General features: G+C 39.8%; 1 protein-coding gene across 7 annotated transcripts; it reads left to right on the top strand.

The window, feature by feature from the left end:
- The first annotated feature begins 33881 nt into the window (after positions 1-33881).
- Positions 33882-69527, top strand: MYB (MYB proto-oncogene, transcription factor). Of its 7 annotated transcripts, XR_003111899.3 has the most exons (17): positions 33882-34049; positions 38413-38530; positions 40235-40306; positions 41824-41916; positions 42158-42378; positions 44069-44303; positions 45540-45620; positions 46061-46165; positions 47476-47730; positions 48644-49006; positions 50485-50627; positions 51656-51770; positions 51862-51987; positions 52861-52971; positions 56312-56419; positions 67475-67601; positions 68182-68309. XR_003111899.3 is itself a non-coding variant. In XM_025294495.3 (16 exons), exons 1-16 carry the CDS (start codon positions 34027-34029, stop codon positions 68296-68298), a joined length of 2286 nt encoding a protein of 761 aa, XP_025150280.3. In that variant the 5' UTR covers positions 33882-34026; the 3' UTR covers positions 68299-69527. The 7 variants fall into 7 exon arrangements, 6 of the variants coding, with proteins under 6 accessions (XP_025150280.3, XP_044780137.2, XP_025150283.1 ...); XM_025294495.3 differs by lacking the exon at positions 67475-67601 and having other exon boundaries at positions 68182-69527; XM_025294496.3 differs by lacking the exons at positions 33882-34049; positions 67475-67601 and adding an exon at positions 35673-35811 and having other exon boundaries at positions 68182-69527.
- Positions 69528-72089: the final 2562 nt, after the last annotated feature.

Genomic DNA, 72089 nt, shown 5'->3' with positions numbered 1-72089 from the left:
GCTACCACCTTTACGTCACTGAACATGAAGAAGTGGCTGCAATGGGCTCTCATTTTCTGGGGTAAACCAGCTCCAGCACACCCAGCGCTCCATCCATGTGACAGCAATTCATTCCCCTCTGTCACAGGACCAGCCACCTGCCCTTCTTTCAATTCCCTTTACTTGCTCTGCTTCCCCCTGCCTCGGGACTTCTGTGCTTTCTGTTCCTTCTGCCTAGGATGCACTTTCCTTCCTTTTCACCTAATCAATATTGGCTCATCCATCTGTTCTCTGCACAACTGTGACTTCCTAGGGCATACTTTCCCTGACCTCCCCACCAGGTCAAGTACCTTAAGTCTAGACTCTCATCACACCAGGCACTTTCCTGGCCTAGAATATGTGACAGATATAATTTTACACTTATTCAATTCATGATTTGATTAGTATTTGTCTCCCCTTCTTGACAGTAAGCTCCAGGAGGTCAGGCCTCATCTGCTTTGGTTGACACTGCATGGCCTGGCAAGTAACAGGTGTGTGACAACCATATGTTGAATGACTGAGCATCACAGATCATCCCCTAGTCTTTGGAATTCCTCAGCTGGTCACTTTTCATTTGAAGGTGGAAAGCTTAGAGCACAAAGAGTTCATCTCTCTTCTTATCAGCACCCCACCTGAAGTTGCTTCCAACCAAGAAGCCCTCCCTCAATCAGACTCACTTGAGTGTGAGAATTTACAATAAATTCTTCATCTCTGAGGAGACACACACCAAACCAGCAGAGGTTTAGAAATCATTTTGTGTAATCTAGGAGAAGGCAATGGCACCCCACTCCAGTACTCTTGCCTGGAAAATGCCATGGACAGAGGAGCCTGGTAGGCTGCAGTCCATGGGGTTGCTAAGAGTCAGACAGGACTGAGCGTCTTCACTTTCACTTTTCACTTTCATGCATTGGAGAAGGAAATGGCAACCCACCCCAGTGTGCTTGCCTGGAGAATCCCAGGGACAAGGGAGCCTGGTGGGCTGCCGTCCATGGGGTCGCATAGAGTTGGACACGACTGAAGCGACTTAGCAGCAGCAGCAGAGCTAAATAACAATGTCTTATGAGGTTGTCTGATAGAATCTTTATCAAATAACCATACATTTTTTTGTTGTTCTCTTCTATCTACACATACCTGCTCAATATACTTGGCTATATCCAATTAATCTGGAAAAAATAATATGAGAAACTGGAATGTTTTAAGGATAGATGTAATTTCCAGTTCTCAAAATATTAATGTTTCACTGGTAAAAAATGACATTCCGTGTATGCGTGCACACTTAGTCGCTCAGTCATGTCCGACTCTTCGTGACCCCATGGACTGTAGCCCACCAGGCTCCTCTGTCTATGGAATTTTCCAGGCAAGAATACTGGAGCAAGTTGCTATTTCCTCCTCCAAGGGCTATTACCCACCCAGGGATCAAACACGCATCTCTTGTTTCCTGCATTGGCACTGGCACTGAATTAATGGAAATACTTAAATCATGTAGCAAGTTGAAAGGGTTTACCAAAACACTATTAAGTTAACAGTTGAAATGTATACAGTAGCTGACCTCACAGCAATTCTCTGAGGCACAGAGACCTTCAAGTGCTCAAGGTCATACAGCCAGAGGAGGAAACTGGGAAGGTAAGGACACTAACACTGGAGCCCACACTGTTAATGACTGAACTCTGCGGCCTATGGGGAAAAGATCAAGTGCAAAAGTGATATAGTGACCCTTTAGTCAACGAAGACATAATACGAGCGCAGACATTCAAATAGAATTGGAAGAAGGCAAGAAGAAATTTAAATAACCATGTTAGGGTAAGAGAATGGAGTAAGAGGTAGACTTTTTTACTTTTAAAATTTCATTTAAGACTGTTATAAAGCATTTTCTTAAAGGGCTAAAAATCCTGCTTGCATCTTTTGACCTGTGGGGCATACCTACACAGTGTCATTGGCATCTTGCTAAGGATTCTAAGAGGAAAAGTAGACTCCAGTCTATTCTTCTATAATCATATGAGCTATGCCCTAGCCTAGTCATAATAGTAGGAACATATTTTGGCAGTACAATCATAGTTAAATTTAGTTAAACTGCTTAGCTATGCATCAAAAGTCTAGAGTTATCTATACGCAGTTAAATATTACTTTCTGTAAAGAATCCTTTAAGGTCTAAAGCTAGACTTAAGCAAAAATTAAAAGACACTTTTAGAGAAAATGATACATTGCTCCCTACAAGTTGCTATTTAGTACAATTCCCTGTACCAATAATCCTAACTTTCACTGACAACTTCCTATGTGCCAAGCACTAGGCTCAATGCTAGGGTAGGCCATGCATTATTTCATTTAATCCTTACAAACCCCTGTGATCTACCTGCTATTACTATTCTCATCTTAGAGTTAGTAAAGTGAAGTAACTAGCTCAAGTCGACACATTCAGCAAAAGATGGAGCAGAGTTTTCAACAAAATTCTATTTCGTTCACTGTACATGCACACACACACACAAATACAAAATGTTAAAAAGGAAAATTTCAGTTGAAAGTTCTCACAGGCCATTCATGGGGTTTGATCATTTGGCCTTGTCAATATGTGAGTTTCTTTCTGGAAACTTTTTAGAAATATATTCCATGAGGAAGCTTCTGCTTTGTAAGAAGCCTGAAGTTTTGTCACACAGCCACTTTGCTCACTGGGAAAAAAACCCAGCTCCAAGAAATAAGAAGCAGCAAAATCATAGCAGTATTTTTCAACTCTGATATATTCAAATTATCTGGGCAGCTGTGAAAAAATTACTAATACTCGGGGCCCTCCCAGACCAATTAAATCAGAATTTCTTAGGGATGGAGGCTAGGCCTTGCTGATTTTGAAATACTACCTAAGCCCCTCCTCTGCCTTCTCTACCTTTTCCACCCGACATGAAGGTGAAAAAAACTGTTCATTGTATAACTAGGTTAACAGTAAAAAATATTGATGCTTAAAAAATTTTTTTGATAATAGGCCTAATTTGTAAATTTCTATGACTACTTATAATTGTTGTTCATTTTATAAACTTATCTAAGTACTCTTGCCTGGAAAATTCCATGGACAGAGGAGCCTGGTGGGCTGCAGTCCATGGGGTCGCGAAGAGTCAGACACGACTGAGTGACTTCATTTTCACTTTTCACTTTCATGCATTGAAGAAGGAAATGGCAACCCACTCCAGTGTTCTTGCCTGGAGAATCCCAGGGACAGGGGAGCCTGGTGGGCTACCGTCTATGGGGTCTCACAGAGTCGGACACGACTGAAGCGACTTAGCGGCAGCAGCAGCAGCAAGCCCTGCCCCTGGAATTTTCCGGTTTCAAAAGTCATACCAAAAGGCAACGGTAGATGGCTCACTTCTCTCAGAAAGATCAAAGAACCGGCACTGGGTACTGAATGGTAGAACCAAAGAGGTCCTTGTAAATTAGCTTGAGGTAGCGGGTGCAGCAGCAGCAGCGGGTGGGTAAGAAGATAAAAAGGTGATGGGGAAAATGAGAACTCAGAGCTTTCCCTAAAATAATTGAAGATTAGGTTAGAAGTCACCAAATAACGACTAGGAATGAAAATGAGCAAAAAGTGATTCCAAACTATATGTCTTTGAAACCGATAATGAAAGTAGTGAAAGTTTGAACAAGGAAGTTGACAAACCATTAATGTGAGTCCAAAAGTTCCCCTTAATCTTGGATATCTTTTTTCCCCTTTTTCAGTGAAAGTAAAAATGGAAGAATTGGGTTTTATATGTATAACATCTGTGAGGAAACTTGGTCTGCCTTTCCCCCGAATGTCGATATGTACCATATGGAAGGGCCCAAAAGGCCAAGAATTTTCTCTTGCTTCATCTATTCTTAAAAAGTTGTTTTCACTTTCACTTTTGCTGTTTATATTATTCTTCAGAGACATGAAGTAATGATTCCACTTGTCAGAAATTAATGAAAGTAAAAGTCTAAAGACTAACTTTTATCAATGTATGGTAAGTCTTACAATATGAAGTATCTGTCATAACTGAGTAGAATATAAGGGAATTGTCTTTTTTTATACAAGTGTAATTTTTAACTGAAAAATAATATATTCTTTCAAGAATTTTTGCAGATCTCAATACATACTAAGGGATACTCATTTCCGTCAAGTAGGAAAGAACAGATTGTTATTTCTAATTTTACAGTTGGACTAGCTGAGAAATGGAGGAAAGGTGATTTGATGAAGATCTCCAAATGAGGCTAATCTCATTACTCCCAATCCAGAATTCTACTGTCAAATGACTTTTCTCACTTCATTACCTCTGGGTTTGATAGAAGTTGGAGGTTGCATTTTCACTGTTAAGGATACTTGTGTCCTAGTTCTACGGTCCATCATGACTAAGAGCTCAGAGCCCAACTTTAGTCATTGGTTTCATCTTTTGACCCAACACTCACTCTAGACCCATGTAAACCCAGAGACCCTACTTGAAACTGTGGTGGCGAGGGAGCGGGGTGGTGGGTGATGAGAACACTTCTTTCCCACAGTGCTTATAACCCAACCCAGGACTAGATGCCAAAAACACTAAACCACAGTAACAGTCAGATTTCTCCCTGTGTGTGACTGTATACCATCAGAGACCCATTTCAGTATGCCTTATAAAGTATTGAGCTTTACTTTAGACCTACAATCTGGCAGTGTGTTCAGGGGTAGCAATGCATTGATCTTGTCCTAAAACTCTGCTAGAAAATATGAATGTCTTTCTTTCAAGCCCATTCATTACCAGGCCTCGGTGAGCAAAGAGAGGGGAGTCATCGGGATGGCCTAGGGTAGATAGCTGTGGCTAAAGGAATACCAGTAGCCATGGCCAAGGGAGCAGGTAAACAGTGGTACAGCTTAACCACATCCTTCTGGCATGAGGTCACTTGAACCTTGGCCCAGCTTTGCATACAAATAGGTAAATGTCTACCTGTTTATTTTACCTGTGCATGTCATGTTTTTTTAGTAAAGCAGAGTCCTACTTAATGTTCAGAATGGGAGGGTGTTGACAATCCTTTTTAAGAGTGCGAGAAATTCTAGTCGAGTAACCATTATCCGCAATTGCATATGCAAACCTATGTGGCGATGGTGCTAACAGAGTTGTCCTATGGTTCATTTAATTCCTGAGTACTTGATTAATCCCAGTTGGAACTACAGACTAGTACTGAATCTACTACTATGCACACTACCTCTGTGAACAGACCATGTAAATCTACATTCAGAATTTGTTTTAAATTTTTAAACGTAAATTATTTTGAACATTTTGGGAAAGTTACAATAAATCCAATTACCATGGCCTTTTTCTACATAAAATTATTTATTGTTCTCTATTACCTCTAGAATGAAGTCCAAACTGCCAGGGTAAGAAATAGAAGGTCTTTGATAGACCTTTTCCAACCCATCTCTCCATCTTTATCCTTTTCCACTCTCTACCCTCTGTCCCACCCCCCAGAGTGCATTCCCTGTTCTTGACACAGAACTAACCATTTTTGGAGTGTGTTGTTGGCCAAGATTGCCAGCTTGAGGCCTGCAGACCCAATCATCCTATAGACATGTTTTATTTGGGTCTTACAGTGTTTAAAAAGATTTTTGTCAAGCCATTTCACAGGACTTCTACCTTCTTGTGAAAAAATAGATTTGTCAACATGAGGCCTACATTCCTATATGGCAGCGACCAGCTGAAGCTAAGTAATGGCTTTCTACTTCAGATGTGGCACGCAGTCTCTAACTCTCCACAATCACCAGCCCTTTCCGTTGTACCATTCCTAGCTTAGACATTCATTTTCTTTATCTGCCTGTCCCCTAGAGGGCCATACACTTTTCACTTCCATATTATTCCTTCATACTTGTTCCTCTTTTGGAAATGCTCTTCTGAGTCTTTCTGGTAGACGTCTACCAGTTCCAAGTCAACATCTTCACTGTGAAATCCTTCATTTGCCTCTTTCATTTATAATCCTTTACATATATTTTTATCATAGGATTGACCATAATATGTTAGATTTCATTATAAGCATTAGCTCCCTGAGTACCTGTTCTCTCGAATTCAAGAATCTGGATCTATTTACTTCATCTCTGCCAGTATTTAGCACAGATGCTAATGAATGGATAAGTTTCCAAGCGAGTCATGATGTAATATAGAAAAGAGTAAATCAATTCCCACAACACTGAAGGAAGAGCAGGTTATTTCTGAGTCAGGCACTGGATGTGTTAACAGTGGTTGAAAGTGGGGCAGAAAAGTAGGGTAGTAAGAAAGTTAAGAACATAGGCAGAATTCTCACTTAAGAAATTCAGAAAACAGGACATATAATTGTATGTATCCTGGAAATACAGGTAGGTAAATAATAAGTACACTCAAGGAAAACTGTGAAGAAAACATATGGATACAAAAGTATTTGTATTTATAATCTCTAGCTAAGAACATTTTCAATGTAACTGTATTATTCTTTCAATTAAGGAAGATCAAATTCTGAAGTTGTTTATAAACCTATTCTTTTACATTATAGAGGTAAGAGGTTCCAACATCCAAAATGTGTGTTGTGGAAGAAAAAAACAGAAAGAAAAAAATAGCTCTCATTTTCCTGAAACTTTCACTAAAAAAATGAAGGCGAAGTGGAGGAAATTACTAAATTCATTAACATCTTTTTGTATATTTTTAAATTTTTACTTTTTTGGCATGCCATGTGTCACGTGAGACCTTTGTTCCCTGACCAGAGGTTGAACCCACATCCTCTGCATTGGAAGTACAGTGCCTTAACCACTGGACCGTCAGGGAAGTCCCAAAATTCATTAACATCTTAAGGTTTGACTCGTAGGTAGAACAGAGTTCAGCTGTATATTTCCAACAATTACCATTGCATGGTCTTTAGATCTTTTATGCTTACATCTTAAATTAATTCCAGTAAGCAGTAAAAGTATGGGGAAACAGTTGAACAGTTGTTTATGAATGAGATATATGAAAACCAAAAATGGTTACACACATCATAACAACAAAACTAATACTATGTGCTAATACATAACAATAGTCTGGTTTATATAATGGATTCTTCTGTATCAGTCTAAGGGACACACATGTTTTCTTGTATAATTTTAGAGCACTTCCTTTAAAGATTCTAACTGAAGTACTCTGACAAATGGGTGCTTTATCCTTCTTATTACCTACTATTAATCTACTCCTACTTCTTTTCCATTAGCTGCTTAAAAAGAAGACACATGTAGTAAGTGACCTAGAAAGACTAGTTGCCAAGTTTTTAAATCAAAGAAAGGAAGCGTAGTGTTTTTAAGGTGACAAGTTTATGTGGGAGTGTTATTTTCAGTGACTTCAAGGAACCTTGATATTTTTCTGGTATAACATCAAGTTAGTGATATGCTCTTAATTTTTCTTAAAAAAGTGTCCTCTCTCTTACAAAATCCTGTTGAAGAAATAAAGCATACACATCGAAGTATAAGATACTAATTTCCTCAAGTATCTTCTATGAAGTTACAAAACTCATGATGAAATAACAGCCTTTCTAAGCACTGTGTTAAATACCTCTGACTTCAGTTTATGCCGTTAGAAGGCCCCTGGCATCAGAACATTCATTCTCAGTCCATGTCCCTTAAACCTTTGCTCTATAAGTAAATAAGAGATTAAAAGGTTAAGAAGAAGAACTGAAATGTCTTATTCTGAGAGGAAGAAAGTATATCTCCACATTATCATTCTGAAACATCTGTTATCATGGTCACCAGTTTTTAGAATTAAATGTTTTATTTTACTTGAATGAACAGCAAAATGTGTAGGTTTCACAGCCTATACATATATTTTATAAACTGGCTCCTTAAATCTGTTTTATTGATCTTAGGAAGCTAAAATTGCCTCCTTTGGGAAACTGACTAAAATTTCACCAAGATATTTAAGACAAAATAATACTAGTTATAGTATTATTTTCTTCTATTTCTATTCTTTACCATAGAAGAAATTAACTTTTGACTTTTAAGAATAAAAAATTCATTATCTCTTTTTAAATCACTCAGCATGAGCTCTTATCTATCATTTTACATTGACATAAATGACCTCCCCAACACAGCAGAGCTTACCATAATTCAACTTACTTAACTGAGCATATGCTTTAAAAAAAAAAGTATTTATTTATTGTCTGCTTTGGGTCTTCGTTGCTGCACACAGGTTTTCTCTAGTTGCGGCAAGCAAGAGCTTTTCTTCATTGCAGGGTTTCTCTTATTGTGCAGCACAGACTCGAGGGCATGTGGGCTTCAGTAGTTGCAGCGTGTGGGCTTGGTAGCTATGGTTTCTGGGCTCTAGAGCACAGGCTCAATAGTTGTGGCTCATGCGCTCACTGCTCTGTGGCATATGGGATCTTCCTTGATGAGGCTGGAATCCATGTCTCCTGCATTGGCAGGCGAATTTTCAACCACTGGACAACCACAGAAGTCCAGTACATGCTTTTTAAAAAAGTGCTTAGTTTTGTTGTAGTAGCTTTATTTTATGTTTGGGTCATTACATTGCCTGTTACCACGTAGTCCAAGCCATTTGCAAAAGCCCCATTTTTAAATGTATATTAAAAATATACATTTTCCATCCCATGGACGGAGGAGCATGGAGGAGCATGGTAGGCTACAGTCCATGGGGGGTTACAAAAAGTCAGACACGACTGAGCAACTTCACTTCACTTCATATAATATACAAATATAGATTTAGAGAAATTAGGGTTGGTGGCAGTCTGACACCTTTTGACTTTGCCACTTACTAGTTGTGTGATCTTGGGAAATTTTAATTCAGTCTCCTCATCTGAAAAAGGAGGACAATACCTAAATGATAGTGTAGTTGTAAAGATGAAATGGAATAAGTTGATCTAGTCCCTGGAACATAAAAGTGAAAGTGAAGTTGCTCAATTGTGTCCAACTCTTTGCGACCCTATGGACTGTAACCTGCCAGGCTCCTCCCTCCATGGAATTCTGCAGGCAAGAATACTGGAATGGTTGTCATTTCCTTCTCCAGGGGATCTTCCTCACCCAGGGATTTGAACCCAGGTCTCCCACATTGCAGGAGGATTCTTTACCAGCTGAGCCACAGGGAAGCTCGGAACATAAAAGCATGAGTAATAAATGATGATGACAATAAAACTGATGACATGATGGAGACGATAGGAAAAAGAGGAGTATGGTCTTTGGTTATTCCCTATCCAGGCCTTTATCCTGGATAGAATTCAGGAATTCTTCACTCAGTCCAGGAAATGTAGGGAAGAGAGTGGGGTTCATTGACAGGCTGTGCCAAAGTAATGATGCCTTCTCTTTAAAAATCCCCTCATTCATTCATTAAATATTTACTGAGTGCCAAAGTGTGTCAGGCACTTTTCTAGGCAAAGGAGATACAGCTTTGAAGAAACAAGGTCTCTTTCCTTCTTGAGCCTATATTCCAGTGGCGGAAGAGACGATTATAGAAGTGAGTCCAAATACACTGTTCATCAGAAAGTGGTTAAGTGCTAGAGAGAAAAATTCAGCAAGGAAGGGGGCACTGGAAATTTAGAGGTGGGAAGCAGAAAGAGTAGACAGAGTACCTAAGAAGATCTCTCTGAAAAGGGAAAGTTGAATGAAGACCTAAAGGAAGAGAGGAAGCAAATCACGCGGACAGATTTGCCATCTGGACAAGAAGACCGTCATATTCTGTATATTTTTTAAAGGTAGAGCCAATGAAATTTCTTGATGGATAATCTCCAAGTTTTATAAATGGAAAAGTGGAAAGACTTGGAAGGGTCCAAAGATGAGAACCCATAGATGAGCAGAGAAAAAGGACACATAAACGGAAGGGGATGGATTACAATGGTTTGTTGCAAGGGGCTTCAAGGTCATGGGTGTGGAGCACAGCTCATTGTAACAGGAAATTGGCCATGGGTGCAGGGCTGTGAACAAAGATGAGCAATTCTGCCTCCTCCTTGCCCATTAATGGGCCTTGATGATCTCATCTTACCATCAGCTCTTACACCTTAACCTACTCTCCATATTCATTCGAGGGACACCTGCTTCATTGTTTAATTATAACTTAAAATTTCCATTAAATAGAAAATAGCTTACTAAAGAACTTACTGTACAAATAAATACTGTAAAAAATGTTTAGAAAGGAAATGCCTATCCATTTGCTTCATGTACAAAGAAAATATTATGTAAAATATTGACTTTGAGATGTGCTGGTTAGAAATCATTCCTGCAGATTTATTAAAGCAGGATCCTCAGTTAATCCTAACTGGCCTATGACACCTTGAGTTCCTAAGCTTTTCTGCCTGATTCTGCTCCTCGTTAACTTTTCCTCCCCACCAGGAACTCCTGGGAGGTCTGTTCTTGGCCCATTCCCTTTCTCATCCTAACTCTCTCTGGGAGCTCAAATACCCTACATAACCACCATCTATATGCTGATGAAGTTGATGCTCCTCATTTTTTCATTTCTTGGTGCTTCTCCAATAAAAACAATACCTCACTGGGCATCTCCCATCTCTCATAGGCATCTCAAAAACCACAGATCCCAAACCATTATTTTCTCTTTCAACTCCTCTCCTCCTTAAATGTATCATTTATGAAGTCTCCAGAGCCAGAAACCTAAGAGTGACCCTGAACTTTTGTATTGACCTCTTTCTCAACTCAACATCTGTTAGTCTTGTTAATTCTACAATTAAATATTACTTCCTCCCCTATACCACTTCTATAATTCCTGCATATTTTTGTCATTACATATATCAAAAGACTTAGCAATTATGTATTTCTATGTCTGTGTTCTCTGTTAGCCTGTGAATTTCTTAAGGGAGGACACTGGATCTTCTTATAGAGGTGAACTGACTAATTTCAGATTTCAGCAGAATGAGACTAATTGGTAAGGGCTTGGAGCTAAAGACAGAAGTGACTGTAGCAAGTAGCACTGAGAAGAAAGGGGCTGACATCTTGTAACAGTGAACAGCATTGCAAAGTTGATCTTAGATAGCACCCCCTAGAGGTGTACATATACAGCATGTATAGCTACCTGCAGAAATCTTGATTAAATACACTTGAATCCACAGTGAGAATTTGCTGAATGCCTGCTGTGGAACCAACATGATGATAGGTGCTGGAGGAGAATAAGGAAGTATCAGACACAGTTCCCTTTCCTCCAAGAGCACAGTCCATGACAGCACAGAATTCATTGATTTACTTGATGGAGTTCATGGACAGAGGAGCCTGGCGGGCTATGGTCTTTGGGTTGCAAAAGAGTCAGACACGACTGAAGCAACTTAGCACGCAGGCACGCACTTGATGGAGACTGTCCTGGAAGAGAAAAAAAAAAATTGTAATAATAGCCTTGGGGCAGGAGGTAAACTGGAGAAGGGAATCAAAATGGGTAAAATCCAGTAGAAAAGGAGACTATAAAGGAAACGAACACAAAGGTTCAGGAATGTGTTCACAGGATAGTCAAGAGACGAGCTTCCTACCATGGGACCATGGGAAGTAAGGCAGGGCGGGGCAAAGACTCAAAAGCTCAGCAGAGGAGGAAGATGGAAAGCCCACAAGAGTCATTCATTTGAGCAAAATATAGTTTAAATCTGACCATCTAGTCTACTAAAGATTGATATTTCTCTGGGCTTTGTTGAGTTTCCTGAGGTCTTCTTACATAAGATACATGATGACATGGATCCAGCAGTCTTTGAAAGTAAAGGAAGAGAGTGGGCGTGCCTGACATCAATCACTGAAAACATACCAGCTGATTAAGGAGGGGCATTATTTCACTTTTTTTTTCTGTGTGGCAGGTGGGATCTTTGCTCCTCAACCAGGGATGGAACCCATGTCCCCTGCATTGGAAGTGCAGAGTCTTAATCACTGGACCAACAGGGAAGTCCCTGGCATTATTTCACTTTAAAAGGAGGCTCTTGCTTCCTCCTAGGGACTCAGAGGCTGATCACTGCAATAGGACAGGCAACATCAAAAGAAACTGAGCGGTGGGCAAACCAGAGTCAGAATTTCACAGTAGAACTTCAATTATAGACTCTACAAATATGTATTTAAACTCCAGAAAGAGGACTTGGAGCCTGATCCAAAGAAACATCTTTCTACTTGTGATGGAAACATACTACACATCAATTAAAGAAAGGATAAGAAAGGAAATGAAAGAGAGGTGTGAGGTTTGTTTCCCGAAGCACCCTCTCCAATTCTCAGTGAGTGCAATAGACTACCAAACATGACAGAAAACTCATCGTGAAACTCGAGCCAGTGGCAAAGCAGAATGAGCAATTTCATAGAACAACAACGGACATGAGGTCTGCAGCAGATCTACAAAAGGAAGAAAGTTAACTGTTAAACCTCCAACAGTTATGTTCTGCCTGGTTTAGGAACAACAAAACTTAGAGGCCATAGAGTCTTAACTTTAATCCTCAGATGTAAATGTTTTCCTTTCATAAACTTGCTTAGAAACTGAGCATACAAGACTCTAGGAGACTTTTTTTTTCTGTAATTTGTTGTGCATTATCAGCTATTTACATAATTACTCTAATTAAGCTAGTTACAGCAGTTCCTGTAAATATGTGAGAGATCACTGAAACATGTAATTATGTCCTTATATCATTAATTAAACTATATCAGCTGGGAAAATTACTGTAAATATGTCTGGAGGTGTCATTAGTCTGTGTAATGGAGACATACACTTCTTTATTGAATTACAATAAAGTGCTCTGCACTAATGATCCATTTAAAACACCACTTGTGATTTTTAAAGTTTAAGATCCAAGGCATAAAAGAAAATTCTATCTTTCATACCCATAATGACTTGAAAAACTGATACAGGTTTTAGACTTCCTTTATTACCAACTAGGGTAGAATGCAAGTTGACAAGTGGGCCTGATTCCCTATGGTCATTCCTAGAATTGCAGTGGGAGTGGGCATGGCCTGAGCCCTGAGATTTTCCCCTGGTAGAGGCATAGCCAAGGCCCGTCCAGGAGGACATGTCTGCCTCCCACGCCAGACCAGTCCCCCTTGCCAGATGGGACCCCACTGTTCCCTCCAGGATTCTCTTGTACCTTACCACTAACCTCTTTTCTTAGCATTTATGTGTAGCTATCCCAATGGCCCTAACCAAAATATTAGATTAGTATTAGTAGGATTCCTCAGAAAGACTGCCTTTTAAAGGATATTAACATTAGCAATCCTTCTTAAAGTACTACATTTCTAAAGATAGAATTTCAGGTATTGTGAGTGTGATTGGAAAGCCTGAGAATCCAGTGTCTTATCCTTTCAAATCAGACAGCTTCTGACTTCCCTGAGGCAGGCCGTAGAGCCTGCATTTGGAGGTACTTCAAGCCTCATACCAGGAAATCATATCCTGATTCAGTCAAGCAAAAAAAATGCAGACAGCTCTGCCTGGGGATGGCAGGTGAAGGCCACAAAAGCCCTTATTGGTTCAAAGGATGCTTGCTGTATAGGAAAAGGTAACTGGGACTAAAATGATGAGGGGATCCCCAGGGCTTCAGAAAGACACACAGGAAACCCCCTCCCTCAGAAAATAACAAACAGAGAAAGCTTTCAGTTCTTCAAGTGCAAAAAATAAAAGCTTATGACTAGAATTCTGATTCTCTTTAGTTTAAAGTTTATTTCTGGGGAGAGGAAAAGGTTAACTTTGTTCTTATACCAAATCTTACATAAGTTTTCATCTTTTCTGGAAATCAACATCTACATTCTAAAAGTTCTAATTCTTTGAAGTAGAAAGTGCTAAGTTTTGGAAGAAAACACATGATTTTATCTTTAATATTTATAAAATATAATTCTTTCATTTGTCTCTAATCTTTGTATGTAACAGATAATGTCCTTGACTAAGTTTCCATCAAATTGACATTTATAGACTGAACAGATATTTAAAAACTAGATTTGAGTTATTACAATTTCTGCCTTCTTTCAACTTCATTTCCTGAGGCAAAATTAAATTCATTCCACAAAATGACACATAATAACATATCTCACTTTTTGGGTCCACCAATGACTTAATGTATCTAATGATTACGACAAAATTCTCCCTTCTAAAAATGAAATGAATACATTCATTATCAGTTCAGTTCAATTGTTCAGTCGTGTCCGACTCTTTGCAGCACCATGAACCAGAGCACACCAGGCCTCCCTGTCCATCACCAACTCCTGGAGTCCACAAAATCCCATGTCCGTCGAGTCGGTGATGCCATCCAACCATCTCATCCTCTGTCATCCCCTTCTCCTCTTGCCCTCAATCTTTCCCAGCATCAGAGTCTTTTCCAATGAGTCAGCTGTTAGCATCAGGTGGTCAAAGTATTGGAGTTTCAGCTTCAACATCAGTCCTTCAGTGAACATTCAGGACTGATTTCCTTTAGGATGGACGTGTTGGATCTCCTTGCAGTCCAAGGGACTCTCAAGAGTCTTCTCCAACACCGTAGTTCAAAAGCATCAATTCTTCAGCACTCAGCTTTCTTTATAGTCCAATTCTCACATCCATACATGACCACTGGAAAAACCATAGCTTTGACAAGACGGACCTTTGTTGACAAAGTAATGTCTCTGCTTTTTAATTTGCTGTCTATGTTGGTCATAACTTTCCTTCCAGGGAGTAAGCGTCTTTTAATTTCATGGCTGCAATCACCATCTGCAGTGATTTTGGAGCCCAGAAAAATAAAGTCAGCCACTGTTTCCACTCTTCCCCCATCTATCTGCCATGAAGTGATGGGACTGGCTGCCATGATTTTAGTTTTCTGAATGTTGAACTTGAAGCCAACTTTTTCACTCTCTTCTTTCACTTTCATCAAGAGGCTCTTCAGTTCTTCTTCACTTTCTGCCATAAGGGTGGTGTCATCTGCATATCTGAGGTTATTGATATTTCTCCCGGCAATCTTGATTCCAGTTTGTGCTTCTTCCAGTCCAGCGTTTCTCATGCTGTACTCTGCATGTAAGTTAAATAAGCAGGGTGATAATATACAGCCTTGACATACTCCTTTTCCTATTTGGAATCAGTATGTTGTTCCGTGTCCAGTTCTAACTGTTGCTTCCCGACATGCATACAGGTTTCTCAAGAGGCAGGTCAGGTGGTCTGCTATTCCCATCTCTTTCAGAATTTTCCACAGTTTACTGTGATCCACACAGTCAAAGGCTTTGGCATGGTCAATAAAGCAGAAATAGATGTTTTTCTGGAACTCTCTTGCTTTTTCCATGATCCAGCGGATGTTGGCCATTTGATCTCTGGTTCCTCTGCCTTTTCTAAAACCAGCTTGAACATCTGGAAGTTCACAGTTCACGTATTGCGGAAGCCTGGCTTGGAGAATTTTGAGCATTACTTTACTAGCATGTGAGATGAGTGCAATTGTGTGGTAGTTTGAGCATTCCTTGGCATTGCCTTTCTTTGGGATTGGAATGAAAACGGACCTTTTCCAATCCTGTGGCCTCTGCTGAGTTTTCCAAATTTGCTGGCATATTGATTATCACTGACATGCAATTCAAAGTGTTTCTTAAAGTCTACTCACAGACCAGGTTGAGAACCCCCAAAATACACTTTGAGCTTTTAATATTTTTTGAATTGTGAGTGTTCTCTACTAGGACCTCTGAACGAAAGTGAAAAATTAACCAAAAGTCTCTTTTTCAACCAAAATGAAAGAAAATCATGGTTGATAATAATGTATAATACAAAATACTGGCAATATTTTAATGCAAACACTGGTCAGGAAATCAAACCAACTTTAGTACATAAATACTACATATATGGCTTATAACACTCCCTCATCCTTCCTTCTTTCAATGAATTTTCATAAAGTTCAGAATATTTTATGTTTTCCAGCATATTCCTGAGGTAACATGGTCTCTCTGACCCTACAGTGTTGTCATATCTGCCCCCATCCCCTACCTCCCATGCCCCCGCACCCGCTGCCAAGTAAGGCAGTCCCAGCATCTCTCCACTGGCCCCAGATTGTAAACTCCTGTCTTCATGTCAGGATTCACCTCCCTTCAGAGCAATCTGGTCTCCTCAAGGCAAAGCATAGCTCTAAAGACAGATTCCTTTCCAAATAAACCCTAGTAAAATTTGGGGCACAGGCTGTGAGGAGAAAACAAAATAGAAGCGATCTTTCCCATTTTCTGACTCCCTAGGACCATCATCCCCAAAGTTGCAACTCAGTAAACAGAGCATCTGGACATGAGATACTGCTCTGGCCTCAGAGAAGGGATTTGAGTCCCCTGCAAACTGTCTGCTGCTTCTCTTCCACTTGGTGACAGTCAAGCTGTGATCTTACTCAAAAGCCCTCAGTTAAGCTGTGCAATGCAACTTTCCAAAACAAGGTTTAGATCTATAACGAGATGAAAAACCAGTGTGAAAACTGTATTTTTCATACTGTCCTGAAGTTTTATGCCTCCTGGCAAGCAATTGCAGGAGCTAATCTCTTGATCAGCCACAGTAAATAAGACTTGAAGATCACATGCCTGGCCACAAAGTTTATCCCAGGCTACTGAACGACAAATGGAGTCCCTGACACCATCAGTGAATTACCTGACCTCAGGTAAGTAGTTGTTCTCATACAGTGTCCTCAACATGACTGTTTACATTAGGGAAAATAAAAATCTAGTATGCAATGTTAAAGACTTAAATGATATGCAAAAAAGCACATGTCTTGGAAGAAACTGTTGTGTTTTTGTTTTTTTTTTTAACATTTTTAGTTCAGTTCAGTTGCTCAGTCATGTCAGACTCTTTGCAACGCCATGGATTGCAGCATGCCAGGCCTCCCTGTCCATCACCAACTCCTGGAGTTTACTCAAAACTTATGTCCATTGAGTCGGTGATACCATCCAACCACCTCATCCTCTATCATCCCCTTCTCCTCCAAACTTCAATCTTTCCCAGCATCAGGATATTTTCAAATGAGTCAGCTCTTCGAATCAGGTGGCCAAAGTATTAGAGTTTCAGCTTCAACATCAGTCCTTCAATGAACATTCAGGACTGATTTCCTTTAGGACGGACTGGTTGGATCTTCTTGCAGTGCAAGGGACTCCCTAGAGTCTTCTCCAACACAGTTCAAAGCATCAATTTTTTTGGCACTTGGCTTTCTTTATAGTTCACCTCTGATATCCATACATGACTACTGGGAAAACCATAGCCTTGACTGATGGACTTTTGTTGGCAAAGTAATGTCTCTGCTTTTTAATTTGCTGTCTATGTTGGTCATAACTTTTCTTCTAAGGAATATCGGTCTTTTAATTTCATGGCTGCAGTCACCATCTTCAGTGATTTTGGAGCCCCCCAAAATGAAGTCTGCCACTGTTTCCACTGTTTCCCCATCTATTTGCCATAAAGAGATGGAACCAGACGCCATGATCTTAGTTTTCTGAATGTTAGTTTTAAGCCAACTTTTTCACTCTTCTCTTTCACTTTCATCAAGAGGCTCTTCAGTTTTTCTTCACTTTCTGCCATAAGGGTGGTGTCATCTGCATATCTGAGGTTATTGATATTTCTCCTGGCAATCTTGATTCCAGCTTGTGCTTCCTCCAGTCCAGCGTTTCTCATGATGTACTCTGCATAGAAGTTAAATAAGCAGGGTGACAATATACAGCCTTGATGTACTCCTTTTCCTATTTGGAACCAGTATGTTGTTCCATGTCCAGTTCTAACTGTTGCTTCCTACCTGCATACAGGTTTCTCAAGAGGCAGGTCAGGTGGTCTGGCATTCCCATCTCTTTCAGAATTTTCCATAGTTTGTGGTGACCCACACAGTCAAAGGATTTGGCATAGTCAATAAAGCAGAAATAGATGTTTTTCTAAAACTCTCTTGCTATTTCGATGATCCAGCAGATGTTGGCAATTTGATCTCTGGTTCCTCTGCCTTTTCTAAAACCAGCTTAAACATCTGGAAGTTCATGGTTCACATATTGTTGAAGCCTGGCTTGGAGAATTTTGAGTATTCCTTTTCTAGCGTGTGAGATGAGTGCAATTGTGTGGTAGTTTGAGCATTCTTTGGCATTGCCTTTCTTTGGGATTGGAATGAAAACTGACCTTTTCCAGTCCTGTGGCCACTGCTGCCACATTTTACATTTTACAACATGCTAATAGAATGTGCCCATTGGGGTACTATATTAATTACAGGCAGAGGAAGAACTAGACCAAACTGAAAAAACCAGGTTAATCCTAGGCTTCTTCTCAAGTCCACCAAATAGAGTACTCTCATTAGGCTTTTTCTACTACTGAATAAGGTTTTTTACTCCACTATCTATTCTGGGCCTGTTCTCAACCAAACCCCCCCTCAAAAAGGAATGCACCTTAGAGGTAATAATTAATTATAAATGGATCCATGTGGTCATTTAATTCAAGGCAATCCATCTAGTCAAGGCTATGGTTTTTCCAGTAGTCATGTATGGATGTGAGAGTTGGACTGTGAAGAAAGCTGAGTTCCAAAGAATTGATGCTTTTGAACTGTGGTGTTGGAGAAGACTCTTGAGAGTCCCTTGGACTGCAAGGAGATCCAACCAGTCCATTCTGAAGGAGATCAGTCCTGGGTGTTCTTTGGAAGGAATGATGCTAAAACTGAAACTCCAGTACTTTGGACACCTCATGCGAAGAGTTGACTCATTGGAAAAGACTCTGATGCTGGGAGGGATTGGGGGGAGGAGGAGAAGGGGACGACAGAGGATGAGATGGCTGGATGGCATCACCGACTCGATGGACGTGAGTTTGAGTGAACTCCGGGAGTTGGTGATGGACAGGGAGGCCTGGAATGCTGCAGTTCATGGGGTCCCAAAGAGTCGGACACGACTGAGCAACTGAACTGAACTGAACTGAACTGAATCCTTTAAACAGGAATCTGATATTACCCTAGGGTGACTAACTGTCAGGTAGATAAGTGACAGTATCTATGGACAGGACAGTCTACTGAGAGCACATTAGAATAGGTAATACAGGCCAAGTCCTCACCATCTTCTCTGGTTGATGGATGATTATGGATAACCTCAGCTCTTTCCCACAGGACTTTATGCACCTTGAGCTTCCCTCGTGGCTCAGTGGTAAAGAATCTGCCTGCCAATGCAGGAGATGAGAGTTCAATCTCTGGGTTGGGAAGATCCCATGGAAAAGAGAATGGCAACCCACTCCAGTATTCTTGCCTGGAGAATTCCACGGATAGAGGAATCTGGTGGGCTACACTCCATGGGGTCTCACAAGAGTCAGACACAACTTAGTGACTCAAAAGCAACAGTTAATTTAACAGTTGTAAATTATATTTGTTTTCTTATATTATTCACAATTTGTAAAACACATTGACATATTATCCACTTGATCCTCACCTAGATTCTGTATAATGGGTACCATCTCTATCAGATAAATGAAGATCCAGGCTTAAGTGTTAGGCATTTTGCCCAAAGTTACACAGTCTATTTGGGAGTGCTAGGACAACTCAGGGTCTCTGATTCTAAATCAGATATGTATTTCTGCTGTCATGCTACCCTGTCTTCTATCACTGACCCAGTCAGCCTGTGCATTCATTTAATAAAGTAAAATGTTAATTATTTAGGTAAAATTCTAATAATAGATAATCTAAAAGGAACGTACTGGGAAATTTTTCCTTATTTTCAGCATTCAGAATTCTGCAAATCTGATCCTTTAAACAATGATGAGGGTGAGCATGAAAGGCTTGAAGATAGTTTATTAATAAGTATCTAATCTTGAAAATTTTCAAGATTTTTATAGCCACACTGTTTAATACAGTAGCTACTAGCTACATATGACCACTGATTAATTGAACTGTGGTCAATTTAAATTTTAGTTATTTTAAAATTAAACATTACATTTAAAACCTGACACTTGCTTCAGTTATGGAAAACTTTTAAGTATGTTTGAAACAATTTGGTTATGTAAATTTACCTTTTCAGTTGTTCATTTTGTGAATTTTCATAACAGATCAAATACTTCTGATAAAAATTCAACATGTGAATTGAGATGTTATACCAAAAACAAATGTAAAATATCTTCATAATAATTAATATTGATTTTGCATTGGAATGATAATATTTAGCTATATTAGGTTAAGTAAAGATATTGTTGCAATTAGGTTGTCAGTTTCTTTTTACTTTTTAAAAATATGGCCATGAAAAAATTTGAGTAGACACACGTGGCTGGCATTAAATTTTGTCAGCACTAATCTTTAGAAAATTCAATTATTTGTGTAACTGGGCAAAGTTATAGATGATATACAGAAAATATTGCTCTTCATTTTACTGATAAATTTTAATTTTGAGTGGACTGAATCTCAGATTATTCGTTACTAAGATCTTTCAGGGATACTGCTTTCTCTGAAAGATGCTACTTTCTGAGACAGCCAGACACAAGGCAAGAATGTGGTTTTTTATTTGTTTGCTTTGTGTATGTTTGTGTGTGTGAGAGAGAGAGAGAAAGAGAGAAAGAGAGGTGGGAATGGAGAGACAGGCCTAAAATCCTGAAATTGACATAACTTGAATTACAGGCTATGTTCAGTCTTATTCAGTGCTCAAATATTTATGAAATATCTACAAAGTGAAAGTGACTTGTTACATGCAGTTTCTTAGAAACCAAAATGCTGGTCTCTGAAGTGCTTATCATAAACCATCGAATCAGCATCATCAGATTCTGCCTATTAAAAATGCAGATTCCTGGATTCCAGCGAGGCCTATTGAATTAGAATCTATTAAACCTCTGGATATGGTTACTTAGGAATATACATGTTGAATGGCAATCCTTAAGTCACTAAAACATGAGACCCACTGTTCCAGAGGACCGGACAGAATGAAACAAAGGTTAAACATAAAGTAAGCACTCTGATGACTTTGCAAGTGGCTCAGTAGGTAAAGATACTGATTCCCCATGTGCCATGGAAGGTTTTCTTGAATAGAAGGCTTCTAATCTGAGGCTGGAATGACAAGCAGAAATTAGCCACCAAAGAGGGATGAGAGGAGAGTCATAAGCAGAGGATCAGAATGACCAAGGTACCTAGGCATAGATTCTCCCTGCCCATGTGGTGACATGTGAGCAGTGGACTGTTGGGAGGGCACAGGAAGATATGAGGCTCTAAAGAGTCTTACATAAAATGCTAAGGATTTCTATCTGTACCCTGTAGGTAGGTTGCTTTTTAGGGTGTAGAGCACATTGGTGGACGTGGTAGGAGAGGCATGTGTAGGGGGAAACAGTTTCCAGATGGCACTGATATTCTGGTCCAGAGACATTGCTATAAGCAGGATTTTAAGCAAATGTGAATAAATGAGACTGAAGCCATGCTAACTCTAACTCAGCACAGGAAGCTGACAAGAGTCTAAACTGAAATGGTGGTAGAAGGCATAAAAAGATGGGAAACTATTGAACAAATGTTAAAGACGTGCATTTATCAGGAATTTATGCTTGATTGAATGCCAGGGCAGAGAGCCTAGGATGACTTCCAAGTGCCTGGTTTGTCTAACTGAAATAGAGGTGATGCCTTTCACTGAGAGAGAACACCAACAATTTAGCCTGTTCTGATTTCAAAACTTTGCTTGGCATGTTCTTTGGAATGAGTCATTCTATGCAAAACCTGTTGACAGTCTTCAAAAGAAAGCAATAAATCCATAACATGGCAGAAAATTGTATATCACTATGCCAGAAATGCATCAGGTTTTGCATTAATAAATTGTTCCCACATTACATTTTCAAAGGAACCTGCTGCTGCTGCTAAGTCGCTTCAGTCATGTCTGACTCTGTGCGACCCCATAGACAGCAGCCCACCAGGCTCCCCCGTCCCTGGGATCCTCCAGGCAAGAATACTGGAGTGGGTTGCCATTTCCTTCTCCAGTGCATGAAAGTGAAAGTGAAGTCGCTCAGTCGTGTCTGACTCCCAGCAACCCCATGGACTGCAGCCCCCCAGGCTCCTCTGTCCATGGGATTTGCCAGGCAAGAGTACTGGAGTGGGGTGCCATTGCCTTCTCTTAAAGGAACCTATTTACTGTGAAATGCTTTTAGGATATGAATCAGCATTATCATCATGAAAATTCTGATATTTACATACTGAAAAGTATCTTTGAATACACAGCAGTGAGATTTTTATTATATTCTTTGCAGCCAAAGATGGAGAAGCTCTATACAGTCAGCAAAAACAAGACCAGGAGCTGACTGTGGCTCAGACCATGAACTCCTTATTGCCAAATTCAGACTGAAATTGAAGAAAGTAGGGAAAACCACTAGGCCATTCAGGTATGACCTAAATCAAATCCCTTATGATTATACAGTGGAAGTGAGAAATAGATTTAAGGGCCTAGATCTGATAGATAGAGTGCCTGATGAACTACGGAATGAGGTTCATGACATCGTACAGGAGATAGGGATCAAGACCATTCCCATAGAAAAGAAATGCAAAAAAGCAAAATGGCTGTCTGGGGAGGCCTTACAAATAGCTGTGAAAAGAAGAGAAGTGAAAAGCAAAGGAGAAAAGGAAAGATATAAACATCTGAATGCAGAGGTCCAAAGAATAGCAAGAAGAGATAAGAAAGCCTTCTTCAGCGATCAATGCAAAGAAATAGAGGAAAACAACAGAATGGGAAAGACTAGGGATCTCTTCAAGAAAATCAGAGCTACCAAAGGAACATTTCATGCAAAGATGAGCTCGATAAAGGACAGAAATGGTATGGACCTAACAGAAGCAGAAGATATTAAGAAGAGATGGCAAGAATACACAGAAGAACTGTACGAAAAAAATCTTCATGACCCAGATAATCACGATGGTGTGATCACTGACCTAGAGCCAGACATCCTGGAATGTGAAGTCAAGTGGGCCTTAGAAAGCATCACTACAAACAAAGCTAGTGGAGGTGATGGAATTCCAGTTGAGCTGTTCCAAATCCTGAAAGATGATGCTGTGAAAGTGCTGCACTCAATATGTCAGCAAATTTGGAAAACTCAGCAGTGGCCACAGGACTGGAAAAGGTCAGTTTTCATTCCAATCCCAAAGAAAGGCAATGCCAAAGAATGCTCAAACTACTGCACAATTGCACTCATCTCACACGCTAGTAAAGTAATGCTCAAAATTCTCCAAGCCAGGCTTCAGCAATATGTGAACTGTGAACTTCCAGATGTTCAAGCTGGTTTTAGAAAAGGCAGAGGAACCAGAGATCAAATTGCCAACATCCACTGGATCATGGAAAAAGCAAGAGAGTTCCAGAAAAACATCTATTTCTGCTTTATTGACCATGCCAAAGCCTTTGACTGTGTGGATCACAATAAACTGTGGAAAATTCTGAAAGAGATGGGAATACCAGAACACCTGACCTGCCTCTTGAGAAATTTGTATGCAGGTCAGGAAGCAACAGTTAGAACTGGACACAGAACAACAGACTGGTTCCAAATAGGAAAAGGAGTACATCAAGGCTGTATATTGTCACCCTGCTTATTTAACTTACATGCAGAGTACATTATGAGAAATGTTGGACTGGAAGAAACACAAGCTGGAATCAAGATTGCCAGGAGAAATATCAATAACCTCAGATATGCAGATGACACCACCCTTATGGCAGAAAGTGAAGAGGAACTAAAAAGCCTCTTGATGAAAGTGAAAGTGGAGAGTGAAAATGTCAGCTTAAAGCTCAACATTCAGAAAACGAAGATCATGGCATCTGGTCCCACCACTTCATGGGTAATAGATGGGGAAACAGTGGAAACAGTGTCAGACTTTATTTTTCTGGGCTCCAAAATTACTACAGATGGTGACTGCAGCCATGAAATTAAAAGATGCTTCCTCCTTGGAAGGAAAGTTATGACCAACCTAGATAGCATATTCAAAAGCAGAGACATTACTTTGCCAACAAAGGTTCATCTAGTCAAGGCTATGGTTTTTCCTGTGGTCATGCATGGATGTGAGAGTTGGATTGTGAAGAAGGCTGAGCTCTGAAGAACTGATGCTTTTGAGCTGTGGTGTTGGAGAAGACTCTTGAGAGTCCCTTGGACTGCAAGGAGATCCAACCAGTCCATTGTGAAGGAGATCAGCCCTGGGATTTCTTTGTAAGGAATGATGCTAAAACTGAAACTCCAGTACTTTGGCCACCTCGTTGGAAGAGTTGACTCATTGGAAAAGACTCTGATGCTGGGAGGGATTGGGGGCAGGAGGAGAAGGGGACGACAGAAGATGAGATGGCTGGGTGGCATCACTGACTCAATGGACGTGAGTCTGAGTGAACTCCGGGAGTTGGTGATGGACAGGGAGGCCTGGCATGCTGCGATTCATGGGGTCACAAAGAGTCGGACATGACTGAGCGACTGATCTGATCTGAACACCTACTTCATATATTGATATATAGAAAATTTGAATTTTAAAAAACAATAGTCTGAAGATACGAAGTATCTTCTTTCTAAAAGTATTTGCATAAATATTGCTCTTTAATTACCCTGTGAGGATGCCATTTCTTTTACTTATTTAAAAGAAAGGAAAACATCAATAGGGCTTTCAGAAAAGAAACTACATGTAATATAAACTAAAACATAAATTGAATTTTCATAGGCAAACTTTGTGTACCTAACATTTTTCAAACAGAATATTGCCTTTCAGTTGCAAAAGTGTTCTCCATCAGGCTCTAAACTAAAATAGAATCAGATGAGCCTTCCAAAGCTCCAAGCAAAGCTAGCACTTTGGAACTTCCTCATAATTGTAGTACAAAAGATTATAAATGATTTGATATAGTTTCTTTAGAGGTTATTGTCTTTATAAAAAGTAAAATATTTGCTTGACACAAGTATTTAAACCAAATTAAGATAATTCTGGGAACTGATATTTTTCAAAAGCCAACTGACTATTTTTACCTATTTCTTTAGAACCATTACTAACACTGAAAAGTAAATTAGAATAAATCATCTCTATAGATGTCATGACTTTTGTAATATTGTTTTTATACATCCACAAATTTTTATATTAATATTTCTAGCAATAAATTTAAATGGAAAGAGTAGAGTGATGGTATACTTTATCCCAACAAGGTTCACATTTTAAATTATGTAGGCCACTTGATTTGAAGGACCAAAGAAAATAACACCTACGTTAAAGCTATTACCTTGTCCTTGTTCTGGTGAAGGAAACTTCATTTTCTTAGACTATGGGTTCAGATAGAAAGAAGGAAGGAAGGGAATGAGGGAGGGAAGAAGTAAGAGAGGAGGAAAGGAAAGGAGAGGAAAGACATACTAGTGATTAGAAAAGATGCCAGTTCTTACCAAATGGTTTTCACAAAGATTAAGAAAACTTTTCAAATTTGCTGGAATTAAGCATTCACTCACTCACTGAGTTTATGAATAATCTCAAAATGAACAACTCCTTGAGGTAAAAGAGTAGAATTCAATATTGCATAAAGATATATTGAAGTAGTACCTCAAAAGAAACGCTGGGCTGGATGAAGCACAAGCTGGAATCAAGATTGCCAGGAGAAATATCAATAACCTCAGATATGCAGATGACACCACCCTTATGGCAGAAAGTGAAGAAAAACTGAAGAGCCTCTTGATGAAAGTGAAAGAGAAGAGTGAAAAAGTTGGCTTAAAGCTCAACATTTAGAAAACGAAGATCATGGCATCCGGTCCCATCACTTCATGGCAAATAGATGGAGAAACAGTGGAAACAGTGTCAGACTTTATTTTTCTGGGCTCCAAAATCACTGCAGATGGTGACTGCAGCCATGAAATTAAAAGATGCTTACTCCTTGGAAGGAAAGTTATGACCAACCTAGATAGCATATTGAAAAGCAGAGACATTACTTTGCCGATAAAGGTCCGTCTAGTCAAGGCTATGGTTTTTCCAGTGGTCATGTATGGATGTGAGAGTTGGACTGTGAAGAAAGCTGAGCACTGAAGAATTGATGCTTTTGAACTGTAGTGTTGGAGAAGACTCTTGAGAGTCCCTTGGACTGCAAGGAGATCCAACCAGTCAATCCTAAAGGAAATCAGTCCTGAATATTCATTGGAAGGACTGATGCTGAAGCTGAAACTCCAGTACTTTGGCCACCTGATGGGAAGAACTGACTTATATGAAAAGACCCTGATGCTGGGAAAGATTGAAGGCAGGAGGAGAAGGGGATGACAGAGGATGAGATGGTTGGATGGCGTCACCAAATTAATGGACATGAGTTTGAGTAAACTCCGGGAGTTGGGGATGGACAGGGAGGCCTGGTGTGCTGCAGGCCATGGGCTCGCAAAGAATCAGACACGACTGAGTGACTGAACTGAACTAAACTGATATTAGAGTAAATAAATAAAGATAAATATAGAATGGTAGAGTAGAAATGGAAGAAATAAAATTTAGAGACCCAAGATGTGAACAAAAACAGCTTGAAAGAGCTGCAGAATCAAGTTACCCAAAGGACAACAAACTATACAAACACTAGAAATAAAGAACTACTACCGATCCAGTTTGTGAGGTCATCAGCCTTTACTTGAGCACAGAATTTAATCCATGTGATGGAATCCAATTTGAGAATTTCAGGAATGTAAAGAGGAAGGGTGGGAATTAAAAGTTGGAGGCTATCACAGAGTAGTAGAAAGAACTCAGAATTTGGTATAAAGAATCTGGGTTTAATTAATCCCAGCTCTTCAATTTATTATCTGTGTGCCCTTGAACAAATCCCTTCACATCTCTCAACCTCAGTTACCCCCCACCCGAAAATGGGGAAAATAATATTTAGGAGGGAAAAAACACAGGCAGAAAGATAAGAACTGCTATTCAATGTGATAATATATGGCAAAGCCTTTTGTAAACTCTAAAACCCAAATACAAGGCATGCTACTGCTACTGCTAAGTCACTTCAGTCGTGTCCAACTCTGTGCGACCCCATAGACAGCAGCCCACCAGGCTCCCCTGTCCCTGGGATTCTCCAGGCAAGAACACTGGAGTGGTTTGCCATTTCTTCTCCAATGCATGAAAGTAAAAAGTGAAAGTGAAGTCGCTCAGTCATGTCCGACCCTCAGCGACCCCATAGACTGCAGCCTTCCAGGCTCCTCCATCCATGGGATTTTCCAGGCAAGAGTACTGGAGTGGGGTGCCATTGCCTTCTCCGAATACAAGGCATAAACATATATTTTTTTTTTTTTAAAGCAACACACACACTCTCAACAGCCCCAGCTAACTCCTCATCAATTGTCAACATTTATATGCATCCTTATGCTCAAGATCCTGCTTCATTAATTGAGTATATAGAAAGGCAAAGGATACACCCCTCTCCTCTAGTTTATAATCAAAACTCAAGATGAGATAAGGCACATTATAAAAAATAAAGACAGAGAAAAAAGATAAGTAAATAAATAGCAGAGGGAAGACAATGCAGGCCATATGTTCAATAAAAGGCATGAACACAAGTCACAGGTGGGCAGGATGACTGCGGATTAGGGAAGTCTAAGAGGACTTCAGAAGAAAGGCTGGGCTTCAGCAGGCCCTTATGTAAGCAGAAAGGAGGAAGGAAAGCATTGCAGGCAGGAGGCATGGTGTAAGCAAAGGCCCTGAGATTGCCAATGGTTTTATGAGGAGGAAGCGGAGTGAACATAACACCAGGAGATAAGGTTGGAAAGGTGGTGTGTTGTAAAGCATGACACTCAGCCAGTGCGCCCCACTGGACCTACATAGGTTGGGCTTAGCCAGGCCCGGTCTGATTGGTTGGTACACAAGCCATCCTCATTATTAAATACCATCACCCTGGGGGTAGGCTGTGTAGGCACAGAGGCCAGAGCAAGCTCAAGGCAGAGAATGCCAAGTGAAGGAGTTCAGATCTTATCTTCTCAACATTAGGGAGACAGTGATGGGATCATAACATATGACTAGTTAGAGTGAGGCTGATCCAGTGGTGAGGTGGATGGGGGAGAGAGATCACAGAGGGGAAAATTAGTCAGGGGCCAGTATGGTAGATCATGGTGAAGGCATGATGCTCTAGGAGAAGGTGGGGGCAATAGGACAGAACAGAGGCTGAAATGGGCAATAATCATCTAGCAAAAGGGCCTGTCCTTTCTGCAAGCTCATGGCCTTGCAGAGTGCAATAAAAACAAACAGGAGAAACATTGTCAGGTGTGTAAAGGTAAAATGGGAGACTTAAGCATTTTGGGAAAAAACAATATTAAAGACTGGAAGCATCTTTCAAGCTCTCTTTTGCAATCTCTGCCTTTTGAAGGTTTAGAATTTGGGGTTCATAAAAGTTGCCAACTGCCATACATTTGCTGAACCTGCCTTGCCCACTTTGTCATTTCATTACTCCAAGAAGCCCCTAAGCATTATTGTTGTTGTTTTGGTTACAATTTCTGTTGATAAAAGCTTGCTATTTTGTTGAGTGACTCTGAAAGCTGCTATTTTACATTTGTTACACATGTGGGAGAAGTATGGAAAAGAAGCAAGAATTGGCCAAGAATAGATGTGAGAAGAGATGGGAGAAAAATTACTTCTGTAAACTGGTTTGAAGGACTTTTCCCCAAAAGCTTTGAAAACGTAGGACTGTCACTTGGGGAAAAGTTAGTGATTCCATAGAGCAGATTTTTCCAAAGCAAAAAGAGGTGAGGCCTTTGTCTTTTCAACAGTGATTTTCAATCATTTCATTCAGTACCTAGGAGCAGGGCACAAAAACAACGTAGAGTCCCTAACCAGGATGTGTTTAGAATAGAATGGAATAGAATAAATAGAATAATTCATTGATCCAAAATGTTTGAAAGTCACTTCCTAATAAATATTTTTCTCTCAAAGTAAAGGAAAACCTTTCAAAATCAGTTGACAAAAAACAGAATTCTATTATAAAAGAAGAAAACACAAAAACATTTATTTATATGTATATATATATCTAGAAACCTTCTTTACTTCCCAACAGGTCTCTCCCCCAGCTCCTACACTGAGTCTCAACCTCATCTTCCAACCTCTTAAATATTCTTTGAAGACTTTTCCTTCCTGTCTATACAACCACCTATTAGTAAAGGCAGGCTATAGCACAATTATTGTCTTCATGCATATAACTCTTAAATATGGCATTCATCCAGTGTTGCCCTGGTAAACATTTAACAACCAGTTTTCCAAGGTAGGGGGAAATCCCTTATTTGTATTTGCCACTTTTTGTGGGGCAATACTCCAACCAGAGCCAATTTCAAGCTGCTTACATGACTTAACTGAACACAAAATTGGAAAGATATGTACATTCACATACATTACAAAGTATTTCCGTGATGCAGATATAATAAAGATAAATAACCTCAAGAGCACACCCAACAGTGAAATGAGGTAAAACAATTAGGAAATGATGAGTTTTGAATATTTATTACCTTTTAAAATCTATTTAATTGTAGGCTTATATAATCCAGGGTTTGATAGTGTCTCTGTCTAACAGCAGGCTCCCAGTTTCCTCCCAGCACACCACTGTCCCAGCTCAACCTCTCTCCTTCAGGCACAGATACCACACACCTGCTCAACAGTCCTACCCGGATCTCTTCCATAAGAAACCACAAACTTAACATACTGAAATCTAAACTCACTTTCCTCTTTGAATCTCCTTAGTGCACACTTCTCTTCCCCTCTTGACTTCCCTATTTCTATTAATGGTGCCTCCAATAGCCATCCAATCAGTTGCTAAGTCTCGAAGGTTCTGCCTCTCAATGTTCTTCAAATCCATCCCCCTCCTTTCCATTCCAAATAGGGTTACTGTCCTAATCCAGCCCAATTAACTGGCCTCTCCCCCTACTCTTTCTTCTCTCTCCAATCTATCTGTGATACTGTTAGGTTAATCTTCCAAATGCACCTCTCCGATAATGTAGATCTTCCATTCAAAACACATACATTCTGATCTGGCCTTCAGAGCTCTCCTTGCTCCAGGAAATCTGGCCAACTCCTTATTTCCTGTGCTTGGAATACATCTTGTGGTTCACAATCGTGGGCTTTTGCTCACACCTTTACATTCCTCTGGAATATCCTTATTTAATCACACACAAAAACCCCTCACACCTTTTATTCAGTCCTCAGTTCAAATGACAATGAAAATATGCAGGTTGGTTGTCATGGGAATACATATATGAGTTTATGAGAATCTAGAGGCTGAAAACAAACAGGAAATGCCAAACCCAGGAATCATTTAACAATAAAAATTTTCTGGTGGCCATCCTATATGGAGGCTCTATGAAACATATTACATTAAGCACTTGCCCCATTGTTATTCCTAAAAGGTTTGTTGTGAACCAACATGAGATTTATCTCAAACCTATGGATTTCAAATATACATGCTACAGCTGTCATTCATTAGCTGAAATGATCAAGAATTGTCTGTACTTTACCATTTGGTGTTTACTGTAATTATTTCCCTCTTAATGCTCTGAACCAAATTGGGTTGAGGGGGTGGGAGAAGGTGGGTGGTTAGAGACATTGGGCCCCTGGGGCCTGGTCTGTCACCACCCTTGATAATCCTCATTCATCTTTGGGACACTGTTCACAAGTACTAAAGATCTACCATGTGCCCAGAGTTTCTCAGCAGTCAGAGCAAAAATGCTAGAATATACATCTTTCTTCTGTCAGCCCTTCTCCAACGTTTAGCATAAAATAAAATGCTTTAAGGGTTGGCTTTCTGGAGGTAGAGAATCATGATGATGATCAGTAAGCAATCAAGAGATTCCTTTTCTTGCAAGTTGCAAATATGAGGCTGAAGTTTAATAGCAAAGGAAGAAAGAATAGGATGCCACAGCCCAGCAGTCACTGGCACCAACGTTTCCATGGACCTAAGTCGTCTAAGGTTTTCCAGAGTCTTGATTTCTTAGCCCAGGAGAGGTGAAAGAGAATGAGATAGAGGAAGGCCATGAGAGGCAATGGGCTGGGGGCTGGGGCGGGGGTGCTGGGGGAAAAGTGTTTCGAACCAGCCTGCTTTCGCTCTAATATTAAAATTGTCAATGACTGATCCAGAGACAGCTTCCATGAAAACAAAAAACAAACAAAAAAACCCTTTGGATGCTTGTTTAAAATGCAGCTTCCTGGGCCCTGTCTCAAACTTACTGAATCATCTAGTCTCTAGAGGGATGGCCTGGGACAGTGCGTTTTTCATGGGTACACACAGTGATTCGGATTCTAAAGACTGAGGATCACTGGATTAGAATTGGCCAACTATGGTCTGTAGACTGGATATGGCCTTCAGGCTAAAAATGGTTTTTACATTTTTAAAGAGTTGTTAAAAACAAAACAAAACAGGAAAGTAGAAGAATAAGCAACACAACCAACAAAGTCTAGAACATTTATTATCTGGGCCTTTACAGAAAAGTTTGCTGACCCCTGTCTTCTTATTGTTTAGTCACTAAGTTCTGTCTGACTATGCAACCCCATGGACTGTAGCCCACTACGCTCCTCTGTCCATAGGATTCTCCAGGCAAGAATATTGGAGTGGGTGGCCATGCCCTTTTCCAGGGGATCTTCCCTACTCAGGGATTGAACCCACTCCTGCTACATGGGCAGGTGAATTCTTAAGCCACCAAGAAAGCTCAACTCTTCTTTAGTACATTGCAAAAAAAGTCTGCATCTGAATTTTTAGCTCTCACCCAGGCCTGCCACACTAAAACCACTGATGCAGCACAACTTAAGAAAAACAAAGACTTTGATACTAATGAAATATGCTCTCATCTAAAAATGCATTTGTAATAATTATAAGTGAAGGAAGGAAATGTACAAATATAATTATAGTAAAAATTCTGCAATGTCTTTGAAAATATATTTTCATCCATACAAGAACTTATAACTCCATTTGAGTCCATCCTTTTATATACTTATCAGGTGGCAATATATCCCAAATTAGCCTAGTAAAATCATTGTGTGCATACTTTTTGTCAGACTATACTTGTCCCCATACATATTTTTGTCACACATATGAGGGAAAAAATGTAAACTTCAAAATGTCTGGGAAATGAAAATATTATAAATTCTCAAAACAACATTTAGGAAAATGATGCACAAAGGGAATAAAGGAAATAAAATTGAATTTGGTGTTTTCCTACTTAAGAGGAGTTAAAGAATCACAGAGCACTTCCGTCTCCTAAGATGGAAAAGAGACTATGAGCTGACTTCCAGAAGGGTTCAGACACTCTTACTGTGCCAAAGAGCATTTGGGAATCATGCCAGTTAAATTCATAAAGTAATCCCAAAGACAGATGCAATTACTTTAAGGGTGGTATCTAGAAGTTTGTTCTAGATTTTTTAAAATTGTTTATTTTTGATATGGAGAAAGAAATTTATTATAGAATCTAGAAATGAATATTGTCTTCAAAAATATATTAACTTGTCTTTCAAGATTGTGACCTGAAGTATCTCACAATGATGTTGTTTCAGTGGTTTTTTTTTTTTTCCCCCTCATGGAGAAAGGAATGCTAAAATCTAACTAGAAACTAATACTTTTTGATAAGGTTTTAAACTATATTACAATGTTAAGAAACAATGTGTAAACTACCAGATAAAGTCTTAAAACCAAGCACGCTAACCATTTAATAAAATTATGACTCATATCAGTAAGAAAATGCTTTTTTAGTGAAAAAAAATGCTTTCTGAGCTAAGTTTGAACTGCCAGGGCACACGGGGCACCCACAAAACCCAGTCAGTAGAAGTCTCAAACTCCTATAAGATTAAAGGAAAAATAAATTAGTGTGTACAGAGAATGAGAAAAAAAAAAAAAAAGTCCCCAATGGTACAAGTGTATAAACGGAAGTAAAACTAAAACTCCCCTAAAATCCCCCAATCATCGATCCTTATAAATTCAGCATTTATCTTCTCCCTTTAATTGTTTGGGAGCCTCTAGTTAAGTGAACACAAGTCTTTTCGTGATTTTAATCTGGTAAAACAAGAGTCCTAAACTACCCTAAACGCGGGTGCCAATCTCCGTATCACAAACTGTTGAACTTTTAAAACCATGCAAGCACACGTGGGGCTTCCTGAGTTCTGCTGGGGGCTGCTGGGCTGTTTGGAACCCTGTGGATTTTGCAGGTGTGTAGTTCAGGGCGCGCGCAGCATTCTGCATGGACAGAGGTGTGTGGTGGGCACCGCCTGGGCCGGGCAGGGTGGGTGGGGCCGGGCGTGTGCCCGGGTGAGACTGAAGGCATGTGACAATGCGAAGGTGGCGTGTCGGCTCCAGGAGCTGGGTGGAGAGTGAAAACTCCGCTGGGGTGCCCCATGTGTGAACGATGATAGCTCCAACCCCACTCGTACGTAAGTGTCTCTTGTTATCAAGTTAGAGATGTTCTTTAAAAACAGAGCAGAACAACAAAAACAAACTCCAAGCAGCTAGCCAAATATCCTATGCAAACGTATGCTCCCATCCCCTACTACCGACCCCCCAACCCAACTCTCGCCCATCTCCAGGGAGCTGAGTTTTACACCCTGTCTAAATCCAATCTCGAATGCTGGAGTTCCCCTCCCCCCCACGCCCCCGTTCCTTGCCGCCCCCGCGACAATCAGGCAGAGCCTGGAGAGCTCATTTCTGGGGCCCTGGGGCAAGCCGAGTGGGGCGACGATAGTGCGGCCACCAAGAAGGGGAGGCAGCATCAGTGGGACGCGGCGCGAGCCCGCGCAGCCAGTACCAGGGAGCGGGGTTTGCTCAGGAAAAGGCGCCGCCGCGGCCCCCGGTCGCCCCTCCCTGGCCCCGGGCTCTCCGCCCGCGCGCCGCCCCGGCCTCGCAGCGCGCCAGGAGCCGCGCAGCGGCGCGAGAGTCGGAGGGGAGCCGCGGCCCCGCGGGCCAGGCAGCCGGGAGGGCGGCAGCCAAGGCGACCGCGGAGGCGGCGGACAGGGCGCGTGCGCACTGCAGGGGCGCCAGATTTGGCGGGAGGGGGAGTGTCCAAAGCTCTTTGTTTGATGGCATCTCTGTTTACAGAGTTTACACTTTAATATCAACCTGTTTCCTCCTCCTCCTTCTCCTCCTCCTCCGAGACCTCCTCCTCCTCCTCCTCCTTTTTCTCCTGAGAAACTTCGCCCCGGCGGTGCGGAGCGCCACTGCGCAGCCGGGGAGGGACGCAGGCGGGCAGCGGGAGGCGCAGCCCCGTGCGGTTCCCGCGGCTCCCAGCGGAGCCCGGCGCCCGCCGCGCCATGGCCCGGAGACCCCGGCACAGGTAATGGGGATCCCCGGTGGGCGGCCGTGGGCGGGGGCGCGCTGGGCTCCAGGAGCTTGGGAGCAGATGGGAATTCGTTCCCGGATCTTCTGCGGGGCTGTCATACTGCGAGGACCCGGAGCCCCTGCCTCGGCAGCAGAAGCCACTCGAGGGACGGATGAATGAAGAGTCGGTGCTGGAAATCCATTAGGACGTTGGGAAGCACGCCCTGAAGCTCATTTTGCAAGTTGCACTGGGTACCTTCTCTCTAGGGGGGAAAATAGCAGCACGCTCCAGCCAGGGGCAAAGCGGTGCCCACCAGCCCCGGGGAGCCCACTACGTTCCTGGCTTGATGCCGCGGGTGTCGGCGATCGAGTCGCAGCGTAATTGCTGGATGCATTGCGATATGTTTGGACTTGGAAGTGCAGAGCTAATGGCTGATATAGGGGAAATGCCGAACTGTTTAGTGGCTGCAGGTAGTTCATTTAAATTTCATTCATTCTTTATGGAGGCGAAGAAGAGTGTCAGCTGACAGGCTGCTGGAAAGAAGCTTGTAGGGGACGAAAGGGTCTCTACCTTTGCAGATTGTTTTAAGCTCTGGTTTTGAATGTTCGAATCCATATTCTCTGGGAGGCTTTTATTTCTAAAGCAAACATTGTACATCCACCCCCACGCGCCCGCGCCGCACATGTCAAGTGCACTTGGGGAGGCTCGCCGGGTGTCGGGAGTGAAGTGCTGTTACATTTTGGCGGATCGGAGGGAAACGGGGAGAGGAGAGGGGAGAGACTGGTCCGAACTGTCACTTGCTGGAGCTCCTGCTTCGACCAGTCTGTGGACTTCCCGGACTGGACGCGGCGGCGCTCCCATTGAGTGGCCGGGTGTGGGGGCTCGCTCGGCCGCCGCCACGGTTGCAGCTCAACGGAAAGGGACGGAGGCGGGCGGCACCCAACGCCGCTACCGCGCAACAGGGACGCAATCCCCGCGGGCGCTTCCCGTGTGCAGGAGGCCCCGGCGCGGCGCGCGCACGTGGACGCGGCCAAGGTCGCCGCTCCTCCCGGCGCCCTGCTCGCGCAGCCTTCGGTCGCCCCGGGCGGAGAAGGGGACGCGGGGACAGACCTTGGCCGAGACGTGCTGGGGGGAAAAGTCCCTGGAGGCAAAGCAAACCCACGCTTTTTTCCTCGGGTTGTTTGATTTTCTTTTACTTATTCGTTTTTGCATCGGAGGTCGCCTATCCTCTCGCAGAGCTAGGAAGTTGCAAAGAGCGTGGGTGTGGGCCCTGCAGCAGCACCCTCGGCCGGGCCTGGCCGGGCCGGGGAGCGGCGCCCAGGCAAGGCCAGGTGCTGGAGAAAAAAAGGGAGACGACTTGGGGCTGCCGCTGGTTCCCTCTGCCTCTCCCGGGTCCGGGCGCGCGGAGCGAGGGTGTTGCCTCTTGAGTGGTTTCACCTTCGCCTTTGGGACTTAACTGTAGAGCAGCCGGGGTCATCTTTTTTTTTTTTTTTTTTTTTTCGGGAGCAGAAACTAGGAGGAAGAGGAGGAAGAGAAGGAGGGAGCTGGGAAGCGGTGCTGGGAGGAGGTGCGGAGGCAGGCTCCGCGCGCCCCGATCTTGACCGTCCCCGCGGGGCGGGGCCGCGCAGGTTCCCGGCGGCTCCCAGGTAGCGGCGAGGGGAGGTGGCCGGGACGGGCGGGAGCCTTGAACCTGCCTCAGGGGGAAGAGAAACCCGGCTGTGGGCTCGAAGCCGTTTCTTGCAAGGCGAGCATCGACTCGGCAGGGATTATTAACCAGGTCAGCGAAATGAGTCTGAACCCTTTTTCTAGAATCACAGTAGCGGCCACAAGGCACTTCCTCCCGCTCCCCTCCCTTTTTCCCAACCCCCAACACTTTTTTTCTTTTTCGTTTCTTTGCACGGTTTGTTTCCTTGACAGAATGTAACATTCATAGTCGTACTCTTGTAACCACACCAGGTCTAGCAGGTGGGGAGCCGGGGTGCATCAAGCTTGAAATCAGCCTTTGAAAGTCTTCTGACTGTTGGGTCTGAGATCTTGTCAGAGCAGATAAAGGAAAAGTTATTTCAGGTCCTTAGTAGAAATTAATCATCCTACTTAGACGACCGGGACCGTTCAGAGCGAGGAAATCGCATGCAAAGCTCAAAGGCAAGACCCGTGCCTCGCGTGCTAATGGACCCTGGAGCTGATAGTTTGACCAGCCCTGGGCTAGTAGCCCCGCTCCCCTCTTCAGTGGCCTCTTCAGGACTTGCGGAAGTCACACACCAAGTTTCCCCCAAGACTTTGCTTGTGCACATCTCTGATTTTGCACGTTTCTGCTTGATTTTTAGACTCAACGAAAGATCTTGAATTATCCTTTATTAGCACTGGAAAGTACCTTAGAAGTAGAATCCAAGCCCTTCTGTATAGGCGAGGAACTGAGGTCGTGAGAGAGGGGAAGTGATTTGTCCAAGTCACGCCGCTAGGTTAAGGCAAAACTGGGACTGGCACCTTTACCTCCAGAAGCCTAGTCCTATTTAGTGTCTATGCTCTCTCTCCTGATGTAGGCTGCCCCCTATGGGCGGCCGAATTTGCTGCTTATTCCTGAGTGTTCAGCTGTTGCCAAGACAGTGGTGTCGGATTACTGGTTTGGAACGAGTAGTTCTCAGTTCTGAAAACGTGATCTCCAGATCTAGCGAGACCCCCAAAGTTAAATTCAGCTGAACCTGTGACTCCACTTGCAGATGACTCAGGCTTTCTTGGTATCTCGGATACTTCACAAGGGTGCCACTTCATCTGGGGGGCTTTCCAAGGAGTTCTCTATGAACCTTTCAAAATTCCTGGGATTATAACATTTTTTTCACCTTATGATGCTTGTGTTTTTTATTAAAGGAAAGCTACTGTAATTATTAATCAGAAGTTGTTTAGAACCCTTTGTTGATAGTGTGAAACGGGATCAGGCTCTCCTTTAAAAGGATAGCCCCTAAATGAAAGATGGTTATAGATTATAAATATAGTTCAGTGGTCTTTTTTTTTGTGATGGCGTTTTAAATTTGGATCACATCCTGCTTGCTCACCATGAATCCTGGACCTTCGCGTTGTTTCCCAGAATAATAGTTTTAAATTATAAGAACCTCAAATTCAGGATTTGGGGGAAGTAATTTTGCTGGTTTGTAAGGGATGGGTAATATATACTTGTAAGTTGCTTCTGGAAGACCAGATATGAATATACATTTTATTTTTTATAATAATGATTTGCATATTACTTTATACAATTATTTTTATTGTTCTTAATTTGATGGAATTCTCAATATTGCAATGATAAATTTTTAGTAACCCTTTAAAGATAGTATAATTTTTCCTTGTAACTTAAGTTTTATATAAGTAAAATAATAACTAAAAGTAAACTGGCTGTAAAATGACTCATCTATTATAGGGATACATTCATCATTATATGATTAATAAATATTAAGTATAGAGTTAGTTCAAAAGACATCAAAATTTATAGTTTTGGTCAAGTAGGTAAAAGAAAAAGTTCTTTTGAAAACAGTAATGAGTTCCTTTTAAACTCATCTGGGGAAATCCCTCAGTTTTGAATTAGGTACATTTTAAGATCTTTCAAATACCATTCAGTCTGAGGTAGAAAAAACATGAGTAAGTAAGATTCTGACTACCATGTGGCCTAAATTATTCACTTGGTTACTCTGGAAACTGAGGATTGTAAACATGGCCACAAGTTGGATCGACCTGGTCTGGAGTTTTTAACTGTTTGATATAAATGTTATTTACAATGCAGTTTGATCACTTGATCCCTTATCCTTTCTCAGGTTTTTTAATCCTTTCCCTGTTAGATTCTCTTAATCTTCTAATCTTTAAGAGATGACTATAATTGTATTGTTGGGTATATTACTTCTTGAATTTTTTCCTCCTAATAAAACACCAGCCCCATTAATATAACACAATTGAGTTGTTTATTGTATTTGGGAAATATTATTTAAACAATGTGACGTATGCCAAAGATTTTGAGTGTACTTATATAAAGGATGTGAGCTCTCGTTCTTTTTATTGTCTTTAACATTAAGTTTTAAACCTAAACCTTCATTGGTTGGAAGGTTGCCAATTGTGTAATTTGTCACTGGTCTAACATTAACAGCAGGTTTAAACATGCCGTGCAATAGAAAGTGCCAGGTCCTTTGCCGTATCTGTGGATACCAATAACAGCAAAACTCGTTTACTATCCCAGAGCAACAAAGTGCCAAAAACACTCTTGTTGTGCAACTTTTCCAAGTTTTATCTTTGTAACCTTTGAAGAGATTGTTGAGGAGTTTTGGTGTGAGTTTTGCTTGCTGTAGTTTGGATCCTCTTTTTTCAGTCCACATCTGCCCACTTTTTATTTCTGCAGCATCTACAGTAGTGACGAGGATGATGAAGACATTGAGATGTGTGACCATGATTATGATGGATTGCTTCCCAAGTCTGGAAAGCGTCACTTGGGGAAAACTAGGTGGACCAGGGAAGAGGTAACTAATTATGTAATCAAAACATGAGGAAAAAGCATGGAGTGCTTCTATTTGTGAAAAACAAAATTTCAGCTAAACTACAGGTGTTCAAACTTACTAGCAGGCTCTCTGATTTCTTACCCTAGCCTGCCTGTGCAGTGTGCTTACCCCTCACCACTCCCCTACATGGACACCGTACCATCCTTTTTCAAACTTTTTGCAGCTGTTTGAATGTTCTTGTCTTCTCACTTTATCGTTTTTTCCTCTGCCTATTCTGTTCTTGTCATTTTACTCCACAACTACTTCTTCATCATTTGTGAGACATTGCTTCTTCTGTGACGCCGTCCCTGGTTTCCCTAGACACGTTGGATGCATCCTCCAACCACTGGGTACACTTTCGTATTTATTGTTGCTGTAACATATATGCCTCTGCCTGTAGACTGTGAGTCTGCTGAGGGCAGGGCTAAATATCTATTCATTTTTGTGTTCCTGAACCCAGAATTGATCGCCACAAAGTGGAATATTAATAAATGTTCCCTGAACCAATGAATGAATTGCTATTTCCAAAAACAAAACAAAAGAATAAAGCAACACCCATAAAACTTGTTGTAACAGGTTCATTTAACATTCTTGGCATATAATGTTACACAGAGAAATATACCTGGGTGTCTGTTCTGAAAGTGTTAGTCGCTCAGTCTGCTCTGAGAGCGTTCAGAAATGGATGGAGATGTGTCTGCTTCTCACCTCTCTTTTTCTGCGAGCTTATCAAAAGCTTGATCTTTGTAGGAATGGAAAAATGCTTAGGGGGCAAAATTATTAATGTAAGAGAAAAGTTGCTTTTTTCTTTAAAGTCCTCCAAATTTGCAACTGATTGTAGAGGATGTGTTAGAATAAATGATATTGACTCTTCTTCAGTTTCATTCTGCCCTCCTTTACTTAAACCAGATCTCTCATTGACAGGCAGGCAGGATTTCCAATGAGGTCCATGGGAAATGTATATTTTACCTGTGGAACTTGTGCACATGGATTATTCTTAGAGATTCAGAAGTTCTGATGGTAACCCTGGTTTCCTAATTCCTGTGTCTATGTTGTACCATGGGAGTCACATCATGTGTGAAAGTTACCTTGGCAGCAACATGGGGGTTCTCTTTTGCTTGAATATATTTAGAAAAACAGTTGTGAACTGAGAGATTTCACCCTGATGTTTAGTGTCTTCTGTGTTCTAATAAATTTGGTCTCATTTAAATTGTGAATATATTGATACAAAAACTAAATGATTTTCTTACATCATACCTTCAAGTTTAATTAAGAAAAGTGATCCTCCACTTTTTTAAATGAAGATATTGAACTTAGTAAATATTAGAGTAGAACTTGAACTGTTTCTTATTGAGATCCTGTCTAATGCCATAATTCAATGTCTGTTAAATCAAACAGTGGAGTTCGTATTTTTCCCATGAAGTAGAACTTTTAAAAGTCACCAAGTGTTAAACATTTTGTATCAGACATTATGCTAAATGTTTTGCATAATTAACTCATATAATTCTCAAATAATCCTGTTGACAGACACTATCATTCCCATTGTACAGATGACAATATTAAGGCCCAGAAAAGCTAAATGATGTACCCAAGCTTATAAAACTCATCAGTAGTTGAATCAAGATTCAAACTCTGATCTGAGTTTACAATAAATGACTAATATCCTAGGATTACCTTTAAATATCTTAGGATGAAAAACTAAAGAAGCTGGTGGAACAGAATGGAACAGATGACTGGAAAGTTATTGCTAATTATCTCCCGGTAAGTTAGTAATTTTTTCTTTCTGTAAAAGGAAATCCTCTCCCAAAGATTTAAATAAGATATCCTAGGAGATGATATTAAAACATTACACATGTGCTTTTATGTAAGAAGTAAGGGAGAAATGCCTATCCATAACTTATATTTCTATTGTAATGCATATAATTAAATTTCTAAAGATACTATTAATGGATTTTTTATAGCATATCTTAAATGCTTCCTTCTTTATCTTTTCATTTTTAGGATAATATATATTAGCAATTTGATTAAATTTGTTGTATGGTAGATGACTAAACTCATGATATTTCCCCCAAGTCTGCTTTTCTTCAATTTCGTATCTTTTCAATAGCCATAATTTTGGTATCCTGGTTTAGAATTTTGGAGCTCCTTTAGACTTACCCGCCCCCCACTCCCACCCCGTCCCCTACACAAAGCCAGGATTAAGGAATCTGGGATGCCTTTGTTCATTCTCCTCACTGTTTTACATGTTTGGCCCCTTTCCCTCTTCTCTGGACAACTGCATTGCCTTCATAACTGGTTTTCCAGCTTGTAGCTTTTCACTTTCTCACATGTCCCAGACACCATTGGTAGATGGAGCTTCATAAAATGCAGCTTTACCTTACTTCTCAAAACTAGCAACAGTGACTTCAAGTCTCACACATCAAGTAAACTGCCTAGACCTGGCACATGGAGGCTCTTCCATATGCCTCGACTTAATAGCCCCAGTTCTGTTTCCTACTTCCTCTCTGTAAGCAGGTTTGGTTGAATTCATTTCTGCTTTCCCTCCTGAGAACTTGTGTCCCTGGTGATGCCACCTCTTAAAATGTTGCATCCATCCTTCATAGTCTATGCCAAGACCTTTTCCAGACTGTTTCTAAGGAAACATCATTTCTCCTTCTCAGGAGACACTCCTTTTTTCCACCCCAATATCATTTTGCTGTGGTCTCTTCTTGCCTATGAATCAAATTTCACCTTCTTAGTTAACTATATGTTCGTCTTTTACTACTTACATGATTATAAGCTCTTATAAAATAGGGCCCATTTTTTTTTTCATCTTTGTTTTTTCTGCAATATTAACATTTTGGTCCTAAATTGAAGCACATCTCTTAGCATGAATGAGAATCAAACTTATGTCATTTAGAGTGGTCCAACATCAACATAAAGGTCCAACATCAATATAAAATCTCTAAGAAGTCTTAATCCATGTGGGTACTTCCAAAGCAACACACTGAGATTAAGGTTAAGTTAAATTGACAGCCAAGTATGCTGTATGACGATCCTTTAGATCACGTAGCAGGACTATTTCCCTCAGGATGGAGAACTTCTAATTTTAGATACAACTTTGATGTATTCTTTTGTATGTTCTTTAGCTATAAGAAATGGGCTTTCCAAACGTACCCTAAAATGTTCTTGAATGTTTTCATGGTATATTGCCCACATGTGATTTATATGACAACAGTATTCATGTGTTATCACATCATGTCTTATATGACAGTGCTTGCTTCATCTTATTTGCCTAGAATCGAACAGATGTCCAGTGCCAGCACCGATGGCAGAAAGTACTAAACCCTGAGCTCATCAAGGGTCCTTGGACCAAAGAGGAAGATCAGAGAGTAAGTTCTTTATTCGTTGGTGTGTGAATCACAATTACGAATAGCCCCCAACATTGTTGAATATTTCCCAGCTTGAAGAAACAGGTAAAGTGTACAAACAGGAAGTTGAGGTCTCTATTCCCATATTTCCCATGAATGAAAGAAGATTTTTAGAAATTTTCTAAAGATAACATGAAGAATGATTACACTGACTCATTACATAACATTAAAACATAGGTTATTTTTGTGTGTTTATCTGAAGGTGATAGAGCTTGTACAGAAATACGGTCCGAAACGTTGGTCTGTTATTGCCAAGCACTTAAAGGGGAGAATTGGAAAACAATGTAGGGAGAGGTGGCATAACCACTTGAATCCAGAAGTTAAGAAAACCTCCTGGACAGAAGAGGAAGACAGAATTATTTACCAGGCACACAAGAGACTGGGGAACAGATGGGCAGAAATCGCAAAGCTACTGCCTGGACGGTAATAATATGTCAAAAAATATATTGATTGGGAAGAATGAGGGAACGGGTATGGAACATTCTGTTTTAAAATGTATGGTGAGTGAATTACGTTTTGTTGATGGTGTATGTTTCATTAGATAAACCAGATCCATAGCTTTTAAAAACTGGAAGAGACTTTAGAGGTTATCTGGTTCAGGACTTCCAGAATCCACCCAACGGTGAGCTTGAGCCAACTTTCCTCAGCCTCAATTGCCGCATTTGCAAAACGGGTTATAACCTACTTCTCAGGGCCAATGTTAGTACCAAATAAAATATATTGGAGCACTCTGTAAACTTCAAAACTCTAAACATGTAGAAGGAAACCAAGGATTAATAGTTTGGTCTGAGTTCATACAGCTAGTTGTGACCAGAAGGAGTTCAAGTACCATTTTCCTGATACCATGTTCATTTCATTATACCACTTGGCTTCATTTTTTTCTTTTGAATAAAGAAAGGCTGTATCTCTAGAATTATCATACTGCTTCCAGGTTTTTAAATAATGTTGTTGTTATGCTTTCTTTTTCATGAACAAGGCATGAAAATGACCTCATTTTGAGGGATATCTTTGGAAGCTCATTTTTGTCCCACTTTCCCCATTTAAACAGTTTATAACAGATGTTTAATTGGGGAGATACTATTTATTATAAATCTTCATAAAAATATCATAAGATAGGAAATATTTTAAATACTTTTATTCTTCAGCTTCATGACCCAAAGTGGAGAAAGGGTCATTTCAAAGAAGGCCGTGACTCTGATGGTCTATTCAGTATTCCCTTGTGATGTTCTGAAGCATTTCCTCTCTCTTGGTCCAGTACAAGCTCAGAGAATTCAAGAGGTTGATAAAGGGAGCCCTTTTCTCCCATATGATCTGAGAGGATATGTTGTTGATTCTTTTAAAGTTTTAAGGGGCGATTGAACTTCCTCTTTCTTTAGCATGCATTCCCCCACCCCCACAGAAATAGTAAAAGAGAGGCTTAAAACGGTTTTGTTCTTTTTTTTTGAATTGAGAAACTGTTTTCCTGAGAATTGAAAAACTTTAGTAAAAATGCTTTGCAGTTTAAGAATATATTGGGAGTTAGCCTCTTTCCTTTCTGGATGCCATTTTACATTTTCATCTCTGCCCGCTTTGGAACAATTTTAGGTGGTTTCTGAAATGTGGGAGGATTTTTTTACTCAAAATCTCTAGCTAGTACTGTTCTAGATAAAGAGTAGATACTGAGGCAGCAGCAACATCATTATTGCTCATCAGACTTCAGTGAGTGCCTAATGTTATGTGTATGTCAGTCCACAACTCAAAGGAGTAATTTTCTAGAACAACCAGGACTTTAAGTTGTATTAGAGTCTTGTACCACAGTCAGAATAAACATTGTATTGAAATTGTATTGTATTGAAAATACACTTAACAAGGAAAGACAAATGTCTAAAAGATTTCAAAATTTGTATAAAACTATATAATTTCCATATTATGTAGTTTAGAGAAATCTATGGATTTTTAATTAACTAATTGGGGTAGCATGCTTTTAAGGAGGTAGAGAAGACAGAAGCAAAAAAAAAACACTAGTACTGGACCAAAAGAAAAGTCTCTGTTAGAAACAGTTTTCTGTCAATTAACTGTAATCTGAGTTGAAATTGTTGTTTGTAAAATGAATATGTGATATATTTCTGTGCAGAACTGATAATGCTATCAAGAACCACTGGAATTCTACAATGCGTCGTAAGGTCGAGCAGGAAGGTTATCTGCAGGAGTCTTCTAAAGCCAGCCAGCCACCAGTGACCACAAGCTTTCAGAAGAACAGCCATTTGATGGGCTTTACGCATGCTCCACCTTCAGCTCAACTCCCTCCAGCTGGCCAACCCTCCGTTAACAGTGACTATCCCTATTACCACATTTCTGAAGCACAAAACGTAAGCTGTTCCTGAGCATTCAGTTTAATGAAAGAGATGGTTATTTTATTACTAGTTCCAGGTAATAATGATAATTTCTAGTGAATACTTAGTTTTCACAGACATGATCATGATCAACTGAGAAGGGTAGGTGGTGTTATCCCTAATATGAATCCAGAAATGAGGATGTTAAGTGATTTGTCCAGGGTTACACAGCTCATAGAGATTGTCCAGACTAGAATCCAGGTTGTTTGGTTTTAACTTGCTGCTTCAAATCTAATTTGAAGTTAGCTTTTGAATGTAAATTTACTTAACAAGGTATTGCTGAAGAAGAATGAGGGCATGGAGGTGCAGTTGTATCTAGTACTTTTCTCTGCCAAAATAAAAAGTGAGTGTAATATTACATTTACAGGGAAATAGTTTGACACTGAAATTTAACAGGTGATTGTAAGTTCAGCTTTGGTAGTGATCTAGCTGAAAGGTCTTAATTTATTCATTCACTAAGTAAGTGTTTACCTTCTTACTGAGAAACAAGAGCAGTTTCATGACTGACATCTGATGTTTTTTATCCTCCTTTGAATCAGTGTGATTCTTTCTTCATTTCTTGATATTTATATTTATGGAAAGAAATTTTCATAATGGATAAGAAAAGAATAAAGAGAAAAAAAATCAAGATTGCAAGACTTGAATCTTAAAATTAACAATAATAAATGGTGAAATTTATCTAAGAATTCAGAGCTCATAAGCAAATTCTATGCAAAACATATTCCCAAGTAGTTTTTACTTTCTCTGTCTATTCTGTAAATTTGACTGCAGACTTTCCTAAAAAGTCTCAGATGAATGAACTATCCTAAGAGCTGCTGTACTCTTTACTAAAAAAACTCCTAATAATTCACAGAAAAATATTTTTATTTATAAACAGCTAGTGCCAGCTGTTTTTTGGCATCAAAACTTCATTCATACACTCATGAATGTGTTTCAGATTATATTTTTCTTTCTAGTTTTCTCTAAGGAATACGTCCTGTCATAATTAATGAGCATTTAATTTTTTTTTCACTACGTTGCTTTAATATTATTAAATGTTTGGCTAAAATTTCAAATTAGAATTGGATTTTATTTATTTTGCTTTGTGAATTTTATCAGAAAAGTGCTTTTTTTTTTCCTTAGTCTTAGAGTGAAACTTGAGGAAGCCAACAAGTCCCCTGAAGCATTTGTAACCATGAATGACTAGGCCTTTGTTTTGTATTTTTGATGTAGGTCTCCAGTCACGTCCCATATCCTGTAGCATTACATGTAAATATAGTCAATGTCCCTCAGCCAGCTGCTGCAGCTATTCAGGTAAGCCCACTGTAAGATCATTTCATAAAGAAGCTCATTAGTTGCTCAAGGCACAGCTCTGGTTCTTTCATCCAAACACTTATTTCCACCTGATCCACTGAAGTTAAAAAAATGGGGGACAGTGAAAAAATGGGCGGAGTTCTGGCCAGCAGTCTACACTTCCGGATTGAATTAGCACGGGAATCTCTGGTTCTCGGATGTTGAAAGTTGAAACAACCCCTCTGTCAGCATCTCCTTGAGCCTCATGTTTCACATCCCTCCCTTATGTCTGGGATAACATTCACGAGATTTCTATAGTGGCCAGATTCGGTTGGCGTTGGTTCCATGCCAGGGTTCTTTGGGTTCTGTGTGGTCCCTTGTGAACCACAGGCCATGACCATTGTATTTACAGCTACCAACCAGGCCTTTGTGTTTTTTTCTTGCTTAACTTTTCATTTCAGAGACACTATAATGATGAAGACCCTGAGAAAGAAAAGCGAATAAAGGAGTTAGAGTTGCTTCTAATGTCAACTGAGAACGAACTCAAAGGACAGCAGGCGCTTCCAGTAAGCTGTCACTGCGTGCTTGATCCAAGCAGTGGATAATGGCTTGACCCCAGTGTTCTTCTATATCTTTTCTGTTATCTTCTAACAATCACACTAATCAAGACTCCATATATCCACTAACAATGTTTAAACACTAGAGGTTGCTGGTAATAAAATGCAATCGGTATCACAGTGTGTGTTGACTAACTTGGAAGTCGTCCTTTTGTGTTGCCGTAGAACCTCAATATCCATCTGTGAGTCTCTTTCTTAATTTTTTTTTTCTTCAGAAGGACTATAATCAATTTAGTGAGTAGCAGAGAAAAAACTGAAAATTTGCAATTTTTTTTTTACAAAGCTGTGTGTCTGGTGCCTATTCATTGAATTTTTTTCTATTACTTTTCTTAAGCTAGATTTTCATATTTATCATTTCAAACATAACTTGATGTATGCCCAGTATATCCATGTAAAAATTATATATATATATATATATCAAATCTCTCCATAAATAAGTGACCCTCTTTTGTTTGCATGCACAAAAGCCGTGTGGACCATTATTGAATTTTGACATCTTTTCTAGTGACTGGACGACAAACTGGGAAAGCAGCTTGTACTTTGTAACATATGTAGTTAACCAACAAAGAGAATAAAAGATACGATACCCAGTAGGTATCCTCAGGAGTAGATTTCTTTTTGGTTAAATAATAAAATGATTATGTGCCTTTGATAGTTCGACCACTTTTTAACTTTAGTTAATGTTTTGCAATTTCTCCTGTTGCGTGGTCATGCTGAAAGGAGACTTCTGTTAATTTGCTCTTCTGCTTTTGTAACCACGTTGATTTGGCAGCCCTTTACTGCATCAGTGCAATCTGTAGCATTAAAAAGGAATAGAAGACACAAGAATATACACAGATAAAAGAAACTCTAACTTTTGAATCTTCCAGCCCTTGTGTAGGTTAGGGTGAGAATAGCAGCCCACTTAATTCACAACAAACATTTATGGTCCTTTTGGAAATTATGTTCAAGTAGATCTTTAAGACATTCCATGTGAGAGTTGTTCCTTGTAACAGAGTTCCTCTGTTTGCAGTTTTAACAAAATGATGGCAATGAAGGTCATCCATAGATGACAGGCTATATACCACTACTACAAAGTGGGGTCTTGCATTGATAAAAGGAAACATCTTGACAACTGTTTCATAGGCGCAAGTTCTGGATGATGCAATGGCTTTTATCTTTCCTCTAACAGCATCTGATACCTTATGCAACTTCATTGCTAAGTTCCTTCTCCCTTTCTTCTCCCTGCTCTTTCTTTATTCCCCCACCCCCCTCCTTAGACACAGAACCACACATGCAGCTACCCCGGGTGGCACAGCACCGCCATTGCCGACCACACCAGACCTCATGGAGACAGTGCACCTGTTTCCTGTTTGGAAGAGCACCACTCCACTCCATCTCTGCCCGCAGAGCCCGGCTCCCTACCTGAAGAAAGTGCCTCTCCTGCCAGGTGCATGATCTTCCACCAAAGCACCATCCTGGACAATGTTAAGAACCTCTTAGAATTTGCAGAAACACTTCAATTTATAGATTCTGTAAGTAGAATTTTTAAGGCAAGTTAATGTTTTGGGAAGAGGAATTAGGAAACCCACTTCTCAAATCGTGGCCATTTTCTGTAGTGAATATTGTATTATTAGCATATAGTAATGTAAACATATAAGTGTGACTTTAGTTTTTGTGTTTCTTCAATATCTGATTTCTTAGGCTACTCACATAAAAGGTAGCTTTTCACACATTTCCTTCAAAATGCATATTTATAAAAATAGTAGAGTCAATGACCTTTAAGTAGAGCTTGGGCTATAAGAATATTTGGATTATTTTAAACCTTTTTTTTTTTAACTTTGTTTATTCCTTTGTGTTTTCCCAGAACTGTGCTTTGCTTTTGGATAGCTCATTAAGAATTATGTTAAGAAATACTTAGAACTTAAAGCAGTCTTCCAATGTATTTGAAGTGCTAATAAGTTCATTGGTGGTACATGGCTTTCTCCACAAACATTGATTATTGATTACTGGTCCCAACTAGTTCACTGACACAAACCATCTCCGGTGAAACAAACTTGAATTCAGCATCAGAAAAGCTGACAATTCATTTTCTTTGTTTCCCAGTTGATTAAAAAGCATTTATTGCATCCCCATCAGACAGAGGATGAATATTGCCAAGATGTGCCACCCAAGAGGTTTTCTTTTTGCTTTGAACTGCATGCAAATGATAGAGTACTGGGAGCTTCCTGCAGCGCCCGGGAGGGCCAGCCTCGAGGCAGGATGGGAGACACACCATGCCCTGTGCCAGAACAACTGTTTCAATCTCCAGGCTGTTTAACAGGAAGTCTAGCAAGGGGGCCAGGTGTTTTCTTTGCATTCAGCATCTTTCTCAGTGCTGTGTTACAGGTGATGGCACACACCATGCACACACTGTCTCAAAGTTCTGTGCCTCCCACATTGTTTCAGGATGCTTCATCGTGGGGTGATCTCAGCAGTTTTGAATTCTTTGAAGAAGCAGATTTTTCACCTAGCCAACACGATGCAGGCAAAGCCCTCCAGCTTCAGCAGAAAGAGGGCAGTGTGAATAGACCTGCAGGAGAGCCTAGCACGAGGGCGAACGGACGCAAGTTGAGTGAGGGTTCACTTGACCTGCCCAAGCCCTTCCCTCCTGCGAGGCTCAGCACAATTCCACGGGTCATCCTTCGAAAAAAGCGGGGCCAGGCCAGCCCCATAGCCACTGGACACTCTAGTTGCTTGATACTTGCTGACGTCAGCAGTTCAACTCCCAAGCGTTCCCCTGTCAAAAGCCTACCATTCTCCCCCTCGCAGGTAGAGCACAATTTTTGCACAGCTGTTACTAATTTTCAACAGACACCTGAGCCTTAATAATCTAGAAACTAATCCTTTGGAACAAATGACTAATTACTATTGTCTTCACTGATTTCATTCCATTGTTGCCTCTAGCTATTGCTAAGTCATACTGCCTCTGAGAGTTTAGGCTGTCTGTAGACTGACTGATGATTTTGTCATAATTCTCTCTCTGACTTTCTGGTGATTTGAAGGATGGTTAGTTGCATGGGATGTGCATTTATTTCCTTCCACACTGGAGTTTAACATTTCTATTTCTTCCTTGTCTCCCATCCCTTCCCTCCCTTTAAAAACTTTAACAGATTTTCTGTCTCTTTGTTCACTTATTATTACATGATTCACTGACCCAGGGGAGGAGGGGACCAAATGTTTAGATAACATTTGAAGTGCAACTAGACAATTTAAAGGTTCCAATCCATCTTTAAGTGAAAAAATTTTGGAAGAAAATGAGGAACAAATGCTTAAGAAAAATAACGTATGTTTTAATTTCACTTTCTCAACATTGGCTCTTCTGAGTCATGCCTTAAGATTTTATTAGCACATTTTTTTTTTTTGCCAATGAATGTTCTTACTTCATATAGATTTTTAAAGCATAGAAATTATAATTCTTATCAAAGATTTGTTCCTTAATTATGTAAACATTTGAAGTTAATTTGGCACTTTAAAACATTTTTCCAGTTATGTCTGTTGAGTCTGTTTTAAGAACAACTCTAAATGTGAGCAAATGATATGCCCACTAAAAAACCAATCTTATTTTTCACTTGTATTTTCCAAATTCTGTTCTGGAGTATATTAGTTCTGTAAGACTTTAATGATATTCCAGAAAAATACCTAAATATACAAGTAGATAAGTTTGGGAAACACTGAATTGAACAAAATTAAGGCAGTTTCTTTACTGCAGGATCTCTCAAAGTTTTAAATACACCAATGTGCATTGTGAATTTCCAAGAGATTGCAATATGTTTTCCAAATTTGTTTTACCTTGAAACCATTTGAGGAACACCTATTACTTTCCCAGAACATCAGTGTTTTGAGAGATACAGGTTATTACTCAAGAATTTTCCACATAATGTCAATTTTATACAATAATGTTTCCTAGATGACTAAAGAGAAGAAAAAGTATGAAAGAAAAACAATGATTACTTTCCAAAAGATGTCACTTCCGCACTTTTAACATTAATAAAAAGTGCATCTCATTCTCTTTAATGACAGGTGTCATTTATTGAAAATGTTTTCTTAGGATTTTGCAAGTTTTTTTGGAAATCATATTCCAAATCTTGGGTGCAAAATTGAAATAAAACACTGTGTGCTTGTTAACATCATTATTTCATATAGTGGGTCAGTAAAACATACCTATTTGTTAACATCGATTTTTAAATTGGGCTGAGTAAAGAATCACTGTTTAACTTAAGTATTTTTTTCTTTCTTCTCATATTTAGTTCTTAAATACTTCCAATAACCATGAAAACTTAGACTTGGAAATGCCTTCTTTAACTTCCACCCCACTAAATGGTCACAAATTGACTGTTACAACTCCATTTCATAGAGACCAGACTGTGAAAATTCAAAAGGAAAATACTATGTAAGTCCTTGTTTCAAGAAAAAAATTATTTATTTTATTTACTTATAGTTAATTAATAGAAAATAGTCCCCAAGTGTCTGATCTACTTATATGTGTATAATTTTACTGATCCACTTTTATGTACATAATCATGTGTATTTCCACATTGAATATGTCTGTGCTGGGCATGTTAGAGCTACCTAGAGGTGGAAGTGGGGGAGAATAAACTATCTTTTGTAGTTCACTTCACAATTTCCTATATATCTAGAGGAAGGTTTAATATAACTTTTCCATTCAGTTTTTCTGTTTGTTCAGTAAGTCTTTTTCATTGAAAACAAGATTTTCAACATCCTTTCCTCTCTAATTATAAACTTTGAAATAAGAATAAGTATGGTTCTTTACTTAGTTTATATTTTTAAATCTTATTTTTTCTTTCTGAAATTTACCTATCGATTGGACCTGTTTTGCCATCTCCAGGAAAAGTATATGATTAAAAGCCAAGGAATGGTTAAGCCATTGTTTATATTCAATAAAGGCTTAACCAATTCAAAAAAAATGCCAGAGAACATCAATATGAATTGTAATAAGCCTTTTAAAAATGCAATTTTATTATTTCTGATACCATAAATACATTTTAAAAATGGTTTTAAAAACCTTTTAGTTTTCAGAGGTTAGCATGTTTTCTGTTGTGGATAGATATAAGATAATGAATGGATAAAGTTGATTTGTAAATGACATCAGATCTTCATAATGCTTGCGTTCATTTTAAAGGCTTAGAGTCACTACATGTATTTTCAGAATGATTAAAGAAAGATGAGAAATATTTTAATGCTCTTAGTTTTGGGGTATGATAGTTTGAAATATTTGGAAATACATGATAGACATATTATCTTTTCCTTAATAATACATACATGATCCATCAGCATACCCTATTCTATATCAATAAGACTTTGTTGTATTTAGTAGAAGAATATTACATTTAACAGGTAGAGAAACATAAGGGACATATGATCTTTCATATTGAACCAATTCTTGTTTTCTTTTTAAAGCTTCAGAACTCCAGCTATCAAAAGGTCAATTCTAGAAAGCTCTCCAAGAACTCCTACACCATTCAAACATGCACTCACAGCTCAAGAAATTAAATATGGTCCCCTGAAGATGCTAGTAAGTTCTAGTAAATTTCTTGGGTTTAGTTGATGTATTAATACAGATAGAAAATTTCCTCTGATGGAAATGTACCCAATTTTTCCTTCAGCCTCAGACACCATCTCATCTAGTAGAAGACCTACAGGATGTGATCAAACAGGAATCTGATGAATCTGGGATTGTTGCTGAGTTTCAAGAAAATGGACAACCTTTACTGAAGAAGATTAAACAAGAGGTAAACATGGGATCCTTTGAAAAGAACAACCCTGCTGCCTTTGTTCCTTGTGGGCAGCTTGATGTGTCTGGCGTGGACACTGTGTAACACCATGTTTCATACAATATTTTCATATAAGATGCTGCTAAGAGGTACAGCCAGGCTTGGCAGCATATGCATGCCACCTTGTAATTGGGAAGCCAAGCCACTTCTATTTCCTTCCTGTTTGAACAGAAAAGATGCTAGAAAGTATAGAGGAAAGAGAAGGAAGCAGCTTTGTATTGTACTTTTTAAAATCACTGATATAAAGATGGATAGATGACTGACTGATACATAGATGTTTAATTGTTGGATATCATGGAGAAATGAAACTAATTAAATAACGGTTTCTTTAATTCATAGTGTAAAAGAAAGGCAATCTAACTTGTCAAGATCAAAGTTTTAGCTTGGTGTCAAGAAGCATTTCCAGCAGGTTAGATACCGGGCCTTTTGAATTTATTTCATATAAGGATAAGAGGTTGAGAGATTGGCCAGAGACTGACTTTTTCTTCAGCTTTACTGAGATATAATTGACAAATAAAGTGATAAGACATTTAAAGTATACAATGTGATGTTTTGATATACATGTACTTTGTGAAAGGATTCTCCCCCATTGAGTTAGTTAACATATATCTATCACCTCACATATTTACCTTTTTTCCAGTGATAACATGTAATTAAGTTCTACTCTTAGCAAATTTCAACTATACAATATTGTATTATCAGCTGTCCTCACCACGTTACCCATTAGATCCTCAGACTTTATTCATCTTAGGGAAATTGACTCTTGAATGTAAGTGTTTCTTGGGAAGTTCTAGCTCTAGAAACAACAAAGCACTTCCTGTTTGCTTTTAGGTGGAATCTCCAACTGATAAAGCAGGAAACTTCTTCTGCTCAAACCACTGGGAAGGGGATAGTCTGAACACTCAGCTGTTCACACAGGCATCACCTGTGGCAGACATGCCAGTAAGTACACGCCCATGTTATAAGATGTTGGTGGCTCACAGAATTCTGTGTGAGGCAAGTGGGGCCATTGTGGTTTTGGCACTCTTTCGTGCATCATACTTCTCAGTATTCTCTCACATAATTATTTTCTTATGATCATTAATGTTGAATATACGGTGAGATTTTGTTCATGTGTTGGAAATAGATTCTGTTCTACTGCAGACTTGTTTGTTGTTTATTCACTCATGAGTTGAGAGTCCTGGCCACTTAAAAAATCTACGGCATGGAAATACATATTTTCATGAAAACAATTTTTACCTTATCTTTTCATTTACTTATTTTTCTTCTAAAAGTAGTACAAGTGTCTCCTACTATCTGAAAGTAGAGCATTCCTGTGAAACCTTTGGTGGTGGTTCAGTCATAACGTCATGTCTGACTCTGGTGAGCATATGGACTTTAGTCCGCCAGGCTCCTCTGTCTATGGGATTTCCCAGCCAAGAATACTGGAGTAGGTGGCCATTTCCTTCTCCAGGGGATCTTCCCAACCCAGGGACAACCCAGGTCTCCTGCATGGCATGCGGATTCTTTACCACTGAGCCACCATAAAGCAAAGAAGTAGTTTACCTTAGGACTTATCTTACTAACAGGTGCAAAAAATAAATCGAATTTTAGAAAACAAAACAAAGAAACAAATAGAAACAGACTCACAGATACAGAGTACAAGCTAGTGGTTGCCAGAGGGAAAAGGGGTGGGGAAAAGGATGAAATAGGTGACGAGGTTTAAGAGGTACAGACTCCCAGTTATAAATATTACAGGGATATAATGTATAGTACCTGGAGAATCCCATGGACAGAGGAGCCTGGTGGGCTACAGTCCACGGGGTCACTAAGGGTCGGACATGACTGAGTGACTAACGCTTTCATTTTTCACTTTCAATGTGTAGCACAAGAAAGATAGTATTTTATAATAACTGTGTATGATGTATAATGTATAAAAATATCTAGTGTTATACATGTTGTACATCAGAAACTAATATAATATTTTAAAGCAACTATGCTTCAGTAAAAAAATGAATAAAAATAAATAAATTGAGATGAAGATGCTCATACCAGTTCTAAACTGTGGCACTTGGTGCTGAGATGCTGAGTGTACTGCCTGGGGAAGGAACTTGGTGGTGCCACTCTAACTGCTCAGGGTAGGTGCTGCCTCTATAATAGTTGGCTGCAAAACAAAAGCAAAAATTCTCTTTGGATTTCGATTGGTTAGCTGTTCATGAAAATAACTACTAATGTAGGACTTTCATCAAAGTGAAGTGGTGTGACGTGAACTTTTGAATAGCAGGGGATACCTGTATTTCCTCCTTGGTAAGTTGTCTCCTGTTTGGTTTTATGTAGCATCTGAGTGTGTGCATGCATGCTCAGTCCTATCCGACTCTTTGTATGTAGTAAATGCCCTTTATCATACACAATGTTGCATTGCTTTGGTTACAACCATTTTTTATTTTATTCTATTTTTTAACCATTTTTTAAAACAGATTATTTTTCAGAGCAGTCTTAAGTTAGTAGCAAAGTTGAATAAAAGATACAGAGATTTTCCATGTATCCTCACCCTCACATATGCACAGCCTCTCCCTTAGCAACATCACCCACCAGGTGGTTACATTTGTTACAACTGATGAGCCCACATTGACACATAGTCACCCTAAATCCATAGTTTACCTTAGAGTTCACTCTTGGTGTCATACATTCTATGTATTTGGACAAATTTATACTGACGTTTCGGAGGAGGCAACGGCACCCCACTCCAGTACTCTTGCCTGGAAAATCCCATGGACAGAGGAGCCTGGTGGGCTGCAGTCCATGGGGTCGCTAAGAGTCAGACAGGACTGAGCGACTTCACTTTCACTTTTCACTTTCATGCACTGGAGAAGGAAATGGCAACCCACTCCAGTGTTCTTGCCTGGAGAATCCCATGGATAGAAGAACCTGGCAGGCTACAGTCCATAGGGTCGCACAGAATTGGACACGACTGAAATGACGGAGAAAACGATGGCACCCCACTCCAGTACTCTTGCCTGGAAAATCCCATGGATGGAGGAGCCTGGTGGGCTGCAGTCCATGGGGTCGCTAAGAGTCGGACACGACTTAGCGACTTCACTTTCGCTTTTCACTTTCATGCATTGGAGAAGGAAATGGCAACCCACTCCAGTGTTCTTGCCTGGAGAATCCCGGGACAGGGTAGCCTGGTGGGCTTCCGTCTGTGGGCTTCCGTCTATGGGATCACACAGAGTCGGACACGACTGAAACGACTTAGCAGCAGCAGCAGCAGCATACTGATGTTTATTCACCATTATAGTATAATAGAACGTAGTTTCACAGCCCTGAAGGTCCTCCATGTTCTGTCTAGTTATCCTTCCCTCCACCTCAGCTCTGGCACCCACTGATCTTTTTAGTCTACAGTTTTGCATCTTGCATAATATTATATAATTGGAATCATACAGTATGAAGCTTCCTGACTAGCTTCTTTCATTTAGTAATATGCTCTTAAATGTTTTCTGTGTCTTTTCATAGCTTGGTAGTTGTTGTTTTGTTTTCCTTTTTTGTTTTCCTCTTAGTTAACCATTATTTTAAAAGTTTATAATTTGTGAATGATTACCCTTTTCTCTTATGAAGAATCAGAGGTAATAGCAATTGCTAATATTTATTCAGTGTGTACAAAGTGGTGATTAATATTCCCAGAGCTTTAGATGCATTAACTCAGATATCTAACCCTCACAAGTACCCTACAAGGTCGGTAACATTGTCATTTCCATTATACTAGTAGGGAAACTGAGGCATGAGGAGGCTTAGTCACTTGTTCAAGATTGTATAGCTTATAAGTGGTGGTTCTGGGTTAGAACTTTGGTTCTAAATTCCATTCTTTTCACCTTTAAACTATACTACCATTAATCTGTAACTCGAAAAGATTTCTTACCATTATATGAAATGAACAGTTCTCTCACCAGAGCTTAGTAAATTTTTCATTTTAAAGATGTGTCTTTTTTTTTTTTTCTTTTTTTTTTTTTGACATCTTTATTAACTCATTTAGCAGATGTTTTTGAGTGCCCTGCCTTATTCCTGGAACTGTGTGGGACCTCAAAGCTTTTTGTTTTAGTGATGTTTGCCAGTGGGATGAGGGTTAGTGCAGAGTTGAGTTCTCCATTTAGCTCATTGGGAAGAGAATTTCTGGCAGATACCTGCATTTTTTTTCCTGCCAATGTGTGTCAACTCATAGTAATCTACTCTTTCAAGTGTTAGAATTCTGTCAGTCCCCTTATTATCCTACCTCATTTCAATTTCAAATTATTCTCTTTTCCTTTAGAATATTCTTACAAGTTCCGTTTTAATGACGCCAGTATCAGAAGATGAAGACAATGTTCTCAAAGCATTTACAGTACCTAAAAGCAGGTCCCTGGCAAGTCCCTTGCAGGTAATTACTATTCCAGCATTGGTATCTAAAAAGTCATTTACTATAAAACTTAAAAAAAAACAAACATTTTACACGTAGTGGAGTGATGCTTTTAAATAATTCCCAATGTCTAAAAGACTCCTAAAATTCCTTGTTGCCACTCATAGGAGACTCACTGAAAATTTTTTTATTAGAGCAAGCTTCCAAAGAATGATGAAGTGAAGCATTTCTTACTGTGACTGAGACTAGGATTGTTAATCACATGTGACAGTATCTCTTTCTTCTGCTTTTAAAGGTTTTATTAAATAATTGATATAGTTTACTTTTAGTTTCAAAATTTTTACTTTTTTGTTCCCTCACTAAGCCATCAAAGCTCAGACCTTGTTTAGATTTTCAAAGAAGTTTGAAATTAGATAGCTAGAAAAGAATTACAACGTATTTGACTATCAGAATGAGAAAGTCAACTGTCAGTGTTACGTGGCTAATCTCTAGCTGAACATCTGCTCTCGGGTTTTAATATCAAAAGAGATTTCCCTTTTTCTGAAGTAGGTGTATGTTGATAAAATACAACAAATTCCAAATTAATCCTGAACCAAATGTAAATAAGAATGCAAATTTGCTCCCTTAAATTATTTACAGCGGTTCCCAACATTAAATAATACAATACCCAGTCACCTGCAGAGCCCTCCCCTTCATCCCCTCCTTGCCACACTGAGGGAAAAACCATAAACCCTGGAGCATATAGAGAACCTGGATTTGGAAGTGAAAAGTCATATTTGTCCTGTGAGGGAAGGCACCATGTGAGATGGTATGATCTGAAAGAGTGTCCTGTTCCTGGATGGGCTTTCTTGTCACTGCGGTAGGCCTGCACTCTCCAAATTATGAGAATCTTAAAACTACCCCCTTTAAAGCATTTGTGATACTTAGCATTATTTTTAAGAAATGCAAATACAGCTGGAATGGCTGTAGGCACACTTTGTGGTTTAATTCCATCAGATTGCTCTCCTTGTGGCTTCTGTCTGATCCAACTGCTTTGATGAAAGGTGACCACTGACTGGAGTGTGGGCTAGGGAAAGACAGTCCTTGAGGGGATCCAGAGTCTTTCCTGAGTCGATCAGGCCTGGGAAGAAGTGTGAAGAAGTCTCAGAATATGGCACAGAATTGGGAGATGAGGAAAAGAACAAACTCTGCATAAGAGGGGACCCAGAAAGGAGATTAGGAGAATGCAAAGGTCACCCATTACAAAATTTTACCTACAGCTGCTCCTAGATCCAGAATGAAAACGCTTTTTTTGTTTGTTTTTCTTGCTTTCTTCCTCCCTGAATTTTTTGGCCCTGGGTTTCCAGAGGATAAGGATTTGGCTAGTGCTATTAGTGCATTAATTAAGCTGTTTTATGTAATTTTGTAACCTAGGCTAGGATCTGACTTATATTTATAGTAGTAAGAAAAAGTGCATTCTAAGTGCTAAATTGCAACATGTAAATATATTTGGAGACAGTTATCATTATGAAGTTGAAAACCCCTGGTTCTTTCCCTAAAACTAAATCCTAAAGCTTTTGGCCTAACCAGATAGTGTTCAGCAAAACCTAAATCTAAACTTTTATGCAAATATAAAATATATTGAGCCAAACACAGTACAGATATCAAATATGTATTATATAAAAATTTGGCAACAATATCAGTGTTTATAAAAATAGGTTGGCTAATTCTTACCTTAAATGTTTTAATGCTATTGAGTTAAAAAAATAATCAATATGGAACTTTATTATCATTATATTTTATTTAATGAAAATATTGGGTTGGCCAAAACGTTTATTCATGTTTTTCCATAACATCTGATAAGCAAACTTCTTGGCCAACCCAATATTCCTCATCCTTGAAGCTCAGTATTAAGTAGTAGCTCTGTTTTTATTAATCTATGTTTTCTAGCATATCAAATGAGTCATATTTGGTACTCTTCAGATTCTATCATTGTATACTGAGATTAAGCCACCTACATACATCAAATGGTGAAGGTAACAGTCGTCAACTCCACCCACCTAAAGAATTGACACCACAAGCTGATTTTGGAGTCAATGCTTTCATATACACTATATGGTTTTACTGATGTACACCACTCAAATATATTTTAATAACTTGCTATAATAGGTAACTAATTCATTTTAAGAGCGAACGGCACCTACCAAGTATCTCCTTCATTTTGTGTCATGGAAACCTAGCTTCTAATACCATAGAAATATATGATTTCTAAAATGTTTCAAATTAGAAAATGCATCAGGTCATTCTAAATATTTAAGCATATATTGCCTATATTTCATATAAACCTGACTCAATAATATTTGTATAGATTTTTAAGCAATTTGGTAATCTTTTTGTTAAAACCATTATGATCTATCATATATTTCCATTGATAATTCAATTTGACCTAATTGGACAGATTTTTCATGCATGGTACTATTGACCATATTGTGCATTTGTTAAATGACCTGGCTATTCAACTTGAGTACTTTATATAATCTAGAAACTTTATAATTTGTACCTTTAATAAATATATCAAACGTTAAATGGGATTTTATCCAAACAACCTAGGCATTTTGTTAGAGTGCATTTAATTAAAACAACTAAATTTGACTCCTAAAATATTTTAAAATTCGGATACTTCTAAAATATGAAATGTTGAAATGATTGTCCATCTAACTGACTAAATACATTTGCTTAGGCACAAGAAAAGTTTACTGAAGACTACACTAAGAGTGCGGTTCTGTGTTCTGTCATTTCAGTGTTAATGATCCCTGGCTTAATTATACCCACAACACTTTAAATAGAGCAGTTATTGTCTTGAGGCCCCAAATATTGGAATTTTATAGTTAAGATTCTAATGCACATGTAAATGCATACGCTTATACATATGTGCCTGCATGTGTGTCAGCTCACTTCGGCCATGTCCGACTCTTTGTGACCTCATGGACTGTAACCTGCCAGGCTCCTCTGTCTGTGGGATTCTCCAGGCAAGAATACTGAAGTGGGTTGCAAGGCTGTCTTCCAGGGGATCTTCCTTACCCAGGGATTGAACCTGTGTCTCTTATGTCTCTTGCATTGGCAGGAGGGTTCTTTACCACTAGCGCCACCTGGGAAGCCCTGCTTATGCATGAATACATGTAATAGCTACATTTCCTTCCTCTCCATTTCCCCAAGGTACTGTGATCTTTTAGTGGGAAATGGTATGTAGAGACCAAACTCAGGCTGCTAGATATGCCCATGTGTTATGTGGCATATTATGTGTTATGCCACATAACACATAGGCATTAACATATGTTAATAGCTTGAGCTTTCCGTGTATCCCCTAGTCCATAAGCTATAATGTTTAGAGGCAAGTGTAAGCCATTATGCACAAACAATGTTATATTTGTTTTTGAAATTATTTATGCTTGATCTTTTTTTAAAAGGAATTTGCAGCAGCTGCAAAATAGTATAGTTGGATTTCTTCTTTTTCTTTTTTTTAGTTGCCTTAACTTTAAAAACAAACAGGGACAGGACTGATAATAAAAATGTTCTGAGACTTTTTTGATATTTGTGTCTTTCAGGTAGCTCAGAATATGTGAGATTTTCAGATTATTGTGCCATTTTCTCCATGTTGTATGGTAGTAGAGAATGGAGTCTAGAAGCTTATAAAATGATCACAAATGAGGAAATAGATATTCAGCTTAGAATACTTGCAGTTTGGGATGGAAAAGGCAGGTTCACTGTGGAACCCTTCTGGATCCTGCTGTTTGAAAGTTACTCTGAAAGAGCCCAAGACTGGCAGACAGACAGACAGACAGACACAGACACACACACACGCGTGCGCACGCACCATACACAGAACTCCCTCAGTAAGGAGAAAAGAGCTGCCGGTGCTTTCGATTTGCTTTACATTTTGAAATAAATACATTTTTCTAATAAACATTTCCTAAGGTAAACATTTTCATTGGTAGATCTGAAACTACACTTAAGTTAAAAGCCTCTGAACTTGTGTATTTTTCTCTTAAATTATAATTTTCTTTTATTCCTGTTTAAAACCTAACTGTAAAAGATGTGTTCATATGCTTTTTACTCACTCTCTTTCCTCTTTTTTGTAACCACAGAGTGACAGCCTTAAATTTTAATTTCCTGACTTGGCTTGTCTTCGCCTTACTTTTTTAAAAGTGAGTTTAAGTAAATTTCTCAAGCTATTAATACTTAAACACATTTGCACAGTATCAAAGAATCTTACGGTATTATTGCAAGCAGCTGAAACTCACTTTTCCAGTTCCATGTGCTTTGGATTGCTCCTAACTTCATATGAATTGTTTATGAATTTTTCAAACAATGAGGCAAACCCTTTTTGCTTGATCGGCATGGCTAAGAAGTATAATGCAGTAGCATGCACACAACAGGCACCTGGGTTCTAATCCAGACTTCCCCAGTTTCTAATTGCATGTTTTTAATTCATTAACTTCTTAAAAAAAAATGCTCATCTGTACATTGGGGACTGTAGTTTGTCCTCCATGTATCATACAGGGTTGCTGTGAAGATCAAGTGGATATAATGTTACTTTCAAAAAGACGGCACACTTGCCAGTGTACATTGGTGGTACCTGTTTTAGATAGTCCCTGTCCGTAGAATGGAGAAGGAAACGGCAACCCACTCCAGTATTCATGCCTGGAAAATCCCATGGACCGACGAGCCTGGTGGGCTACAATCCATGGGGTCGCAAAGAGTCGGACACGACTGAGCGACTTCTGTGTGTGTGTCTGTGTGTGTCTTTAGAAACGTACGCAAGGAGGCGTCACCAACAGCAGGTCCACTTGCACTGAGGTGTATTATTTCCTCTCACGTGTTCTTTCTCATTCCTTCTTCCACTCTGGCAGAACTGTGTCAGTGGGTCACCAAAAGAGATTGCTGATTCAACTGATTCCTGAAAAAAAAGTTAGTCAGATCTCTTCGGTATTATGGAGACAAACAACTGATTTACTGGTCTTCTCTATTTTTCTCCTGCCCTTGTTGGCATGTCAACAGACAGAGAAACAGTCCGTCTCCGTGTGACATAGATCTCCAGGCATTTCTTAGTGTTGGTACGCTGTTGTTGACCTGCTTCCCTGGATACCTCTGTGTTCACTTAGTTCTCCCTTGGGTCACTTTTTTTCCACTTGCCCTGGCAAGGTTTCATATAGCTGTTAGTAATATTTCAGCAGCCTGCTTTCAATATATCTTATAAAATAACTTTGCCATGTAGAGTTTTGGGATGAACTGGAAAGGCTAAATGAGTGAGGAAGGAAAGTTGAGCTCAAATTCAGAGTGCCCTACCCCAGAGAGTACAAGACCTGGATTTTTTTTGTTTGGTTGGGTTTGGTAAACACTGTGATATTGGATTTTCCTTGGGCCAACAAAGGTATAATTGCTTTAATTGGCCCTTGCTTTAATCTTAATAGTTAAAACCAATACGTTACTAAGGAAAGAGGTTTTCTTCCAAAAAATTGTGACACCTGAGTTTATGTGATTAAAACTGTTGGAAAATCTATCAACAAGTAAGATGAAAAGATCCCTAGAGACACTGGGGACAAACTCCAAATTTGGAGAAAGACCATTCTTCGTAGTAATTGTTAACTTAGGTCTGGGTGGCATGTGGAAGCATGTGGATGGGGCACCCCCTGGCACCATCTGCACCTTTGATCCCTTAACTTTTAGGGCTCTTTTCTATGAAAAATTATCAATCCTGAAGTTGGGCACATTTGATTGTTTTGGCAGCATTTATGCATAGGAAAAGTTTGATAACAAACTAACCTTACCTCAGTGACCCTTCGTCTCAGGTTTATTCTTGACTTTCAAGATACAACTAAAGATTTCTACATTATCTCTTATAACGAATACATTTTAAAAGATGCCTCTTTGAGAATGAGTTCTGATTTTTAGAATTTTAATTCTGTGGCTTCCATAATAGCTCAGTTGGTAAAGAATCCTCCTGCAAGGCAAGAGACCTGGGTTTCATCCCTGGGTTGGAAAGATCCCCTGGAGAAGGGAAAGGCTGCCCACTCTAGTATCCTGGCCTAGAGAATTCCATGGACTGTATAGTCCATGGAGTCGCAAAGAGTCAGACACAACTGAGCGGCTTTCACTTCACTTTCACTTTAAAAGTCTTTTCTATGGATAGATTAAATGGAAAAATAAAATAATTCTTAAGTCTTTTGGACACCATCTATGTCTGCTATTATTTAAAAGAATGAAACAGAGAAATGTAAAACCATCTCATAAGTTGCTTTGGTTTTACAAAATCATTCTTTTATGACTTCCACAAGTTTCTTAAGGGCTTTGTAAATTGTACAGCACATACCCTGCCAAGGCTGTTGATATCAGCAGTTATTGTGTGAAGTTGCTCTATGAATGTCATAACAATAGTGGTTCTTGTTTAGCATGATGAAAAAAACCATTCATATTCTTAGTGAAAAATATGAAGTTAATCTAATTCCGACAGAAAATCACCTGTGGACATGGTTTTATCTCATTTGATTTCTTCTGTTTTCTGCCGAGGATCAGAGTATTTATTTAAAGTGCTTCAGCAGGATATCCCAGTTAGAGCTCTGACAGTCTGTTTACAGTTCATCTCTGCCCAGGGGCGATCAAAGGTACCTTGTGGATAAGTAAGATGACTCGCAGGCAAGAGGAGGAGGATGTGTGGCAAGATTATTAACTTTGAAATGAATTAGGGTAGAGTGACATGTCTGCAACAGCACCATGGTTAGTCATTTAACAAGGATTCATGTGCAGAAATTCTTACCAATTCTTTAGTGTAAGTGAAACTAACATTTACGGAGAGGGAATAAGGAGGATGCACAAGGATCTATTTGACAGTATTAAAAAAAAATCCTTCTAGCATGAAGACATTTAATCTTCCTTTGTCAAAACTATTCTGTCTGCTTGAAAAGTTGGCCTAGGACCCCAAGGCTTCAAGGTAAGGAGGGAGAAAGAAATCACAAGAAGGGGCAGCTGCCCTTTTGGGTGGTGGACTTCAACATTTCTTTTCTCACCCAGTACTTGACCTTCTGCTCTTAATTTGCTTTCGTGAAGTAGGTTTGTGATTGCTCTGACCAGTTTTTCCGTTCATGGTTGCAAAAAGTATTAGCTTTGTACTTTCATGATGCAGAAAAGGAGCTGTCCACTCAATGTGGTTGCCTTTTTGTTCCGGTCTGTTTTTCTTGCACAGAATGGGTACTGTGTCCTGGTGTCTGTCTACACTGGGAGATTTAGGTGTTCCAAGTCATCTTGTCCGCTTTAGGCTATGAGCCTCAGGATTTAGGTGCCCCTGAAATGCTCTGCTTTCTGAAATTTGGATATTTCAGTTAACTTGATTTATTTCTTCATAAATTTCATCTCTACTTGGGAGAGGCTGATTGAATTTTTTTCAAAAAATTAATTTAAAATATAGGGTACATTCTTTGTATTGATCTTGTTTTAAATATCTGGTCCTGGAGGAAGAGCCAAACATGAATAAAATGATGAGCCATCTGGGAGATCCAACAAAACACGACATTCAAGTTGAAAATGTACTAGGGGGTGATAATTGTATTAGATTTTCCTGAACAGACATTGGGAATTCTGAATTAAGTATCATATTGTCAAAGGTCAGAACTTGACTTTTACTAAAAGACATTGTAAAAGCAAGCATGTTGTTATTTAGTCGCTAAGTCATATCCAGCTCTTTGCCAGCCCATGGACTGTAGCCTGCCAGGCTTCCCTGTCCACTGGATTTCCCAGGCAAGAATATTGGAGTGGGTTGCCATTTCCATCTACAGGGGATCTTCTCAACCCAAGGATTGAACCCATGTCTCCTGCATTGGCAGGCAGATTCTTTACCGTGCAGCCAACCTGGAAAGTCCAAAAGCAAGCATAAGATTCTTTTAATATGGTACTTTAAGATACTTAATTTCATTTAATATAGAAACTTATTCTGTATTAATTGAAGCATAGCTAAGTAGAAAAATTTTTAGCTAGAGAAAAACATAAACAATCCTTTCTTCCTTGCTCCTCACTTTTACCTCCATTTTCACTTTTATTCTCCTTTCCTTCTCATTTGTTTGTCTGTATTCTTTCAAAAGGGACTTCCCTGTAGCTCAAATGGTAAAGAATCTGCCTGTGAGGCAGGAGACCCGGGTTCAATCCCTGGGTTGGGAAGTTCCTCTGGAGAAGGGAATGGCAATCCACTCCAGTATTCTTGCCTGGAGAATTCCATGGACAGAGAAGCCTGGCGGGCTACAGTCTGTGGGGTCGCAAAGAGTCGGACACGACTGAGTGACTAATACAACAACAACATCCTTTCAAAACATACATTTTTGAGTTTTGTGTGTATCTTTATTTTATGTTTACATATAAGATTCTGCATCATTTTTAGTCATCTGATTTTATGATCAGTGTTCTTTGTTCTGTGTACATCATCAATTCTAAGCCCTGCATAATACTCATGGTGGACAGCCATCATCTTTAATTATTCACTCTCAAATGGTAGTTATTATATGTCATATTGTTATTTTATGTCACATTGTCCTATGTTATGATGTCACATTGTTGTTATATGTCACATTATCATATATGTTCTATGCGTGTCACTACAAACACAAGCTCAATAATTACAATGATTCCATTACATTTTATTTTGTTAATTGGGATTCTTGTGTCATTTTGGTGTTCCAGTACTGCACTGAAAAATGTTAGCAACAACATGTGAGCAGTCAGCTAAACTAAAATAGGGGATTTGAATGGACAGATTTACACCAGAGAGATATGTATATTTAATCCACTTCCTTCAAACTAGAGTTCCTTGTTGTTTAGTCGCTAAGTCATGTCCGACTCTTTGCAGCCCCACTGACTGCAGCACAGCAGGCTCCTCTGTCCTTCACTGTCTCCTGGAGTTTGCACAAATTCATGTCTGTTGAGTCAGTGATGCTATCTAACCATCTCATCCTCTGTTGCCCGCTTCTTTTGCCTTCGGTCTTTCCTAGCATCAAGGTCTTTTCCAATGAGTCAAACTACAGAAACACCATTTATTCAGAACTGTATCATAGAATGCTGAAACTTACCCTGGTGATTTTATTTAGAAAACATTAAATGTGACTCAGTATCAGAAGTCAGCCCAGAACAGATGTCATCTTTGTCCTGTCGTTTTGTGATTCACAGTTACAGGAAAATATTATGATAATCAGTCTTGCTTATGTAGTATTTCAAGTTATGTATTCAGCCTCTGAGCCTTGAGAGTAAACATGTGTTAACTTGGATGGTGCCTTTATGTTGGCAGTGAGGTGGCACAACAGATTGGGCAGAAACTGGGAAATCTAGTTTGTGTCCTGTGAAAGTTTACAAGTTAGAAACATGGCACTGTAAATCTTATGTTGCTGAAACTTTGTTTCAGACCCTAGGCAAAGAAGTCCCATCACCATACAAATACCACGTTCATTCAGAATTATCCTACCTCTCTGTTAAATAGTCTGATGACTTTAACACCGCCTCTCAGTGTTTCTTCCTGCATTCCCTGCTGACCAGACCACACAATTCCCACTCATAAGAACTCTAAAGGAAACAGCAACTTATACTCATTAGAGCCTGGATTCGCATTCCTACTTCATCACTTCTTAGCTGGATGACTTTAAGGATGTTGCCTAAGTTCTCTCTTCCTGTAAAATTGCCTGCTCTGTAAAACAGATGTAATGAGCCTTACCTAATCCACAGGTGTTTTTGAGAATTAAATGAGATGATACATGCAAAATACTTAGAAACATGAGTGGTACTCATGTTTAATCCACTTATTCCTTCCTTTCCGTCTCCCAGTCCCTCCCACAAGCAATGTACAAATTGCAGCTTCCTGACTCTTTGATGTTATTTTGCCACCTGGGTTACCCTCTTCACCACCTGTCGCTCTCAATCCTGCCTATTCATGCCCTTTGCCTAGAGCATGGCCCTGGCTGTTCCTTGGCGTCCTATCCCCTCTTCATCTGGCTGTGGCACCACAGACCTCTCATCTGCCTGTCATCACTTCACCCGTGTCAAGTGTTCGTTTGTCTCTTAAGCAGGGGTCTCTACCTCCGGGATCTCATGCTTGATGACTTCAGGTGGAGCTGTTGTAATAATAAAAGTGAAGTGCACATTAAATGTTATGCACTTGAATTATACCTAAACCATCCCCCCGCCCATGGTCCATGGAAAATTGTCTTCCACGAAACCAATCCCTGGTGCCAAAAAGGCTAGGGACCACTGTCCTGAGGGACACTTGACGCTCTAAAGAGCAGAGGGCTTTCTTTTCTTATTCTTCTTCTGTCCATGAGACACATCCCACTTGGATATAAATACTAGGAATAGCTGCGCTTTTTCTAAACCACACTTTTGAGCTTATGGACAGCAAATCTTACAACTGCTTGTGTTTCTGTTTCCCTCTTTGGATTGACTGCTAGAAAGCTCAGAGTTAGTTTTGAGATTTACATCTTGTTGGTGCATTTTGGTTCATGGCAAGTATTTTGAATCGAAATCTAACCTCATCTTTGTATTGTTTATTTTTTCCACATTTCTTGGTGACCTACCTTTATCTATGTTTTAAATTCTGTTCATTTATATTCATTTTGTAAGCATCTTCAATACTCTTGGGAGCTAAGTAGGGCAAACTTAATGCTGTAAAGAGCAGGCCTTGTACAAATATTACATATTTTGGTTTGAAACAACATGGAGGGCAGGTGGCTTCCCTGGTGGCTCAGCAGGAAAGAATCTGCCGAGGACGCAGGAGACGCAGGAGACCGGGGTTAGATCCCTAGGTCGGAAAGATCCTCTGGAGGAGGAAATGGCAATCCACTACAGTATTCTTGCTGGAAAAGTTCCATGGATAGAGGACCCCTGTGGGCTACAGTCCATGGGGTCAAAAGGAGTCGGACATGACTAAACACTCATGCATGGAGGGCAGGTAGGAGCTGGGGCTAGGCAGAAGACAGACACAGGTTCAAAACCATTCCACAACTTCCCCATAGATTGGCTTTGGGCAAGTTTTCTGCACTTTCTGAGTCTCCATTTCCTGCTCAATTAAAGAGAGAATGAACCCCCACCCAGGGTGGCTGTGCTGTGTAAATGAGATCATATGTGTGAAGAATCTGGATCCGGATGCTGCCTGTGAGATATTAGTTCCATCCTGTATCTTTCAATGCATCTTTAAAAAGTAAGCTATTCTAATAAATAGATATTAATTAATTGGTATTGATCAATATCCATTTTAGTTGATACATTTAAATGTTCATAACTAAATTTAAATGTAATTAACTTGATTAAAAATATGTACAATGTTTAGTAAGTGTTGATCAATTCTAGCACCTATGGGAGCTTCTTCATTGGGCAGCTCAAGCACTCACCAGTTCGCTCAAAGAGTAAATGCCCACAGCTCACCTTAGGTATGTGGGGGACTGGACTCATTCCTGTCTCCAAGTCTGTAAAATCTGCTAATAGACAAAAGGCACTCAAACATGAAGATACAGCTGGATCTTATCATACTGCTTGGAGTGGGTTTTCTCTCTTCACGACAAACAATTTCTGATAATTAATATCACTTAAGAATGCTGAATTCCTGGTTGTCAGAGTGAAGATTTTATCTGACAAAGGCTCCCCTGTGTCTCCTACTTGCTATCTGGAGGTCAGCATTTTTTTCTGCTGGGCCAGGTGGGGTTGGGAGTCCATCCGTGGGCTAAAGCATGTGCTTCCCGGTCTGACCTTGCCCTTACCCTCTCTCTCCCCTCCCCTGTTAGCCTTGTAATGGTGCCTGGGAATCTGCATCCTGTGGGAAGACAGACGATCAGATGACAGCTTCCGGTCAGTCTCGGAAATATGTGAATGCCTTCTCAACCCGGACTCTGGTCATGTGAGACGTTTGCAGACAAGCATTATGGTTTTCAGAACACTTCAAGTTGACTTGGGATATAGCATTCCTCTACATGAGACTTTTCATGAATGGGAGAAGAGCCTATTTTTGTTGTGGTACAACAGTTGAGAGCAGCACCAAGTGCATTTAGGTGGGTGAAATCGTATGAGATTTCACCCAACTAAACGGATTTTTAAAAAAATTAATGTTTAACAGTTTTACCTAAATTATTAGGTCATGGATTGTAGTCAGTGGTTAAGTATCTTAAGGCAGATTTAAAAAAAAAATACATGAAATGATTTATCTGTATTTTAAGAGGATCCAACAGACCAGTATTTTTTCTGTGATGAGGTTTTTGAAATTTAACACACAAAAAGGTACTCCAATATTTCACTTTTTTCAATCACTAAACACAATGCATTATTATAAATGTTGGCTTCACACCGTGGAATAAGTAATCAATATTGTAAATGTTCACTTATGGTCAATAACATTGGAGGTACGTTTATTGTACCAAACCATTTTATGAGAGTTTTTTTGTTGTTGTTAGCTTGCTTTAAAAATTATTACTGTATGAAATAGTTTTATAAAAAATTATATTTTTATTCAGTAATTTAATTTTGTACATGCCAAATGAAAAAAAAATGTGTTTTGCTGCTATGGACTTAGCCTGTAGACATGCTGCTAGTATCAGAAGGGCAGTAGTGCTTGGGAAGGAGAGAAAAGAAACTTGGTGTTAGGTAATTGACTATGCACTAGTATTGTCAAACTTTTTTATTTTATATATATATATATACACACATATATATATATATATATATATATATATATATATATATACTTTTTTCCTTTTGTAATACATTGGAAAACTTATTTGGGAGACTTTGCATTTGTGGTTGTTTCTTGTTTTTTTTTTTTTTGTTCTTGTTGGTTTATAAGAGGATGCATTGCACTTCTTTATTGGGAGATCTGTGTTGTTGATGTCCTGTGTTTTGTTTTGAGTTCAGCCTGACTGTTCTTTAATTCAGGGCTTATGTGTTAATCAGCATTCCCCAGAGTCCTTAACTGTATGGTCTCAGAACTGCCACACACAACCTATGTGTTTGCAGCTGGGGTCCATAGCCAGTTGCTGCCTTAAGAACCTTTGGTGCAAGATGGCTGGTACTGAACTTTTGATATGACAGTGTACTTACTGCCTTGTAGTGAAATAAAGCTGTGCCCTTATTTTACTTACTTTTGACTTCTGTCTTACTTTTGATTGTGGACAGTAGTGACACTTTTAGGAAAATGAAGTGAACGCAGAGCACTTTCCTCTGTTAATAATTGGCATACCATCTGAACTTGAAGGATTCAAGAATTGTAACTTTGGAGAAAGAACAAGCAAGCCAAGTTAGTTCACAGATGATCATGTGCAGAATGACAGCTGGGAGGAATCTTCCAGAATCTAGTTCAGAATCTTCTAGAATCAGTCAAGGTTCCAGAAGCATTTAAATTGGGATAAGGCAAAGAGAGTTCATTTACAAAGGTACCAATACCACAGATGTGGGCAGTGGGTAGGAGGACAGCAAAGGTAGGGCCTGCACACAAATGCAGGCCTGAAGGATAATGTCATGTCGGGGGAAGAGTCACGGAAAACAGGAGCCCTTTTTAAAAAATGTATTACTTATTTATTTGGCCATATCACACGGCATGTGGTATCTTGGTTCCCCAACCAGAGATCAAACCCAGGCCCTTGGCAGTGAAAAAACAAATTCCTAACCACTGGACCACCAGGGAATTTCTGTAAGCAGGAACCTTTAAGAGGAGCAGTGACCTCTGGAATCCTCACAGGAGGAGAGCCAAGGGTAAGCCTTAACTTTACATCCCCATATCCCTCCCATCAGACTTCCCTGGTAGCTCAGCAGATAAAGAATCCACCTGCAGTGCAGGAGACCCTGGTTCAGTTCCTGGGTCAGGAAGTTCCCCTGGTGAAGGGATAGGCTACCCACTCCAGTATTCCTGGGCTTTCCTGGTGGCTCAGATGGTAAAGAATCTGCCTGCAATGCAGGAGACCTGGGTTCAATCCCTGGGTTGGGAAGATCCCCTGGAGGAGGACATGGCAACCCACTCCAGTATTCTTGCCTGGAGAATCCCCATGGATAGAGGAGCCTGGCAGACTATAGTCCATGAAGGCAGACACGACTGAGTGACTAAGCACAGCACAGCGCATCCCTCCCTTCTCTACCAAGGGTCCCCATTGGTAGAACCAGCCAGAAGCAAGAAGGCGTGGGAGCACCTGGATATAACAGCTGGTCAGTCACTTAGGGCAGAACCAGAGGACATTTTTCTGTTGGGGTAAGGACAAGGCAACCCAACTGAGTCATCCATTCTGGGCAACTTCCTGTTTTATGGGTGAATTTCCACTGGCTTCCATCTCTCAGCTCGGTGTTCTCACTGTGGTACAATATCCCTTTTATACAGATTCCTTACAGTTTTCTTTAGTCACTCCTTTTCAGCTCAGATTTTGAGTTTTCATAGGAAGTGATGCCGGAGAAGGCGACAACACCCCACTCCAGTACTCTTGCCTGGAAAATCCCATGGAGGGAGGAGCCTGGTGGGCTGCAGTCCATGGGGTCGTGAAGAGTCGGACACGACTGAGCGACTTCACTTTCACTTTTCACTTTCATGCATTGGAGAAGGAAACGGCAACCCACTCCAGTGTTCTTGCCTGAAGAATCCCAGGGACGGGGGAGCCTGGTGGGCTGCCGTCTATGGGGTCGCACAGAGTCGGAGATGACTGAAGCGACTTAGCAGCAATAGCAGTAGCGGGAAGTGATGCAGTTGGTATTCCTAGAGCCAAGGATTTGTTGCCCCTAATTACTAGTCTTTAAGACTACTTAGTATTCTTTGGTTCTCTTTCTAATACATGGTAACACATCATCCCAGGAAGATTATTATAGTCATGCACCCTCAGAGTATTTTCAGGTGCTAACTCTGCCACTTACTAGGAGCTTGACATTGACAAGTCACTAACCTCTCTGAGACTGTTTTCTCCATCTGTAAAATGAGTTCATTCCTACATGCACTCTTGTTAAACGTGCACTATATAAAAGTTTGTTATTACATAAGCTTTCCATAATTAAGTGATGCATGCTGTGTGATGTGTCAGATGTTCATCTGGTCCATAATGTGAATTGGCAGTTGTAGAGTTCAACTTAGGGGTCATTGGATATCAGTTGAAATAAATTAGTGGCAAGATTGAACTCAGCATTATATAGAACTAAAATAAATATTTACTTTTGCAATAAGTACATAACCTAATAACTAGAGACTAAAAATCTAAACTAATGAAAAGAAGTGTAAATTCAGGTTTTATGAACAAATAATACACATTTTGCAAGTATCTCTAAAACCTTTATCTATCCTGGACATTTTTGAAATCCTCTTGTTCTCTATAGCAGAGATTCCAGTAGTTAAAATAAATGGAAGCAGCATTACTTACTCTCCAAAAACGGGTTGTCCCTTTGAGCCACTACATGTAAAGCTTGGATCCACATCTGGAGAGTAGGAAAAACATTGAGAATATTTTAAACTATCTCCCAGCCACTAATGGGGCTGCTAATTCAAAGTAAGTAAGATGTACAAGAGAAACTTCTTTTTCTCTTTAGAAGTTATGCAAAATTAGAACTGCAAGCAACCTTTAACATCATAAGGGGCATCCAATAAGGGATTCTCGACATTACATTTTTGAACAAAAATCAGTTTTGAAGCCAACCAATCTTGGCTTAAGTTCAGACTCTGCCCTTTAGCAGCTCT

This window comes from Bubalus bubalis, chromosome 10 (genome assembly GCF_019923935.1).
Source record: "Bubalus bubalis isolate 160015118507 breed Murrah chromosome 10, NDDB_SH_1, whole genome shotgun sequence".
NCBI classification, from domain to species: domain Eukaryota; kingdom Metazoa; phylum Chordata; class Mammalia; order Artiodactyla; family Bovidae; genus Bubalus; species Bubalus bubalis.
This window is presented reverse-complemented; position numbering and strand designations above follow the sequence as displayed.

Coding starts and splice junctions, on each gene's coding strand:
- MYB (XM_025294495.3), top strand. CDS start 34,027: ATGGCCCGGAGACCCCGGCACAG. Junction 41,917..42,157: donor CCAAAGAGGAAGATCAGAGA/GTAAGTTCTTTA, acceptor GTTTATCTGAAG/GTGATAGAGCTTGTACAGAA. Junction 56,420..68,181: donor CCCTGGCAAGTCCCTTGCAG/GTAATTACTATT, acceptor CTCCCCTGTTAG/CCTTGTAATGGTGCCTGGGA.